This window comes from Lycium barbarum, chromosome 11, assembly GCF_019175385.1.
Source record: "Lycium barbarum isolate Lr01 chromosome 11, ASM1917538v2, whole genome shotgun sequence".
Classification (NCBI taxonomy): domain Eukaryota; kingdom Viridiplantae; phylum Streptophyta; class Magnoliopsida; order Solanales; family Solanaceae; genus Lycium; species Lycium barbarum.
The window spans coordinates 116,972,335-117,044,423 of record NC_083347.1 but is presented as its reverse complement, the minus strand read 5'-3'; the positions used below and the strand labels follow the sequence as shown (position 1 = coordinate 117,044,423).

The window sequence follows — 72,089 nt, the reverse complement described above, 5'->3', positions numbered from 1 at the left end:
TCCATCTCTTCTTGCATAGCCACTAACCAATTTCAGAAATTAGGACAAGAAATTGTCTCAGAGTAAGTAGAAGGATCAACTCCTTTCTAGAATTTCTTGTGCAACTGCAAGAGCAAAAGCAATAAGCCCATCATAATCAGTGTCAGCATATCGAGCAGGCTTTTTTATAACTCATCTCGGTCTATCACGAGTAATAACATGATCATCCTCCACATGTGGCTCAACGGGACGTGCGGTACAAGTACTTGGCTTATCAAAAGGAGCCTCCTCGCTAGCCTGAGGAACTGTAGAAGAAATAGGGCCAACTTCGTGAACTTCATGGATCACTTCTACCTCAACCTTCTCACTGGCATCTTTCATATCATCATTACTCGTAGAGGAAACAACAGACTCTTTCCCAGAAGATAACATAACGGCCTTATTAAAAGTTACATCCCGACTTTGAATAATTTTCTTAGAGCTAGTACACCACAAACGATATCCTTTAGACTCATAAGCATAACGAAGAAACATGCACTTAACAGCCCTGGGGGCAGCTTCCCATTATTAACAAGTGCAAAAACAGTGCATCCAAAAACTTTAAGAATAGAGTAGTCAACGGGATTACCAGACCAAACTTCTTAGGGAATTTTACAGTCAATAGATGAATGTGGAGACAAATTGACGAGGTAACAAGCCGTAGAAACGGCTTCGGCCCAGAAATCATGGCGGTTCCATAAACCAGCATTTGAGAGCATACAACGGGCTCTCTCAAGTAATGTTCTGTTTATACGTTCTGCAACTCCTTTCTGCTGGGGCTTATGAATGAGAGTCTTATGTCTAGCAATACCATAAATAGTGCAGAACTCATTAAACTCATTACTACAAAACTTCAAACCATTATCAGTGCTGAGCTTTTTAATTTTTTGGCCAGTCTGGTTCTAAACAAAGGGCTTTAAATTTCTTGAAATAGGGAAACACTTCACTTTTCAGTCTTAGAAAATAAACCCAAACCTTACAAGAAAAACATCAATGAGATTCAACATGTAGTGTTTTCCTTCAAGGGATGGAACTTTGGAGGGACTCCATAAATCCGAATAAATATAATCAAGAATGCCCTGTGTACGGTGTTTTGCTATGGAGAAACTAACTCTCTTTTGTTTCTCAAAAACACAATGATCACAAAAGTCAAGTTTACCCGTACCAGTTTAACCAAGAAGACCTCTTTTGCTCAGAATGGTCATACCTTTTGTTGACACCCAATTTTGTCCCGCCTTCCGCCAAAATATCTATTTACGCTTCTAGTATTTTTGACAACTTAAGAAATAACTATTTATATTTTACTATCATTATTAGATTCTACCGACGTTTCATTATTCTATCATAGTCACTAGCTATTATTATTTTCGTTGTTATTATTATTATTATTATTATTATTATTATTATCATCATTATTATTATTGTTATTTTTTGTTATTATTATTATGATTACCAATACTATTATAATTCGCATTATAACTATTTCAGCATTTCTTACCATCTTAAGCACACGCATCGCATTTATTTTCACACAATTAAATAATAGCGTTTATTTACTATTAACTTTCAAAATATTATTGCACGGCTATTACGATGTCATATAATTTTATTATCTGAGCATTAGTAATTACATATTTTATATTAGGTAATATTTTATACATATTTTATATTAGGTAATATTTTAGTCCATATTAATTCAGTCCATAATTAAATCCTAAAACTATTTGGGCTAAAGCCTAATTCGTGAAACCAGCCCATATTTTTCTTATTCAGCAACCCAGCCCATTGCTTTTAACTATACCCGGTCCACACCCACTAACCTACCCGACCCGACCCGAGTTCTTAAACACAAAAGAAACCTCTAGGGTTTCATCTCTTTCTCTTTCTGCCTCCACCTCTTCTTCCTCTCTCTCCTTTCTCTCCATTTTCGGCTAAAGGCCACCTTCCCTTTAGCCATGAACAATTTGACCTTCCCCTTCCGTGTAAAAGTCGTCTGTTTGTGAACCCCAACAAACTCGTCCTTTTGCCTTCTCCTCCTCTCTCTTTTTTGATAAAACGAGCAAATTTGCAGTGGGCTTTCATAAACCCAGGCCATGAGTGGCCATTTCGGGGAAAGGAAATTAATGTGCGTCCTTTCCCCGTCAATTTTTCAACCGTTGAAGAGGTAAGAATTTTGTTTTCTTCTTCTTTCTTTCCCACTTGCTTCTGAAAAACCTTAATGGGTTTTGTTTGTTTTGAACCCAAATCGCTTTTTTTTTATCCGTTCCTTTGACTTTGAGTACAAAATCTTTATGAATATTGTCTTCTTCTTCTTCTTCTAAGTTTCTGATCGATGACAGAAGGGTTTTAGCGTTTTGTGTTTGAAAAGGACTCTTAGCAAACCCTAGTTGACCCATATAAATAATGGATTTCTAGAATAGAAAGGTCTCTTCTTCAGCCGCCTGAAAAATTCCATAGAAATTATAAGCTTTTGTTTTAGCCGCTCAAAATCCCAAAAAGGTTTTAGTGCTCATTAGTTGTAGCTGTTTCTGATATCGAGTAAAAAAAATCTGATCATCATCTTTGTTTTCATTTGTCTAATATTGCTTCGAATCCGAGCACACACAAGTTCGGATTTGGTGGTGTTTCGAGGTAGATCGGAGATTGGAAACCCCGCCCCTGTTCGCTGCACTCGAAGAAGGTAATTTCCCCTTTTCCCTGAAATTCATTTCTTTTTCTCTGTTTGGTGTTTAATTGAACTATTTTCTGCAAAATTGGTTAATTTCAGCTTAATCCTACCCAGTGTAAATTCATGTTCGTTGAGTGTGTTAATCGTGTTGTTTGATTGGTAGTTGATTTAGATTAGGCATCAAACCTGTTTGTATGTTTAATTAGATACCCATATTTAGTGTTAATCTATATCTATATGCTTGGTTTCGGCGATTAGCATACTTATTGTTTGAAATTCTGAGTCAAATAGGTTTGATGTGTTTGATTATGTGCACCACGTATTAATTGATAATGACAATCTTGAAACCATGTTACTAACTTACATATGATTAATATGTGTCCTATTTTGAAGAACATGGTAAGTTCGTATTCAGTTAACAATGCTTTCATGAGTAAATTTGACTAAATGAGCTGTTTTGTATGTTAATGATGTTGTTATTCCAATTAAGTATGCACATGTCGAATGAAATCCTGTCTAAGTTATGATTTCTTGTTTGAAAAGTCCAAACTGGTTTGTAGAAGGTTCTGCAGAGTCGAACTGTGACCATGATGGTCTAAAATGTGATTTGTGTATAAATGATATGTTTTTCTCCTAAGACATTTATTTGTCTTGAGCATTGAAACAGAACTGAAGTTAGGGTGAATAAATAAATGTATACATCTCTTAAGTGTAAAGATCTTTGTTCAATATATTTCAACAAAACCAGCAGTTCCAGTACTTTTTTTGATATCAGAAACCTCTTTTTGAACCAAGTAGAATTCCTAGGAACCATTTCATCTATGGATTATTGTTAGCCTTGTTTGTATTGCCTATATCATGTTGTCTAAGATGGAAACGGCATGTTGAGACTCCTCTTTTTCCAGTCCACTGCTGCTCGTAGGTTTTAAAACAGTAGTAAAATAACTCTAAATCCTAAATCTCTTTAAATTTCGGTCTGGATTGTTGCTGCTTTGATAAGCTCATTGTTATGGCTTGTTGTTTCGGTTGCTGAACTTTAAAAGAAAGAGCAAAATTTAACAGAGATGTGGATCTGAATCTTAAATTCATTGGAATGAATCATCTGATCACTAGGATTACATAAAGTCTTTGCCTTTCAAAAGCATAAATGATTTCCTGTCCTTTGCCATATTTTTTGATTTATAGCATGTGCAAGTTTTGCATTTACCTATGCATTTCTTGGTGTCATTTTGAACCTAGATAAGACTTGATGTCTGTTCTTGCATCACATCTGAATAATGGAACTTGTCTGCCTTCTGTCCATCCTGTGCCATGTTTTGTTTTATTTAAGTAAGAGGTTCTATACTGGGTGTTTGGTTTTGCTTGATTGAGGAGACTAAGTCTTTACTAGTTCCTTCCCTGTTAAATGTGAATCCAGTGCGCAAATTTGGTTGTTTGTCTGCTAAATGTTATGCTCCTTTTGTGGAATGCCTGTATCAAGTGTCACTGTTTCTCCTTGTTTAAAATTCCCTATGACTAGGCAGTGTCTAAGCTCCTCCTTTCGGATATTGTCATTAGATATAGGACCATCAGCTGGTTTGATTAATTTGTATCAGTAAATTCGGAATAAATTTCAGTTCTGTAGGCATATTATGTTTCCCGAATTTGTTAATCTTTACATGCTTACATTATAAATACACCATGCTAGATTAAGTATATATTTATGTATATCAACAGTATATTTTCACAAAAGCACGTTAATAGGGAGGTTAGATTGGTCATTATGGATCAAGCTTGAACCCTCCCCGGCGTTAGCCATGCCTGGGATTCATGAAATCCCTTGGAACTTGTGCAACATAGGGAAGACAGGGGCGAAAGCTTTCCAATATTAACCTTCTATGCATCCCTATGAATGTGTATACATGAGGTATACTTAAGTATACATAGTATGTACATAATCTACCGAGTTGTTTTGAGTTTTTTTTTTTTTTTTACATGTTTAACCTTATTTGTTGAGTGTACACTAATCCTTTTCTTTTCCATTTTATGCATGACCCTCGCATACGAGTCCAAGGGACTCGTCTTCTTCCGCATTCGGGGTTGGGCTAAAATCCCAACGTAATCTCTCTCGTGTCCCGCCCATCCGCAGCAGCCTACATAAAAAAATTATTATTGGGCTAAAAGCCCAACAGCAGCAGATCGCGACAGTCTTTAAAAAATGGGCTAAGCCTGTTCATAACAGCAGCCATAGATTGCAACATCCTAAAATGGCAGGCCCATTTGAATGTCCTTATATTACCGCCATTTTACTATCTTGGTGTATTTGATTGTTGACTAACGCTTCATCTTATTTTTGTTTTTCACTTAGTTTAGATGAATTGTAGGGTAATTAGTATGGATAGTTTTAGAAATAATGGGTAGTTAATTTAAGGAAAACTAACAATTAATTCCATAAGTTTCATTCTCTTTTATTTTACGTTAAAATTATTTATAATACCTATAATATTTATCTTTCTTAGAATAATTGATTTTCAAAATAGCATGACTACATATTTTGAGTCAAGGGAACCATGTTTTATTTTTTACTATCTTAAAAATTTCAAAGCGTCACTAATATGTAAATATTAATCCAAGTATATTTTATAAACATTTCTCGATTGATCCGATTATACATATTTTTAGCCGAATATAGTCAAATAAAGTTAATAAAGAGAAAGAAAATTCACGCCCTTTTGCATCATATTTATAAAAATAAAGCTAGATTTTGTTTGCATCGTCTTATTAACACAATTTTATCCAAAATTCAAATCTGATCAAATCTATTACTTATATGCAAACCATTATATTTTTGAATTTGCTTTCAATAGTGTTTAAAGTCTTCTTTTACGCAAATCATTATATCTGCTACAAATCTTATTTCAAATAACATTATTGCATTTCTATTTAAAGCATTAACAACATTTATAAGTATTACTTATATAGCATTATTATATTTTTCTTCAAAACCTTAGCAACATTTATAAGTTTTATTTTGAATAGTATTTAAAATCTTCTTTTATGCAAATTATCATATTTTCTACAAGTCTTCTTTTAAATAGCATTGTTGTATTTTCATTCAAAGTCTTAACAGCATTTATAAGTCTTATTTTTAAAGGCATTTAAAGTTTTCCTTTATGCAAATTACTATATTTTTCTACAAGTTAGTTGTAACACCCCGTAAACTTGAACTAGGTATTAATGTGTAAAAATCTAGTATTAAGATGATATTATATCTATATGAATCCATTCTTGATGAATTCGGGTGGAAGATGGTCGTTTTGAAGTCAAACCAACTAGTGAAGTTCTTAAGGGCTCTTAAATTCGCCTAAGTTTTGGTAGGTCTGTCTTCTGGGCGATTTTCATGAAAATATGTTGCGAATTTGGAAAAACTTCCTTCATGAAAGTTGTAGCTCTTTGAAATATCTTTCCAACGGTAGGTCGCCCAGCCCAAAAAAGGCTACGTACAAAACGTTATACCCATTTTTCTGAAGCCTATCTTCGCTGGAAATTTTGCCTGTGTTACGGTGAGACGTTACGGACCGTAACACGTGTTACGGGCCGTAACATGAACCGTAACGTCTCAAAAATTTCCAGAAACTCTCTGGAAATTTCCACTAAGGGACGGTCCAAAGGACGGTCCGTCCTTCAGTGGCGTCCTTTGGCCCATTTTCACCAGAAAAATATAAATAAGACCCTTGTTTTGTTTATTCCTCTACTTCCTAAACAACCCTAAGGACGAAACTCATTACCCCAAGTCTTCAAATCAAAGGTAAGGACATCCTTAACATTACTAATTCATTCCAACATCAAACCCATGATTCTTAACATGATTTTTGTGACCAAAATCTAGGGTTTGCAACATAATTCTTCCCAAAGTGATTCAAGCTAGGGTTTGGGTGTTCTTCATTAGAAAAAAAGTGATTTATTAAACCTTGTTTAACAAATTAAGGTATGTCTCTCTTTTAAAAACCTTATTATGGATATATGTCTTTTTCTCGAAAGTTTTTTATTGAATAAAAAGGGTGAACTTCTCATACAAAACCCTAATGTATGTCTCTTTAAAAATAAAATCCTTTTTGAATATAAAGGTAATTTATATGTCTCTTTTGCAAACTCTCTTGAAAAATCGATTCTTTATAAAAGCATGTTTTGAATGATATGATGAATTAGTTTTACGCTATTGAAATCTATCATAGGTTTGATTAATGGTTAATGTGTGTGAGGGGACAAACCCACATTAAATCTAGATTGTAACAAACCCTACATATGTATGTGATATTATGAGTGTTTTCCTCTATAGGAGATGCTTAATAATGATGGTTAAGGGTTGGTAATGATATTCTCATTGATGAATTAGGACGTGGAATCTTTCGTAAAGAAGTTATACGTTTTCAAAACATTCTTTGAAATGATTTATCTTTACGATATGGCATAATGAACCTTAATGGTAAATGGTGATGTGATTACCTTGGGATGAATTGTAATTCGGCTTTTATGCTATAAACTCTGTGGATGTGATTTTGCCTAGCCATTCGGGAGGATGAGTGGTCACCAGGGATTTCATATTCCGGTGTGCTTACGCCTAGCCATTCGGGAGGATGAGTGGTCACCGAGGTTTTCATATTCCGGTGTGTTTATGCCTAGCCATTCGGGAGGATGAGTGGTCACCAGGGATTTCATATTCCGGTGTGTTTATGCCTAGCCATTCGGGAGGATGAGTGATCACTGAGGTTTTCATATTCCGGTGTGTTTATGCCTAGCCATTCGGGAGGATGAGTGGTCACCGGGGATTTCATATTCCGATGTGCTTACGCCTAGCCATTCGGGAGGATGAGTGGTCACCGAGGTTGTCATATTCCGGTGTGTTTATGCCTAGCCATTCGGGAGGATGAGTGGTCACCGAGAATTTTATAATCCGATGTGGTGCGTTGTGACAAGGGAACCCTACGGTCATCCCCTCGATGTGATTGATTCTTGGGTCTGTATCGGCATGTGTGATATTCGTAATCTCTCATGGAACTGTTGTTGACAATCATGATCAATTTGAAAGGCATAATTGAAAGTTGTAACTTAACAAAAGACTTTATAATCGGTTTTGATAATTCTTATGGAGATACACATGCTGAATACTTGTTTTTTATATTGATTAATGGCTTTGTAAACTGTTTAACAAATGATACTAAGAATCACAAAGTGGAATGACTGTTTTATGCTATCTTTTCAGAACTGATTTCTTTATGGATTATTATATTTTATTTTTATAATACTTGTTGTCCCCGAGGCACTCACTGAGTACGAAAGTACTCAGGCATACCATTGTTGTTTTTTATGGTATGTTAGGTAACGGAGAAGAGCAGGTTCATTATACTCTCGACGCTTAGGAGAACTTGCTGCTGTTGTTGATTTGGTGAGCCCACATCCTTGTTAGTGGGACACTTCCTGTTTCACTTATTATTCTAGATTTCCGGGCTGCGTCCCGAAGTTAGACGATTGTTGTGTCTCTTAGAAGCTTCATAGATAGTTGTCAGAATTGTGGGTAGATTATCAAAAGTCTCGTACGACTTAATGGGTGTTTGCCACGTTGATGACCATTACTTATAAAGACTTCCGCTGATTTAATTCATGTATTCATGATTTGTTACATTTAATTTATAAACTGTTGGAGGCGAATGTTGAACCTGGCGGGTTCAAGTATCATTATTGTGTTGTTTAGGTTCTTCCGATATTGTTCATGACGTCGGATGCCGGTCACGTCTAGGGTGGGTTTTGGGGAGTGACATTAGTTTAAATAGCATATTTATACTTTCCTTTAAAACCTCAGCAATATTTATAAGCCATTTTCTTAAAATTTAAGCACTACATTTAACCTTAATTAATTAACCTAAGTTTAGCCGGATAACAGTAGTTAACGGATTCTAGAGGATGCCTAACCCCTTCTCTTTAGGATAATTAGAACCCTTACCTAGAATTAAAAGTTAAGCAGACCATTAACGGAGGTTTAGATAGCTTTACCTTAATTAGGTGTCCTAATTCACCTTAAAATTAATTAGGTGGCGACTCCTTAAAATAAAACAAGTAAGAATCACCAATATGTTGTACTCTAATTTAACCCGTTTAAATGGGGTATAACACCTTTCTCACTCATATGGCCCAAACGCATATGCCATAAACGGGAGAGATCATCGTCGGATAATGAAGTAGAAACTGCTACAGACCCCGTCACAATTAAACCCTGCAAGTAATAAAGAGTCCCACGTCTTGTTCCTTTCATCAAGACCAGACCACCTTTTGAAATCTTGAGAACTCCACCTTCAGCTGAATATTTACATCTAAGATATTCAAGAGTACCCAAAGAAATAAGGTTACGTTTTAAGTTAGGAACATGACGAACGTTGGTCAAGGTCCTGATAACAACATCATGGGTCCTAATTTTTACAGTACCAATCCTAACAACATTGCATGGGGCATCATTCCCCATTAGGACAACACCACAAGCTTTCTCATATATTGAAAACCAGTCCTTATGAGGACACACGTGATATGTATATCTAGAATAAAAAACCATTCAGAAGAATTTTTCTCAACAATAGAGACAACCATCAAAACATCACCTTCGGAATCACCAACAACTCCTGCTTCAGCGGGTTTCTACAGCATGTTGTTATTTTCTTCCCTCTCTAGTTTATTCTTCAATTTATGACAATCACCAACTATGTGGTTTGTCTTCTTGCATTATTTGTAGAATTTATCATTGTTGAATTTACGGCCTCTAGACTTGGATCTAAAATTATTTCTATTACTCCCTCTATCATGGGATCTTCCTCTAATAGACAAACTGTAACACCCGTAAATCCATATAGAGTGTGAAAGCATTGTATAAGTCCTTTGGAACCTTATATGTTGGGTTACGTGCATGGCTTTAGGATAAAGACCCAAGAGGAGATAGTCAAAATGAAAATTCTCTACAGTTTCACGAAAAGGAGGTTTGACGGTCGTCCTTTGTACCGTCGTTCTGTTCGACGCCCCGTCCTTTGCACCGTCGATTGTGAGGAAGAGAAAGTTGTTCACTGGAAATTTCATGACATTGACGAAGCAGATCGACGCTCCGTCGATTTGTTCGACGCTCCGTCGTTTGTATCGTCGAATTGACCTAGCACAAACCATTCGACGGAGCAGATCGACGCTTCGTCGTTCTGTTCGACGGTCCGTCCTTTGTACTGTCCTTTGTGCCTGGCGGGCTGAAATTATATAAGTTGCAAATTTTTTTTTTTTTCCATTCTTTTCACTCTCAAAACCCTAAGGACGAAAATATCTCTCTAGGGCTCCAACACTAAGGTAAGAACATCTTAATCATCCTAACAACAAACCCATGATTCTTAACATGATTCTTGTGACTAAAACCTAGGATTTGCAACATAATTCTTCCTAAAGTGATTCAAGCTAGGGTTTGGGTGTTCTTCACTAGGAAAGTGAATTGTTAAACTTTGTTTAACATACTAAGGTATGTCTCTCTTTTAAAAACCTTATCATTGATATATATTTTCTTCTCAAAGGTTCTTTATTGAATAACAAGGTGAACTTCTCATGCAAAATCCTAATTCATGTCTTTGCTTGTGGTTGGTGTGCGTGAGGGGACAAGCCCACATTAAACCTTGATTGTATTATCCTCTTTATACGTATATGGAATCATAATAATTTTCTTCTATAAGAGATGATCAGTGATGACGGTTAATTGCTGGTATTGATGACTTTACAAAGAAACCAAGACAAAGGAATCTTGTTTAAAGAAGTGGAAACGTTTACAAGATTATCTATGAAATTATGAATTTTCGTAATGGCATAATGAACTTTAATGCAAATGGATGGCGTGGCTACATTGAGATAATTGTGATTTAGCTTCTATGCTATAATTCAACTTCCATGCTATGAATTTATTGTTGTGTTTGGCCTAGTTACTCGGGAGGAAGGGTAGCCACTATGGATCCTAGTGTGATAATGTCTAGCCATTCGGGAGGAAGAGTGGCCACTTCCGGGTTCGCTATCTGGGGTGTGATTATGCCTAGCTATTCGAGAGGAAGGATATCCACCGTTGAATTTCATATTCCGGTGTGGTGCACCGTGACAAGGGAACCTCTACGATCACCCCTTCGATGTGCTTGATTCTTGGGCCTGTATTGGCATGTGTGATATTATTATTTTCTCATGGAATTGCTGTTGTTTTTTATGATCAATTGATAGGCATATTTGAAGTTGTACCTTGACAAGAGGTCTTATAATCGGTTTTGATAGTTCTTATTGAGATACACAAACTGAATAATTGTTCTTACATTGGTTTCACATGATTTTCAAGACTGATTTCTTTATGTATTATTGTACTTTATGTTCATATTACTTGTTGTCCCCGAGGCACTCACTAAGTGCGAAGTACTCAGGCATACCATTGTTGTTTTTGATGGTATGTTAGGTAACGGTGAAGAGCAGGTTCTTGATACTCCGGGCGTTTAGGAAGGACTTGTGGTTGCTGCTGATTGGGTGAGCCCACACATTCATTCGTGGGACACCCTATTTATTTAATTCCATTTATTTATATTAGTTTCTGGGCTGCGTCCCGATGAGTTAGACATTTATTCCTTATTCTTAGAAGCTCCTTAGTATACATTCGAATGTGGGTAGAAGAAAAGTTGTTGTTTAACTCTTTCAGGCACACTATGATGTTTTGGTTGAATTATTTAAATTATAAAGACTTTCGCTGATTTAACTCTTATATTCATGATCTGTTTGCATTTATTTTATTAAACTGTTGGAGGCGAATGTTGAACCTGGTGGGTTCAATTGTTAGTATTGCATCATTTAGGTTCTTCCGATGTTGTTCATGACGTCGGATGCCGGTCACGTCTAGGGTGGGTTTTGGGGCGTGACACAAACCTTTTCCTTTGTCTTCAGAACGCACTTCAAAATCAAATTTTTCTTTGGACAACAACTTAGATTTGACATCCTCATAACTCAATGTTTCATTACCACCATATAGCATGATTTCTTTAAAGTGCTTATGCGTAGAGGGTAGGGATACCACCAACAATATTGCTTTGTCCTCATTTTCGACTTAACGTCCAAGTTTTCTAGGTCAAGAATAACAGAGTTAAACTCATAAAGATGATTTTGAATGGGTGTACCTTCAGCCATAGAGAATGTGTATAACCGTTCCTTAGACGAATTTTGTTTGCGAGACTTTTCGTCATGTAGAGTGACTCTAACTTCAACCAGAGTCCTACAGTAGTAGTCTCATGAATAACCTCGCGAAGAACCATCTTAGATAGACATAGTTGGATATTTGAAAGCGTCTTTTCATCCAATTCCTCCCATTGATCATCTATCATATACTCGGATTTCTTGGATTTCCCAAGAACCTTCTTTAATCTATTCTAGGTGAGAACGGCTTGCATCTGAACTTTCCAGATACTGAAGCTTATCTTGCCGTCGAACTTCTCAATATCAAACTTGGTTACTGTAGACATCCTGGATCTTGAATGCTCTGATGTCACTTGTTAAGAATTAAGCGAGCGATGTAGCGGAACCAACTAGGATGCAGCAACACAAGAACAATAATTCAAGAAAGCAATAAACGTAACGAACACAAGATTTACATGGAAACCCAAGATGAGAAAACCACGGGGCGCGAAGCGCAGAGAAATCAACTATAAGGTGAGGAGTACAAAACCATCTCAATAGGGTGTTGAAGCACAACGAGATCAAAGGAAACAAAAGATTACAATCTCTCAATGAAAACTCTCTCTAACCTAAGTGTGGAATATAGTCTTGTGTGTAGTCTTGATAGTCTTAATAGTTGTTCTACTTTTTTCTCGATGTTCTGGCTGAAAATCTCTTTTAAATAGAGGTTGAAGACGTTTAAAATCCGAGTTGGAATGGAACAAGCCAGTCAAATACCAGTTGAAATGGGACAATTTCGACAAACCCTTTTGGAACATATTCCAACACATGCCTAGTGTAATCTCACAAGATAAAAGTACTAGATTGAAAGAAATAAATGATAAATACTTTTTATAAATTCTGTTAGGTTTAGAGATAAGGACTAATTTTAAGACATATACGCCTGGAGTTGAAACTTCAATTTCAGATCCAAATTACAGAATCTTTTCCTTTTTCATTTGGATAGTATCTTGTTTAGCCGTGATCTAGTTTTATAATTTGGATTTTTTTTATTTTTTTTGCTCGTGTTTTTTTTTTTTAAACTTTATGAACTCTGATTATGATTTATGATGTTCAGTTTATTTCCATAGCTTGTCTGGTTGCTGAATAATATAGACACTGGAAATTGGTGTTTGTTATTATGATTATTTGTATATTGAAAAAATGCCATCAAGTTAAGGTTATTTAGATTGATGTAAACACGATTCATATTTGCGGTTTTGTTTTGGAATGATGTTGTGTCTGCATAATATACCTGTTTTGTTCTGTTTGGGGACATTTTTGTCCAAACAATAATTATTTAGGTTAAATTTTTCAAAAGAGCGGGTATATCTTAAACAATACCGTTAACATAGGCTATCTATGCACTTCCCCCGAGATGAAGCTTTAGATTATATCATTTTAGACATTGAGGAAAAGTATATATGAATTTTGTGGAATAAAAATTCATATTAAATTTGGATAAGTTCTTAAATCCAAGAAATATTAAGTCTAAATCAAGATTAAATTATTCAAGTCCAAGATATGATTTAAAGTAAAGTCCAATTTCACCAGTCTAATCAATTTAGTTGGTCTTTAAATCATGAGTCCACTTCTTTAGCTGAAGGTCCACGTGATGTGTTGAGTGACATGGCGCGCCAAGTCAAGTCAAGGACCAATAAAATCATGTCATGTGCATAAGTGATGTAACATGCCAAGTCAATATGAGAACCAATCAAATGTCGCCAAGTGTTCAAATGACATGGTTCAACCAATTATATACATACTTATCACATAACTGTTGTGATAGGTTTGATGACTTAGATAGACCAATCAAATTGTAGGAAAAGAATTTTGTATTCATCACAAAGTCTCCCCCGTACAACTATAACTAGGGGTCTTCAGAAGGCCAAAAGGGATACAAAATGAAAAATACATAGGAAGCTCTCCTCTTCAGTGGTGATCCACAAATATTCTGCATACCAAGAAATTTTCATCTCCAAGTGGCGAGTCACAAGTTTCCATACCTCCACGTATGTGATCAATGCTGGGCTCTGAATAAGTGTATGTGTAACTACTTGCGCTATAGAACCCTTTGATTACATATTGTTTTAATGAAACTCTAGATAATTATAAATTTGCCGTTTTTTCCCATCGATGACACTTATTGCAGAAAATTTGGGCCCACCCATAAGGGGTGCTATAAGGCCCATTAGGTTATTAAAGTTAACCCAAATATTTTCTATATAAGCACACTTTCAGCGAACAATTAAATATACTTTATGCAGGTTTGGCTCTCTACTCTTCTCTACAATAAACAGTTAGGATTTAGACTATGGTTTAGGGGTTGCTCTTTATATCACACAACTACCATCGGTCAATACTTCAAGTAGTCTTTCGCTTCCACTACACGAAAACATGTAAGTTCTCATTTATGATTGAATGTGTTATGTGTAATCCTTCACTTATAAAAGAACTTTGAAAATAAATCTTTTAAATTTTAGAGTCAACCACATTAAATGAGAGATAATTGTTATAGAATTTTATTCTTTTTCTTGACATACCATTGACATTACTTATTTTTGATTAAAAATTAATAAATATAAAATTTAAATAAAATATTAGGTTGTAGAGTGGTGGTTTGTGGTGAATGTTTGTGATGGTTGTGCGCTAGAAATTGTGGGGATGGTGGGGGTGATAGTGATGATTGTGATAATGGAGGTATTGCTGGTAGTTGCCGACAATAGTGGATGGTGATGGTGCTTTACAATGGTACTAGTAGTGGTGGTTGGTATTAATGATAATGGTAGTGGTTGACGGTATTTAAGACATAAATATTTCTTATTTTAAAGCTCGAGAATACAACAATTTAGTCTATATCAAATGAAAAAATGAAAGAATATTCAAAGTATTTAAGGCATAGATATTTCTTAACGCTAGAAAGAGAATTTGTATCAAGGTTTAATTTGACTCTATCATGTGTTGATCGTAGGCTATTTCATTTATGTGAATTTTAAGATTTTCATTCAATTATTATTAACCTACTAATTTCAATAACTTTTAGTTGCAAAAGATTGATTAAGAAAAACTTATTCTTGATTTTTCACTACTTTTTTTAAAAATAATTAATTGATCTCGCTGATCATCAATGCGGAAAGAGTTACAATTTGAGTTCTTCATCTCAAACTTCATACCTGATCATTGAGATGGGACTAATGATATTTGCCCTACCCAATAAATGTTACAATTTTATATAGGTCGATCAAGGGGATTCATATATGAAATTCCACTACTTATGTTGTGTAATAATGTTTTGCAACCGGATTAAGGAAGAACCATGGACAACAAATAATCATACTGACAAAAACTATGTGAATCATTAAAATGAAGGGCATGGTATAGATAAAATATCCGAGTTACCAAGAAACGTTAAAGATGATATTTTGAACCGTATGACCATCAAAGAAATAGCAAGGATGGGTGTCTTTTCACAAAAATAGAACCGTATATGGTTTACATGCAATCCTTGACTTGATCGCCAGTTCTATGAGGAAATAAATTACAAAATCTATCCTCATCCTCAGTCATTGATGACTTCAAAAACATTATCAACAAAATACTCTTGCAACACAATGACCCTATTTTCAAGCTTGTTCTCGACATGCATACTGTTGATTTAGACGACTGGAACATCTATCATTGGCTACGATACATCTCTAATGTCTTTTATGAGTCCCTTAACACTTTTACTGAGACGTATCATAGCCAATGATAGACGTCTCAGTCGTCTAAATCAACACTTGATGTGTCAAGGACAAACTTGACAATAGGGTCATTGTGTTGCAACAAGATTTTGTTGACAATGTTTTTGAAGTCGCCAGTGATTGAGGATGACGATAGGTGTTGTAATTTTATTTCGTCATGGAACTGGCGACCAAGACAAGGATTGGATGTGTAAACCATATATGGTTCTATTTGTGAAAAGACACTCATACATGTTATTTCCTTGATGGTCATATGGTTCAAAATATCATCTATAATGTTTCTTAATAACTCATATATTTTGTCTATACCCTGTCCTTCATTGTAATGATTCACATAGTCCACAAAAGTATTGTTAGACCTAAAGACAAGCAATACGTTGTTGATTCTGCGCCAGATCATGTAAGTTCTCGCGAAAAATTAATGGACCCCTACCTACAAACTCATCTTGATCTTCTCTCTAACATCCTTCTTAAACTTTGTTTGGAAGATGAGCTGGATAATTCATATCACCATCTGCATGTTATACCTATCACTACTATATACAAGGCAAGACTATATAAGCATTGGCAACAAGTAGTCATTAACAAAATTCTAGGAAAAAAGGTTACTTTAATTTTATGTAATTATTATTAAGTACAAATATATCTCATTACAATTTTTTTGGTGTAACATGGCTATTGCAAATAATATCGAGGTCATGATATATTTCTTGAGTTCATTGCACATTCAATAGTGATGTTGACCTGTAAATATCTTTAAAGCACCTTCTGGTTGCTGACATTTTAGTACAAATATCTTTTGATGATAAAAAAATAAAAAATAAAAAGCATATGCCTAAATTATGATTTCATCTCAGCTTTTGTTTTGATTTCAGAAATCATTGTATTTGTCTTGATTTCTTTTATCAAAATTTATTGATCGGATTCGGTGCGGATCCCACACCCACACCTACGTCATGTTAACGTGAGTGCGACGCCAAAAGTGAAGAGTCCAAAAAACTTAGCTCTTAGTGACCTGTGTTTATATTTTTGTGCCCTTATTCATTTTAATCCATATTTTTACATGCTTCTACTCCTAACTCAGAATGAGAATTTCTTACAGTGTAATGTAATGGTTCCAGATACAAAGCTGAAATTTCCTTTGGACTTATACTGGCGGTAAAGATGTTGTTGGTTGAAAGGTGCCAAAGAGTTCCCCAGTTCCATGCCGAGATTCGTCGCTTTAGAAGCATAAGTCATCCCAATCTCATTAGACTAATTGACTATTTTACAAGCGAGGCAACATGTTCCTAAAAATAATTATCTCCCAGCAGGTGGAGAAATTCATACACGATAAAGCCAATAGAGCCTTTGACTTTAAAGTGCTACACAAGATTGCCCTAGACATTGCTCTTGTACTTGCTTAGCTCCATGATCAATGTGTCCTATGTATGATCCACCGTAATGTCAAGCCAAGTAACATATTGATGGACACTGAACTCAATGTTTATTTGTCGGGTTTCCGATAGATAGCACCAGAATATGCTCTAACATGTGAATTATGAGAACAGAAACCTGCACAACCACAAACATATCTGCACAACCACAAACATATCTGCACAACCACATGTCAGAGCATATTCTGGTGCTAAATTTTTAAAATCCGACAAATAAGCATTAAGTTCATTGTCCAACTATATATTACTTGGCTTGACATCGCGGTGGATAATACGAGGGACGCATTGATCACGGAGATGAGCAATGTCTAGGGCAATCTTGTATATCACTTTAAAGTCAGAGGCTCTATTGGCTCTGTCCTATATAAATTTCTCCAAATTATCTCATGGGAGGTAATTATATTTCATGAACATGTATGTAATGAGATTGAGATGACTTATGCTTCTAAGGCGACGAATCTTAGCATGGAACTGGGAAACTCCTTGGCATCTTTCAACCAAAAGCCTCTTTACTTCCCGCATAAGTCCAAAGGAAATTTCAGCTTTGTATGTGAAACCAAAACCACCATTACACTGTGAGAAATTCCCATTCTGAGTTAGGAGTAGAAGCATGCAAAAAATATGGGGTTAAAATGAAAATGGCACAAAATTATAAACATAGATAACTAAGACCTAAGTTGCTCGGACTCTTCAGTTTCGGTGCCACACCCGATCGACGTGACGTGGGTGTGGGCAGTGGCGGAGCCACATAGGGCTGAGGGGGATCCGAAACCCCTCGGCGGAAAAAAACACTATTTCTACAAGGTTAAAATTATTTTTTTTATATATATATAGTAGATGTTGAACCCCCTTAGGATGTTGAACCCCCTTAGGCTTCTTCGTATGTTTATTTTTTTTATATTTTGAACCCCCTCGGCGGAAATCCTGGTTCCGCCACTGAGTGTGGGATCCACACAGGATCTGACAAATTGAAGGGGTTGTCGTTGTATTAAGCTAAAAAAAAAAATGTATCCTGTATTCATTAGTTAATGTAACACTGTGTGTGAGTAAATATTTATCCACCTTAAAAATGAAGAAATTTTCAGTAGGATAAATCTAAAATTTTAAATTAATAGAGCCAATGAGGTTGGAACAGGATAGCGTTAATTAAACTGGAAAAATAATACTCCCTCCAACCCAATTAGGTGTCTTATTCTCCTTTTTTATATGTCTAAAAAAGAGTGTATCTTTTTATATTTAATATTAGAAAAAATGCCCATGCGATGCAGGGCCTAACATGTTTATTCACTTTAATTAGTCAGCCTTTAAGGTTTGTATTTTGTAAATAACTTTTAATAACATTCTAATTGTTATTATATATAGCAACATATACAAAATGTATTTTACGTACCATCACTTTAGTTATAATTAAAAAATGGAGTTTTAAAATTAAAGACATATGATGGAATTAAGTCTTTGAGATGGAAAAAGTCGGACTTTTTTCTTAGTCATGACAATGAAAGTTGTTCATCGATGTGAAAAAAAGAAAATTAGTAAGAATATGAGGGAAAATTAATTTTAGATTTTAGATTTTTTTTTCTTTTAAATTCTTTAATATCTTATATGTATACCGACAGGTTGATATCTTTCGCAATTAACTAACTGTTCAGATCTAAACATAAGAACTATTGCTGTATATATTGGATTTTTTAAAAAGCAAAACTAATAAAACATTTTTATTAAATTAATTAAAAAAATTCTGTTATATTAGTTACATTATAATTTTTTATATTAACAATTATAGATAAAAAGAATTGTTACAAAGAAATCAAAATTAGAAAGATATATATATATATATATATATATATATAGATGGGTACGACATGGAATGCTCTATGTACAAAATTTGTTAATGTTGTGTTGGTCCTCCTTTGGCACTTATTAAATATAGAAAAATTTGGCACTTATTAAATATAGAAAAATATAATAGAAATAGATGGGTACAACACGGAATGCTCTATGTACAATTTGTTAATGCTGTGTTGGTCCTTCTTTGGCACTTATATATAACAGAAAAGTCCACAATTCAAACAAGGCAAATTTACAATCACAAGATTTAAAGGACAATCTAGTATATCACGCACATCTTTAATTTAGAACCACAAAATTTAAAAGTTTAAATTTTGTGTCTAGTCAAATTAAAACACTCAAATTGGGACGGAACGGAAGGAATACTAAGAGCCTGTTTGGATGGGCTTATGCCTATAAGCTGCAAACAACTTATAAGCTAAAAAAAAATAAGTTGGGTAGTCTAACTTATTTATTTTTTTACTTATAAGTTGTTTTCAGCTTATAAACTGCTTTAGATAAACTAAGTCAAATGAGCCCAATTATTTTTTTGAGCTTATTTTAAGCACAAAATGACTTTAAACTGGCCAATCAAACACTCAAAAAAGCTGAAAACAGCTTATAAGCAACTTATAAGTCAATCCAAACGGGCTCTAAGTAACTCCACACGCAATATATTTATTACGCAAGCAAAGCAGAGTATAGAAAAACGAAACAAATCTTTCTGTAATATTTTAGGACGCCTGCAACACACTTCCCATTAATCAAAGCCCCGTCCCATACTCTCTTTGGTCTGTACATACGTCTCTCTCCCTGTTTTTTCACACACACAAAGTTGCCTAATAATTTGGTTCACCTGCCCAAATTTCTTTTTGGTTCCATTGCTTGCCATGTTACTGATCTTTGAGGTAAATATTGATCTGGGTTCTTTCAAATTAATTACTATGATCAGCTTGTAATCTTTTTACTAGTTACTGTTTTGCATATTCTCTAATGCCAAACCTAAAATATCCACAATAGACACTACCAATTTGAATTTTATATGAAATACTAAACATCAAAATCAAGAATTACAACCTATTCTTATGTACCATGGGATTATTTTATCGCACCTGGGATAGTAATACCTCCCATTTTAATATAAATGGTGGAATAAAATAATCCCGGAACTAATTAAATACCCATGAGATAAAGTTAATATCAAATTCTATCTCGGGATTATTATCCTTATCCTAGTTAACATAGGATGCCATTAATTTTTTTTTTTTTTGGGTGATGTCATACATTTCTTGCTAATGGGTGTTTGGGGGATTTGATCTTTGTGTTTTTTATCAAGTTCATCAATGCAAAATTATCCCATCTTGAATAGTTCAAGGACAAGTTGACCTTATTTTTTTTGGAGTAATCGTTATTAGGAAGGATATTTTTGAGCTAGTTGACTAACGGCGAGGGCATATTTGTGCTAAAAATGTAATGGAGGATAAAGTTGACCTATTTTGAATATTTAACGAGTTTTGACCATTTTCATTTTTTGGTTGATTTCGTAGAGTTTTTGCTAATGGGTGTTTTGGGATGATGATCTTTTATCAAGTTCATGAATACACTGATGTTTGCATCTATATTGTATATTCATAATTCGGGTTGGATTCTAGATGGTGGGTGCACCAGCTGCTAGCATTATAAATCTACTGCCGTTAATGCTTTCCATTTGCCCTGAATTAGGTTTCAATAGCTCAGTGTGCTTGATGTTAGTAGGAGTTTGTTGAGTTTCCTTCACTTTGCTGAAGTTTGTGTGTTGAATTTATATTTTTAGTTTCACTCACAGTGTGTCTAGAGATGTTATACCAATGGCCATTATTTTTCTTTTTTCTACTAAAAGCTTGGATTTTACTGCGCATACTTGCATGAAGTCTCGTACTTGAGCTTACGAAATAAGGGCAGGCAGCCCGGTGCACTAAGAGGTCCGGGGAAGGGCCGGACCACAAATGGTCTATTGTACGTAGCCTTACCCTGCATTTTTGCAAGAGGCTGTTTTCATGGCTCGAACCTGTGATCTCCTGATCATATGACAACAACTTTACCAGTTACGACAAGGCTCCCCTTTGAGCTTACGAAATAAGCTTACTCTGTAATTGATATATCAAAGATGTATATGGGTGAAAACAACAACAATCACGCCTCAGTCTCAAACAAGTTGGGGAGCTATATGAATCCTCATTAACCTATGTTTCTCCATTTAAACATGGATACGGGTGAATGGGAAGCAATAAAATAAGAAATGAGAAAATGCAAAAAAAAATTGGCTAATGTAGTCTATAAGGTCCCCACACCCCCTTGTTGGATTACACTTGGTATGTTCTTGTTGAGTGTCTTGTAGGTGCTCATTTATGTATAAATTGATTAAGATTGTTCCAGTGCTTTAATATTCTCATGGAAAAAGTGGAGGGACAAAAAAGGACAAGTTCAGCTGAATGGAGAAACAGACTTACATGGGCGAAACCAAGTTAATGGATTAAGGTTTAAGTGGGTTGATTCTGTCGGTCTGATTATGATAGTTCTATTTATCTGTGTATCCATGTGCATTTATCTTGTTTACTCACGTTGGGTCGTCTTGATGTTGGATGGACTTCACAAAATCATGGCCTTGGCAGTAGGTTTTTTCATTTATCCCCTGTCCCCGATTGTTTTCCCGTTGCTCTTGTCCTCCTATTTGGCATTAGTTATAAAAGATAAGACTGCAACGTTAAAAGTTGTTATTTTCTGATTTACAGGGTCAAGGTCCTAAGTGTTGTTATAATTAAAATTGAGAAGGATTTTTTTTTTTTTTAAACTGTGGTGTCCGGACCAGTTTGTGTGCACCTTGACTAATTCCATGGGTACCTACTACCTCCCACCAGCACGTGTACCGGATAACTGTGTCCACCAAGGTTAGCACAGGTGAGAAGAAATCACCTAGTATTTTTTGTCTCTGCTTGGATTTGAACCTTAGACCTTATAGTTTTCAACCCACTTCATTAACCACTAGGTCATACCCTTAGGTGCGAGAAATTTCTCATTACTAGAAAGCATAGGAGAATATATACAGTACCTGTGGGGCGTGTGTGGAAGGTATTATTGTCTACAATACATTCTGATTGAGGATAACTGGTTCTCAGTCATAGTGGAACGATACATGAATATTAGAGATACGTCCTGACCCAGATGTTTGTATGCATGCAGTCCCATAAGCATAAAACTAAACTCAGCTACATATCTGCTCTTTATGATCTTTAGGATTTGTTAGTCATAGCAGCAATGTACATTCAGACTTCTCTATAAGAACCATCCTCTATAACAACATTTCACTATAACAGTCACGTATTTTTGTGGAACCAATCTTTCATGTTATGCTATATTACATGCTCTCTATAACTGTATAACAACATTTCGCTATAGCAGCAAAAAAAATATCAGCTACAAATGGTGTTGTTATTGAGAGGTTTGACTGTTATCTTATGGTGTGATATTTCTGCAGTGACAAAGAGTAGCATCTTTGCGCGTGTCCCATTCTCTTCTCCAACCCTGTTGAAAAAGGTTTCCTATATCAAAATACACCTGAAAAGTCTGATGGAGGTTAAGCTATGGAACGACAAGCGCGAAAGGGAAATGTACGACAACTTAGCTGAGCTCTTTGCGATTATCAAAGCAACAGAGAAGCTAGAGAAGGCTTATGTTCGTGACATCATTTCACCACCCGAATACGAGATCGAGTGCCAGAAACTAATCGCTCAGTTCAAAACCCTATCATCTACATTAAAGGATGCCGTACCTCACATCGAGCGATTTCACGACATGTACAAAATGGATTGCCCTTCTGCCCTAAACCGGCTTGTGACCTCTGGAGTGCCAGCTACTGTAGAGCACCGAGCTAATGCTGCAAATTCAAGTGCCACATCAGCTGCTGTTGTGGCAGAATGTGTGCAGAATTTCATCACTGCAATGGACTCGTTGAAGTTGAACATGGTCGCAGTTGACCAGGTCCACCCCCTGTTGTCGGATCTATCGTCTTCCCTTACTAAACTATTGATTTTGCCTTCGGATTTTGAGGGGAAGACAAAGATGAGAGAGTGGCTTTTGAGGCTTTCAAAAATGGGGGCTGCAGATGAGTTGACAGAACAGCAGCCTCGCCAACTCCACTTTGATCTGGAATCCTCGTACAATTCTTTCATGGCAGCATTGCCCACTGCTGGAAGTTAGTTGATGGCTATTCCAATAGGTGGTATGTTAGTAAATAAGATTGTTGTTTTGTTTGGTGAGTTCACAACACATTATTCTATCTTTAGTTGAAGTGCTGGTGCCATTTTAGGTACTACGAACTCATAGTGAATAGCACTTCTATCATTCTATATGCTACTTCTGCAAATGAGCTATATTCTTGGATTCGAGTACACAAAGCTTTAAACTTAGTTTTGTAGATTAATTGGTAAATCGTCTCTATGTCTTGGGTGGTGATAATGACATTGCATGAGGCTTGCAAAAAAGAGTTTGATCTTGAATTGTTAAATGAATACTTGCATTGCTGCGGTCCTCTAGGTCGGCTTTGTTGATTTGTTGTCATTACTATATATGAGTATGTTTCTTTTCCAAATTCCTATTGCATATCATGTACCGTCTCTGGAGCTTTCATGGATGCAGTTGCTTTATATCTCTCACTCGGGATTAGGGAAATAGTATAGTCTTCGTGTGGTGGATGGTCTTGCAAACAGTGTTTTGCTTATGTCAGGCCTAGACCTGGACTTATCTGTGTAAAACCTGCTGGAAATATTGAACTATGAACCCGTAACTGGAGGAATCCTGAACTCAGAGAATTAAAATCTAAAATCTTGAATCCGCCTCTGATTAAAGTTTTCGCTCATCCAAGTGATGCAGGAATATTTTCATAAGCATGAACTGTCATTTATCAATAACTTCATGGTGACTGATTGAATTTATTATGTGAAAAGAATTTACTCATTTCCTATTTTCTTTTCTTCAACTTCTTTTTTCTCATGGTTTTAGGTTCTGAGTCAGTCTCATGAGCTGAGTATTTGAAACCTTCAATAGTCTGGTTTGCAACTGCTTCCTTTGACTTGAGTTCTTTTTTAACATAAAAAGTGCCTTATTGCATAAAAGTATAGTTTTGTTTATTACCTTAAACAACTTATCTCGAGTGCTTTGACATGTTACCTTCGCATTGGTTACTGATTCAAATTTCTCCAAATAAAATGATTGGTGGTTCCAGCACATGTGATCAAACTAGCGGTCAATGAAGTGAGTCAAGAGCAATGAAGACCATTAAAATCTTAGCAGAGCTTTCTTTCTATCTATCGTACCTTGGTAAATATAGTTACTTGGTTTCTGTGTGCTGGTAGAAGGTAATTATAAATACCCAGTAAAATTAGTCAAGATGGGCGCAAACTAATTCAAACACCACGATCATAAAAAATAATTGGTGATTCTTGGGAGTTGGATTGTTACACTTAAAAATTTATATTCCCTTTTAATTAAGATATCGTGTTTATCTTATATTTTATCTAATCATTGCGTTTTATTGCGTTTGGAGTTGTTAGACTTTTATCTCATCAGAATTGTAAATTTACTTTTATTCCATTTGCACATTTCCTTTCATAATTTCACTCCCATTAATGTTGTTTCTCGCAATCGAGCGGAACATTTCCACCAATTTTACCATACGAAAAGAAATTGACGATTTAGAAGAAGTGACAATGATAGCAGAATTAAAGGAGCTCGAATGGAACTCGAGGAATTCAGTGCTAATACAGGAGTTCAACATAGGAACTCGAGTTGATTAGCTAGTAAATGGAAGAGAAGAGATGCAGCAGAAGAAGGAATGCAATTGTGCAGAATGTAAGTATATGTCTGAATGCATAAAATAAATCCAATTACAAGTGTATATATCGAAATGGACTACTAATCTGAGCTGCTTTCTAACTAACTCCTGCTTCACCACCCCTTTTCCTCCTTTAACTAACTCTAACTAAACCAACTAATCGAGCCGATGTGGCACCTATGAGCTAATTCGTGTATCAAACAAATGAGTAGATTTTTTTATGTTAATTAATGCATGAAAAAGGGATATATTTTGTAGTACAATCAAATCTCTATAACTGGCAGCGTTTGTCATTCTATTTTTTGGTTGTTATAGCAAAATGTTGTTATAAAGAACATATAAAAAGATCGGTTCTAAAAAAACTTGGACGTTATAATAAAGTGTTATTATAGAGGATGACGGTTATAGAGAGAATTGACTGTAATTTATTAGTTCAAATGACTCGAGAAAACACACAGAAACTTTTAGATAGGAGCTGTTATATCCCATTTTAACCGGAGTCAAAATGGTTTACAACATTCCGATAATTCCGGGGTTAATTAAAGTTAAGGAATCGCCACCTAATTATTGTGGTGAATTAGGGCACCTAAAGTTAATTAAATTTATTGTCTAAAGTTAACTCTGTTTTAAAGTCTACGAAACTTAAAGATTCTAGGTCAAGGCTCAATTAATCTAAAGGGAAGGTATTAAGCACCCTTTAAGATCCATTAACAATGGTTAACCGACCAGACTTAAATTAATTAGCTTATGTGCTGAATATGCTAAAGGGTTTTTTAAAATATATAAATGTCTATTGACTATATTTGAATTATCTCTTTTTAAAACAAAACATTGAAAACAATAGGCAGTGATTAACGTAAAACTTGAAATATTGCATTCACTTTTGAAAAAATTTAACTAGGTAAGGGATATAAATGTACAACGTCAATAATGTGACTTTAGCTGGTAAGGTATTGTTTAGAAGCTGATTTTTAAAGTTAATAAAAATCTTGAGTATATTAGCCAAAAATCAGTAAGACATCCAATGATGATTAAAGCACAAATTTTAAAATCTTTTAAAAATTTGGCGTCATAAAATAGGTAATGAAGTAGCTTACTAAGTCAGAGAAGCACTTAAATGATTGAAAATAACCTTGTTATTAATCCCATGTTAGTCATGGGTCCTAACAAATAATGAATAATTAAAAGTTTCAAATCACACCAGCAAATATAACGAATTAAGCAAATCAATGGCACATTCCGCCGAGTTTCGACGATTTTTGTGCAACTAGAATATAAAGAATATGTAGCAGACAGCTTGCACTAAAACTTAGAATTTCGCCTCGCTCCTCTTTCGTTTCTATGTTCGGATGCATTTAGGAGGGAGCGAGGGAAATAAATGGCGAGGAATGGAGAGGTAATGCAGACTCCTTTGCGAGGCATCGTTAAATTTCAAAGTGAAACTCTTCGGCTCCGGTTTGTCATGTAAAACAAAGAAAAATAAACAGAGGAATCAACACAAGGAAACTTAATTCTTAATAGAGTATAGAAAGTAACATATGTGCAGCCAAGCAATTAAGTCCAAACTAATGTACATCAAGTTCGCCATGTCTAGAATGTTTCGACACAAAATGGATATCACACACATTTAGGGGTAGGTACAGTTTATGTATCGGAAGTGGCTTCAACGTCTCAAGGAATACTCACATAGTTAAGTGATGTTAAACATAGAGAGAACTTAAAATTCAAGAATTAACAACTTACAAATATGTGCCACAGAACTAAACATGGTTGTTACTCATATAGAAGGGTCGTAAATGTAAGTTTCTAAGGGAGTACCATCAGGATGTATATCTTCATTTGAGATCTAAAGCTAACTGATCCAGAATTGACCAACGTATCTCTAGGCAGTCCATTTAAACACAGATTGAAATTGCGTCCTATATTCGTGATATCTAAACACTCTACTAAGAAACAAAGACAAACACACTTTAAAAATATTCAACAGAATATAACCATTCATCACAGAAGCCGACGTCTCTTATCCAGGAAACACTCCAATGAGAAGTAAACCCAACAACCATATAACATGAATTCTAAAGTGTGTAAAAAATACATATACTATATAATAGACACATAGCACATATTCAAAATTTATATAACGTTCAACTAAACAAATTCACTACTATAGTCATGTTTTCTAGAACATAAACTTAGACACTAAAAACATGATTTCTAAACACCAAAACACACAACGACACTAAATAAATAAGAAGAAAATCAGATTTTACCTCTTGTGGGTGCAGTGAACTGAAGCTTTGAGGTCCTCTTCAGATTCACCCTTTTGTAAGCAAGATTGAGTCGAACAGAGTGTAAGAGTAATGAAAATGCTAAAGTTTCTTTGAGAGACAACAGAAAATATAAATATCTTAGATGAGAGAGTTTTCCATAGTTCAAGCTTGATTTCGGCTGAAGCATTAACAAGGTATTTATAGGAGAAAGTTAGGGTTTTCAGATTTGAAATTTTGAGCACAGCAAAGAGAGTCACGGGTGTAGAGTCGTTTGAAATTAAGAATCAAATCTCTAAAAAGTATTGTTTTTGCTGAGATTTCTGAAGAAAGGCTTTGTCATCTTTTGAATTCACCTTTTGACTGAATCTTGTAGTTGAAAAAAGAGAGAGAGAGAGAGAGGGTAATATCATTTCTTGCACAAGAACAGCAAGGCAAACTCTATTTCATGAATGAAGGAATTTGGATTTTGGCTGAAGATAGAGAAGTGACGTAGTGAAGGCGTGGAGAGTGAGAAAATTATGAGAGAGGGTAAACTTAGTTTGACTCTTGGAAGATTGGGCTAGCCTTATCCAAATTGGGCCTCGGTCTGAGTGAGTTTGAAGACTAATTTTGGGCTATGTTTGGGTCGTAAAACTTGGGTTGTTGATGCTTCCATGTAATGGACAACATTTTGGCCTATTTTAGGATTTAAACCTCTTTTCCTTGTATTTATTTGAGCTTCTTTGTATTAACAAAATGAATACTATATATATGTGATAATAATAATTTAGCAATTACCATTAATAAGGTGTGATTTAACATGCTAATTTTATTATTAGTAGATAAAATATAAGGTAATAGTAGAGTAAAATATTATCTGGGTTATATCTTATGATTAATACGTAATAAGTAAGTAGCAAATGTGCGAGGTATTAATCAAGTAACAACACTAAACAATAATAATATAGTAGTAGCAATTGTAATAAAGTAAGGGCAAAAAAAATAAGATATTTAGTTTATTAATAACTTAGAAGCTCAAGAAAATGAATTGGAATAAAGGAGGGACAAAATTGGGTGTCAACAGGAGCTTCTAGGAAATTAACCTAAGCTAGAAGTGTGTGATGTTGTCCTTAATGTCGAGGTCGGATTCAAATTCCAATTCGACTTGCAGGCCAACACCAGTACGACAAACCGTATCATGCAACCAAAACATATTCATATCCTTCAATCCAAAAAAAACATCAAGGATGGTTTTCCCCAACCAAAACCAGCATCCTGCATAGGGAACCTGCACAGACTTGAACACGTGACTTTGTCAACGCCATCGTTGCCTCCCCATTCACTGGAACATCAATTACTAAATTCCCGAGGCACTTATCTATTTGAGGTAACCGAATTTTAGAATGCAAATTCAGGGGAAAACACATTACGGAAGGTCTCAATTCCCCATTTACTACTTTCGAAGCATGGATTAGAGCTCTCCATAACAGTGCTAAGATCATCTCAACTCTTGAACGTTGAAAATTTAAAGCACCCGAATCAGTGAAGCTTGCGAATTTCTCTCTGAGCCTCAATATAGAAGCCTCTTTGATAACAAACCTCTTGGGGACAAAATTATCTTTGATAACAAACCTCTTGGGGACAAAATTATCTTCTTTGCTTCCTTCTTGTGGAATAGGAGGCTTGAAGTACCTGTTAGGATGGAATATAAGTAGGTCTTATGGAAGCTATCAAAACAAACCTCGAGAAACGATAAAATAAGATAACAAAAGAGAAATATACCAAAAGAGACATTAAAACTTTAATGTGGCTCGATCGATTGACCTATATTCATGGCCAGAGATGAGCATTCCACTATATAAAAGAGAGTGCAAATACCGAGGAAAATAACCTCACAAAATTCACTCTGAAAAGAGGTTCACACAAGCGGCAGGATAACGTTTTTGCGTCACAAGTTCTTCTCCTAAACAAAACTCTCTAACCCCTTAGAGCTACATTGTGGAAACTGTCAAGTGAGAAGGAAGGAACGTAAATATATACGAGTCTGAAACTTCTTTCTCTAGGATCGACGAATATAAGAAATATATATTTTCCTTTTAGGAAAAGAACAAAAACCAGTTATGATAAACGTGTTACGCTTCCTCAAAGGAAAACTCAATTATGGTAAGAAAATCAAAGCAAACACCTAACAATACCTTGATAAGTCTCTTGTTGGGAAAATATCACTACCATTGAAGCTCAAGAAATTGTTGATCTTGTCGATAGGAGTCCCCAATCTACACGCATTTGCCCACTCAAAAATAGAGTGCATGATTGTGAAACGGTCCATTACAAGGTGCGAGGCACTAATTGCTGCAAACAGGCTGCCACATTGAAACTTGGTAATTTGGACAATGCAAATTGGTGCGGTGTACAAATTGGTATTGTCCAAATCCTTGATGTTGTACAGCCAGAAAAGGACCATCAAATCATGGCCATTGCACTCTACGTGCAGAGGCGGAGCCAAGATTTTAAGAGAATGGGTGCATTATTATAAAAAAAAAAAAAAAAAAGTAGATGTATAATTTTAATTTGATGAGTTTAACATGAGTTTAACCTTTAGGTTCTTACCATTAACTTAGTACACTTTTGAAATTATAGGTTCAAAAAGTAAATTCTTTTTGCAATTTTAGTGATTTTCATATAATTGATCTCTGTGTTGAAACCCGAAAATGTTGGGATCAGTTGAGCCAGTTTACTATATGCTACATCTTCCACGGCTACGTGTTTTAATTTAGACATTTGGTATAATTATATAAAATTTTATGGTGATAAAACTACAATAGAGATTTCAAGCTATCAAACATCGCATTTTGAAAGATACACCATAACAAAGAAAGACGGAAAAAGAAAAAAATACCTCAGGCTCAAAAAAAAAAATAAAAAAAAAAAAAAATAATAATAATAATAATAATAATAATAATAATAATAATAATAATAATAATAATAATAATAATAATAATAAGAGAAGCGTGGAAAATGAACTACTGATTTCACTTGTAGAGGTGCACCAATAATTATTACACTATAGACATTTTGAGCTTGTGTGCACATGCCTATATAGAAGTAAATTTCTAAAAAATGTAACATTGCTATACATGATCGGGGGAGAGGAGCATGAATTCACGTGAACCCATACCTGGGGTTGGCTATCCGGTCAATTCAGTTTTAAAGTTCGGTTTGGTAAAAGTGATAACGGAACCAAACTGAAATTAGTTCGGTTCGATTTTTCAGTTCATGCCTTATCACCTTGGGCTTTTTCAATGTTTTGGATTTATGTTGTTCATGACAAAACTATCATCTATTTTTAAGGAAATCAAAGATTCTCGTTAAGTTACCATTTGATCTCCACCAAAAAAAAAAAAAGAAGAAGGGATCATTGGCACTTTTGTCGCTATTTTGTGTTAGTGTTAACCTTTGTACCTCATTGCAAACAAATTTTTGCTGGGCATAAGTTCGCTTGTTAAAGGATAAAAATTAAAGATCAGCCCATTTGAAGGACAATTCATGCAATTTCATCAAAAATGCATCTTATTCCTCCCGCCGTCGTGTCCTCGTAGTTTTCTTAGGGGATTTTGGTCGTTTAATGTATTTCTTCCTCATGTTTTTGACTTGGGACATAGCGGACTTATTAGGGTTCTGGACGCCAGAGTAAGAATTGAAGAGCAAAATATATCTTTTTCCATAGTCCACTAGTATAGATGAGGCTTCCCTTGCCTAAAATAGCAAATAAGTTGAATTCCAAATACCGGCATCTACCAACTAATAGACCAGCAAATCTGTTTTGGAAAGTTAAAAAATGACGAGCATGCGTAATTTTGTTTTTTGTTTTTGCTTCCTAACAAAGTTGACTCCGTACCCAAGTGACGTTTAAAGGGTGCTTAGAATTCCTTTTTTTAAAAAGACACAAAAATGCATTTAGTGGGTTCGATCTCGCAACCTTAAGAGATTAAACCCTACACTTAACCGGTGCTCCGTTCGGTCTTGTTTGATCATGTGTTCCTCCGGTTAATATTAGTTGTATCTTAAGAATTATATACATAATATACCGAATTTAGTCGGGTGACCATGGGTTCACGTGACCCATTTTTTCTATATAAATTCGCCCCTGCCCAAGGCACTCGAACCTGAGACCTCTGATCAATTAAGGATGAGAGAGTACTTACCAATCCACCACAACCCTTGTTGTAGGAGCGTGCATAATTTGTATAGAATTTGAAGTTTTGAACCATATCCAAGTCTTACCTGCAAAATATTCTCTCAACTACTTTTAAAAAAAAGTCATTTACGCAATTGGCCTTCTCTGTTCTTTTGATGATATGGTAATAAGCTAAGCATATAATATAAACATTTCTTTGAACATGTCAAAAGGTCATGAGATGACATTTAATCAGGAAATATTGAAAAAACTGCATGAATAAAGCACTAACAAGAACGCACAAAGCCAATCGCAAGGTAAGAAACAGAAAGAAAACATGAACATTTCTGTTTTTCGGTATATCCGAATTATTTCTTTATAAAATAAAAAACCAAAACGAATAAACGATATTTCAAAAAATTGAAACTTAAACCGAAAAATAAAAATATTCGGTTCGGTTCGGTTACTTTTTCAGTTTTAATTGAAATGTGCCCACCCCGCCATGCACATACACCTAGCACTAAAAACAAACTAGAATTAGCTGCAAATTTCATCGCTATCGCTAATCTATCGCTAAAATTGCTAGTAGCTAACAATATTTTATTGATAATATGTTACTTATCCGTCGCTAAAAAGGATTAGTGACGAATTTTATTGTTTAGCTACAAAATTTATGTGTCGCTAATTCCCCTTTTTTAAGTAGTGCAGATTCGCACCTGACTGCCTGTTCGATGAAATTGTCCAGCTTGCAATTGACCTTTGCTAAGCCTGTCAAGTGGGCCGGGCCGGGTCATTTAAACGTGGGCCACACCGGAGTCGGGCTGGGGGCCGAGCTTGGGGAGGGAAAAGGGTGTACAGCCTAGCCCTACCAGGATAGGGGCTACACCTTAGGCTAATCGGGCCGGGCCGGGTTTAGTTAGTGGGCAGGGCCAAGTTCTAATACAAAAATAGACATTTACATTTACTAATAATAATAAAATTAACATTTACATCTAATGATAAAATTGCTAAACTAAAAAAAAATTTAGTCGTCGTCAAATTCAAAAAGCTAGCCATTGTAACTTTAAAAAACTAGTCGTTGCCAATTTTATTTGAACCCCTAAATTTATGAATAACTACACTTTGGTCATATTTTCAAACTATAAATACCCCTCCATTCTTCTTCATTTTCACACAATTCTTCCACAATTATCTCTTTATCTAAATTTGTTATTCAACTAGTGCACATTACTTCACTCCACCTTTTCCTCGAGTTCGAAGATCAACTTCAAGTGCGGTGTGGATGCATTTTGAGAGAGTAAATGAGGAACATGTTAAATGTCAACATTGTGGTGACATATATCTCCACAAGTCCGGAGCGTCGGGTATTAGCCTATTGGGGGGGGTGGGGGGTGGAGGGTGGTACCGGTGTGTTGCGTAGGCACTTGTAAAAAGGTACAAAATTGAACTTTGAAGTTTATCTCTTCTTTAAATGTGTCCATCGATGTTAGTCGTTTAATTTGTATGTTGTGAACTTTTGATTTGCAATATTTCGCCGTTCAAGTTTGTATGTTTTGAATTTGCAATGCTATCAATTTAAGTTTTATTTTAAATTATTTATGTAGATGTTGATATGTCTATTTGACTGGACACGAAGTTTAAGAAAGAAGAGAAGACTATCAAACTTGTGGTGTTAAATGAGTCACATATATTTTGTGTGATTATAAATCATTGCATACATCCCCCAGACCCCACGTTGTGGGATTTCACTGGGTTGTTGTTGTTGTTGTTGTTGTATAAATCATTGCATAAAGGTAAATTGTTTCCAAATATAGAAAGGGGTCATTCTTTTTAGCACGGACTAGTAAAGAAATAGGTTCACGTAAATTGAAACGGAGAGAGTATTATATTTGATATAATCTACATATCCACAGTATATATGACATGCTAATGGAATTTTACTTTATATAAAACCATCACAATCTAATATATACTATATAATGAAAATGTATCAAAGGTATATTTGTTGAGAAAATAAGATTGTCTAGCTTTAAAATATAATTTTAAAGAAAACTAAAGTGCTCCGCCAAAAGAGACTCCTAATTTATTGGGATACAATGTTTGTAAAATATTTATTATTAGTAATAAATGTAGTACTTATCTCTTTCTTTTTTTAATTTGAAGTGGGTCGGGATGGGCCGGTGCCTCGGTACCTGGGCTACTGGTGGGCCGGGCTAGGGGGTTGTCCACCTTGTCTGGCCCAGTCCCCTAATAAATCCCACCTAGCCCAGCCCCTTACACCTTTTAGCCGGTGGTGGGCTGGGTTTACCGGGAGGAGTTCGGGCCGGCCCGGCCACCTTGACAAGCTTACCTTTGCTTTAGAATAGGGAACACCTTGATCGAAGCAAAGAACCGAATACTCGTATAAGGTATACCAGAAGGTTTTATAAGGAAATGAGTGGAAGAAGTGGAGTAGTACGACTTTGGAGAAAGGATGGGTAATGTTTTGTGTGAAAATTTTGGTCCAACTTGAGGGACGCATATCTCTTAGCATATGAAGTGTTTTGAAGTGAAACAAAAGCCTAAAATGAAGTTCGTTGAGTCTAGTTTCCAATGCAACAAACCGCTCATCGATAGGACATCTGAGTAGAGAATTATAGATGTTACAAGTTCAGCTGACAGATCAGAAACGCGTGCTACAGTAACCAACCTGCTACAGTAAAATGCTACAGTGACCCGACCCGAATTTGACCCTTATATAAAGGGTAAAACCCCCCTTTGTAATCAGATTTTGCCAGAAAATTCCAGAAATTGAAGCGAGAGAGGGAAACAAAAAGTGAGCAATTTTCAAGTAGCGGAGTAGTAGTTTAGGTCCAGGTAACGCATGGTTGCGATTCTAGTATTGTTTTGCGGTGGATTTTAGCGTGGATATTGAGGATATTGCTGTCTTAACAAGAAAAAAATGTATGAATCTTTCTCTTTTGGTATTATTTAAGGCTTATTCTTGGAGACAAAGTCGTTAAATAATTGTGTAGTATGTTGGTTAGTTATGGAAGTTGGAAAACAGCGTGTGGGCTGTTTTATGGAGCCTATTGGGGTTGATAATATTGTTGTGATGTTGGTATTGTTGTTGTTGTTGTTGGTTGTTAGATTGTGATTTCGGGCTAGGCATGTAAATAGGGGAGGTGCTGCTTGAATTTCGGCAGATTCTAAACAAAATTAAATTGAAGGCTTAAGATGAGCGTATGTCATTGAGCCTAATAATAGTATGAATGATTTATATGTAGATTTACAAGCTTGGATGGATAAACGTTGAACGACTAAGGCGACCGAAAGGTATGTTAAGGCTCGTCCCTTTCTTTCAAAGGCATGATTCCTATGGTATGAGTCCATAAGTGTTTCCATAACCTCCTTGATTTCAAAAGCTAGAAGTTTATGACTCTTAAAGCTTCTTATGATATTAAAAATGAGAATGTTTTAATGAGGATTACGTTAAGGATGCTTTTATGCTTAAAGGTCTCAAATATGATTTCAACGATGATGTAAAAATGTTAAGCTATTTCATGATTTTCTCGATTAATTTCATTGTTGTTGATCTCACCTTATAAATTGTTCCTTCAAGGTGGGATAGAGCAATAGTTTTTAGTTGAACTCCTATGCATGCCATGAGTATAATATATGTATATAGCTATTTTCTGACATTACAGAATTCTATTATTTCATTTTGATTATGCACTGCACTCATTTTCATTCTTCATGTATATATAAGGCACAGTTCACAGGGGGTGACGCTGTGACCTTTGTTGAATATATATAAGGCACAGTTGATAGGGGGTGACGCTGTGACCTTTCTTGTGATGTGTATATGTATGGCACAGTTGACAGGGGGTAACGTTGTGGCCTTTGTTGTGATGTGTATATGTATGGCACAGTTGACAGGGGGTAACGTTGTGGCCTTTGTTGTGATGTGTATATGTATGGCACAGTTGACAGGAGGTGACGATGTGGTCTTTGTTGTGGTGTGTATATATATAGATTTACAAGCTTGGATGGATAAACGTTGAACGACTAAGGCGACCGAAAGGTATGTTAAGGCTCGTCCCTTTCTTTCAAAGGCATGAACTCCTATGCATGCCATGAGTATAATATATGTATATAGCTATTTTCTGACATTACAGAATTCTATTATTTCATTTTGATTATGCACTGCACTCATTTTCATTCTTCATGTGTATATGTATGGCACAGTTGACAGGAGGTGACGATGTGTATATCTATGGCACAGTTGACGGGGGGTGACACTGTGGCCTTTGTTGTGGTGTGTATATATATGGCACAGTTGACATGGGGTGATGTTGTGGCCTTTGTTGTGATATTTCAATGGATATATGTGTTTCTTTGATATAGCTGTACTGATGCATTTATTTTGCCCATTCATTGACATGTCTCAAATGTTTTCTAGGATTATATGTACATGTTGATTTCATGCCTTACATACTCAGTACACTATTCGTACCGACCCCCTTTCTTCGGGGGCTGCGTTTCATGCCCGCAGGTACAGACACTCAGTTTGGTGATCCTCCGGTTTAGGACTTCAGCTCAGCTGCTTTGAGGGCTCTAGTGTTCCGGAGCTCGAGTCGTTTTGGTACAGATCCTTTGACATAGGCTTTGTTATACTCTTAGAGGTCTCTAGACATATCTAGGTTGCGTGTATACGGTTTGATCAGCTATGCAGATGTTGTTCGTTTTGGATATTCCCGTGCATAGTGGCAGCCTTATCAGCTTGCATATTTTGTTATGTTTGGTTAGCTGTGGCTTCTCAAGAGACAGGTTCTTTTTGATGTATGATATGATGAGTTTACAGCGTGCTTTTACAGATTGCCATATTGTTTCCAGTTTCGGTCTGATCATATCGAGCAAGTTCGTATACGGGTGTCCAGTTCGGACATTGATCATGGCTCATCGGTTTGGGTTGTGACAAGCGTACCTTCCGGCAGCTGGATAAACGCAAGTTAATATCTTAGAAAAAGACTACTCGAGCCGCTCCTCTATCTCCCCGTCAGAGATATAGTTGTTTCTATTGTTATTGTTGTTGTCGTTGCAGCAATGACAATAGAATAGGACAAATGGGACATGTTCTTTGTTAGCTATTTGGTCAAAGAATGAAAGCTTGTAACATTGAACGTGAGGGGGAGTTAATTGGTGACCATGGATGGCTTTATGAGCCTTGTGGATAAAATTCTACTTTTATACTATCCATTTTAGATTGATGGAACTGAAATAAGATATCTCTCTCTATATATATAGGCAAAAGAACCTGCTGTGGTTGCTTTTGTTTCCTTCGAAGAAGAGTTAATGGTCAAAACACATTTGAACTATCATTTTTTCGCTAGTTTCACACTCAAATTATGAGCTGTTCCTTTGTTCCTACATGAACTGGTATGATCATCTATGTATTAAAATCCATCTCAAGTTTAGGTATGTATTAAAACACACTTCGATATTTCCTACCTGAACTATCACCATCTGCTCAACTAGATGTGTTTTAATACATAGATAGCAATTCTTCAGGTAGAAAAAGAGAACAACTAATAGTTTTGGTGTAAAATTCACGAAAAAGCGATAGTTCAAGTGTGTTTTTGAACATTATTTCTTCAAGAAATAATCGGGAGTTAATTCCTCAAGCTCACTCAAGAAAAGGAAATTATCTATCAAAATCACTTTTCTTTAGTTTAAGTCACTTAAGTTTAGATGATTGTCTACCAAAACAACTTTTCTTTAGTTTAGACAATAAAATCACTCAACTAACCCTAACCCTTTGTGGCTCAAATATAATGCCACCAGGTGCATGCAGTCATTTTCAAGCACCGAATAAGCTATTCAACAAAGCAACTCTCACAAATAGCAGATTGCCAAAAATTAGGACTCAGCATCCAATCGAGCAACTGTGGAGCAAATTAATATATACTCATAGTGTAAAAAATAAGATTCGAAATAATGCAAGTTATTTGCTGTAACAAAATAAGATAATCTGGTAGCGTAAAATAATTTTACACCAAAGATATCAAGAAATTGGTATAAGAAGTCAAATTCCGCTGATTAAATAAATTTATATACTATCAGTATATATACGAACAGCCATCCACATTATAAGTGAAGATTCAATTGAACTCCTAACTTTCGACAAGGAGCATAAATTTATTTGTAAAAGTTAATAAAATTGCAATATATAGTAAAAATGCACCCATAACTTTAAAAATATAATGGGTTCAATATCAAAAATCTTAAGATTAAACCTATAAAATGTAAATCCTGAATCCGCCTCTAATAAAGAGCACATATCACGACGATGCAGAAGCATATCAACGGGTTTCAAGTTGATAAGTTTTTTATATGTACGCTATCTAGTAATGTCTCTATTAATATATATTTCTCGTTCAAAATATATATAGTTAATACAATAACGACGACAATACATCTCAATCTCTACCTAGGTGCAGTAAACTATATTTGATTAATACGTTGTCTAAATTATAAGACGTAATTTTAAAGTATGTTTTTGCTTAATTGTTTTGGTTGGGCTTGGGTCTTACTAGTTGATTAACTTATTCGTTGGATATCTTTTCTAATTAAATGGGTCTTAGTCCAACAAATAAAATAAGTAAATTATTTCATAAAAGTGAAATTTACTTATCATAGCTACCTCTAAGACCTATTTATGAATAGTAGCTACCTTTTATTTTATTTATTTGCCGTAGCTAAAATATTTTCTTAAATTACACATCGTAACTAATGTCCTATATTTCACAAGTTTCTCTTTTAAATTGATTTTCTCTCACCTTCCAAATCTATCTTCTCCCTCACCCTTTTCTTTCTCTCTCTCCGTTCCCTCTCCTACCCCCAGATCTGTGAGATCTATTCCCCTTGCCTGAACCCTTCGAGCGCCGCCCTCTCTGAACGCCGTCCTCGCTCATTTCACCATAACCCTCCCTCAGTCCCTCCTCCATCTCCATAACCAACAACGCCATCAGCACCACCACCACCACCACTACTACAATCTCCATCTCCAAACTCGAGAAGCTTAAGGTTCTAGTTCTTCAGGTCTGAACTCTATATGCTTCATGTTGTTGGTTTAGAAGAAGATAAAGTTAAACATGGTCATATTCAAGTCAGGAACTTGTCTATGGATGCAAAATTCTGCGGGTGTTTATGATGCTTTTGAATTCGAGATATCGGAGCACAAGAAAGAGAAACAATTATAATGATGTATAATGTAAATGATCCGACTACTCGTCCTCTGCGACGCCGTGGGTGGCCGTACTTTATTCTGGAGCAGAGCCATTAAAGGCGACCCAATGTTGGGAAAACAGATCTGGCCATTTGTTCTGTTCTCTGGTGAACTTTTGACTCGCCCCTCCACCTTCTGTTGACTGTATTCTCCAATTTTTCTTAGTGTATTAGAGTTTATTTTTTGTATTTTCACCGGAGATCCGACTGGATTTGACTGGATTCTCTATTTTTTAGTATACTTAGAGTGTATTTTTTGTATTCGCTTGTATTTCTATATTTCGAAGGAGAAAATGTGCACTTGAATAATCAAATACACCTGAATACAATGTATTTCTTAAAAGGATTTGAATGTATTCATCTTTTTTTGATGTAAAATTTCGCTTGTATTATATTGTATAGATTGTATGTTTTTGTATTCGCTAGTATTTCTGTATTTCGAAGGAGAAATTGTGTATTTGAATAATCAAATACACTCGAATATAATGTATTTTTTAAAAGGATTTGAATGTATTCATCCTTTTTTGGTGTAAATATAGTAAATGTTCCAAATATAGAGCCTATTTTTACTCCACTTTGTTTTCACGATTTTTTATTTCGCTGTATTTCAAAATAATGAAATACAGCCGCTTGGACATTAAAGGTAGCTACGGTTTGTAGTTACCACACTTGTAGCTATATATTGTTAGGAGCTAATAAAAGGTAGTTGTTTATGTAAGTTTCAAAAAATATATGGGGTCATTTGCACTTTTGTCCCCATTTTGTGTTGGTCTTTAATTTTTGGCGTTCAAGACAAATAAACTTGTTTGCGGGGCATAAGTTTATATTATAGCATTATAATATCCCACAAGTTATGCTGAAACCCTTAAAAACTTATATCCCGCTAAACATAAGTTCGATTTTGAAGGGCAAAACTTAAATACCTGTCTATTTGAAGGGAAACGTTTAGAGACTAGCTCATTTGCAAACCGTGTGATTTCTTCTAAAATATGGGATGCCAAGTCACATTTCTGGTGCCTTGAAATGGACCTGTTGGCATTATATTTTGAGGAATAAAGGATTTAGATTAGTAATTTTATTGTCTTAAACTAAAGAAAAGTGATTTTGGTAGACAATTTTTTTTTAGGCATAATACATAAACAGGCCTTCAACTTGGCCTCAGCTAGCAAGTATGCCCTTCAATTTTGGGTGTGCACAAGTAGGCACCTCAATTATATAAAATTGAACATGTAAACACAAATGCTGACGTGGCATATAACTTTTCGAAGTGTACTTTACACAAGTTGAGGTGTCTAAATGATATATCATTTTGTAAGTTAGAGTGTTAAACTGATAAAGTGGAGACAAGATGAGATGTCTATTTATGCACACTCAAAGTTGGAAGGCATACTTGCTAGTTGAGGCCAAATTTGAGGGCTTATTTATGTAGTATGTCTTTTTTTTTTTTTAACTTGAGTGACTTTGTTATCTTAAACTTCTTTTTTTTGTGACAATACTTTGTGCTTGATAGACAATTTGCTTAACTTGAGTGAACTTTTGAGGAATTAACTCAACTAATTGAAGACTTCAAGTTATGGATCGTATCCTAGAGAAGATCCTAGAAGATATTGAATAAGACCTGTGTGATAACCATATTTTTTGTATATCTAGTCCCCGTCCAACATTAATTTGTGAAATCACGTTATTTTGGCTACAACAATTTTATTTGACTATAAATAATTGATATTCTAATAAAATTATTTTAATATATAATAGACAACTAAAACAGATAATTATTGTATTTAAATATAGGGAAAAAATATAATTGAGATAAGATATTCGATGTATATTAAAAAGGAACAAGGAAAAATATTGTTAGAATGCGACAATCCAGTATTTATTTTCTAAATTTCTATTGCATATCATGTACCGTCTTTGGAGCAGGGGTGTATCCAACAATATAATTATGGGTTTAATTGAACTCATAATTTTGTAGCCCAGATCTAAATTATGTGTAAAATTATTAAAGTTATATAAATATTGAATCATGAACTCATAATTCAAATAAAGTTATTGGCTCAATAGTTGAAATCGAGTCTTGAACCCTTAATATTAAATCTTGAATTCACCTCTACTTTGGAGCCTTTATAGAAGCATGCTTTATATCTCTAACTCGGGATTAGGGAAATAATATAGTCGTTGTGGTAAATAGTCTTGAAAATAATACTTTGCTCAGGCCCACACCTAGATTTATATGCGTAAAACCCACTGAAATTACTAAAAATATTAAATTATGAATCTAGAACTCATATGGCCCACAAGTGTTTATTCAAATTCAAATATTTTAATTTTAATACACATCTTTATATCCAGAGGTGTATTTAGATTCATACGTCTTAATATTAATAAAAATAAATGAGGTTTTTGTGTCACGATTCAAATTACCGATCGTGCAGGCACCTACCTTATTATTACTAGTCGGCGAACCTTACCCGTTAACCCATTAATCACTAGCCAATTTTAACTTATTTAATCATTTATACTTAAACAATCAATAAATAAGTGAATGAATAAATAGTCTGACCAAGTCATAAATAATGAATAATATAAGTGTGGAAGTCTTAACTATTACACCCCCAAAATCTGAAAGTCATCGTACAAGAACTCTAACCAACAATGTCTAAAGAATCAAATATATGTCAAATATAATAATAAATAATGTCTGGGATTTAAAGTAGACATTTGGAAAGAGAGATCTTCAGGTGGTGTGGCATGGGTAGAAGCTCACCCTCGGATCTGATCGAGCAAACTAGCTTCAAGCTAAAGATGAAGTCTGGATGAAATCTCTGGAACACAATCCGCACTCAAAAAGGGTGCAGCAAGGTAGTATCAGTTCAAACACTAAGTACCGGTAAGCATCATAGGCCAACTAAGATTAGTTCACGTATTTAAGCATAAAATCAACAAGGTAAACAGATAGGCACTTAATACTCAAATCCAAGTCACAGAATATCCCATAACAGAGTCACAGCCTAAGATGAAGCTTCTAAACCATAAGTCTGTCACGTCTTAATAATCTCACCTGATAATCACAAGTCCAAGTTCCGTCCCTAGGTAGAGTCACTAATCCACTATTTAACTCAGTCAATGTTCATATTTATATCATAATAGGCATTCAACATCCATACCAAAATCAGGACCAAACGAGCATATAATAATGCAGAATAAAATGTAATGATGTGCAATGCAAAATATGATGATGTGCAATGCAATGCACTGGACAATCACTCGAACTGTACATACATGCTAATTGGTGTCTTTGCTCAATAGCTATGACCTGCAGGGGACCCATGGTGTCTATGTACTACTCGTTCCGGATCTTTGCCCAACGGTAACGAGTCTCCGGATCTTTGCTCATAGAGGATCTTTATCAAATCATATCATATAATATCACATCACCCGGAACCATTTCCCATCGGGCATTTAAAACATTTTCTCTTATAGATACCATAAGTCTTTCATTAATCAGTTCCAAACTATTTCCATCATGTATGAATGCATAAGTGTTAAATCAATGCAATAAATGCCAATGAATATTCTATGGAAGTCACAACACTATAAGCCCTATCAAGACTTATATAAATCAACTCAACAGTAAATTATAATCAATATTTCATCTGAGTACTATCATAAGTATATATCACGATCCAAGTCTAAACTCATTATCCTTCCTTTCTCCGATGATATGTTTCACAATAAGAGAGAATTGAGTGCAATATGTATTACAACACAACAATTCAGGTGACAAGTCTAATCACAATAACAGGGCAACATGCCACCATCAACAACAATCAACCTAATAGAAATCCATCCCGAACCACCACAGTATGAATACAACTACACCTCATATTTCAGTACATAAAGTAATGGCGACGAGCCCACAAAATCAGAAATCATACCAACCTAACTAATATCCAACCAAAACACCATGTCTGAAGACCTAATCATGCTTTCTTCCGTCAATTCTACACAATACATACGTTTCACTAATCATAGTCTAACTAAAGTAAGTCGTAACCTACCTTGAATGGAGAACAGGAACCACGAACTACCCCACACGAGCCTTCTGTTTCTGAAGCACCTCAGAACGGTCAAAGTCTAAAAATATGATGCTCAGTAACCAACAAACCACGTATTTAAATAAGAACAACAATTTGGGGAAGAAGAACAACTTACTTCTACCCTTTTCAATGGATGAAACCATCCTTTAATGGTGAATTTATCATAACTTCTATCTATACAATCATTAACCTTCAATTCATGGCTTTCTAATCAATTTTATCCTTTCAAACAGATTTTAGAACAAAGTTTCCATTTTTATTAGAACCCTAAGTCTCAACATGCAATTTCAACTATAAGAAATCAAATTTCCTTCCTAGAAAGTGATAATCTATACTTCTAGATGATTAATCAACAACAAAATCAATAACCCATCAATTATTTAAGGGTTTGCTAATTATAGGGTTTTAGGATTTTCACCCACCATTGATGGACCTTAAACTAATCATGGAACTTGAAGAAGAAAGGAAAATGAACAAATAAAGTGGGGACTTACCCTCCAACATGCTTTCACCAATGAATGAAATAAAGTTTGCCTCTTTCTCTCTTGAAAACTGACTTTGGGGTTTTGTGGGTAATGGTTCAGAGTTGGAATATAAAAATAAGGTTTTTTGCCCCCGTCGGTCGCTGCGGAGGTCACCATGTCCGCTGCGGCGGCCCTGAGTTCGCTACAGCGGACCTGTTAGAACAGCCGGCACAAATATGGTCATAACTTCCTCATACGGAGGCGAAACGCGACGATTCTTTTTGCTATAGCTTCGTAATTACGATACATCTAATGGTTCAATCCTCATACAAAACAAAGGTCTTTTGATCAATATGGATCCCTTTCTAGCCAAAGACCTACGGCGAAAACATCGAATACGAGCGCGACAAAACTCAAACCCATCTAAAACTCTTCGGAACCTCACCAAAACTCATGGACGAGTTCAAAATCATCATATTAACTTGTTGGAACTTCCAAAACATTGACACGGGGTCATCCTAACCCGATGTTGACCATGGTCAACTCTAACTCGTTAACTTAACTACCTTCTCCATCAGTGACTCAATTTACACTCGAACCTTGCGGGAACCAACCCAATGACTTCATTAAGTCATAGATCATACTAATATACCGAGTTTAATCGGGGGACCATGAGTTCACGTGACCCATTTTTTTAATATAATTCGCCCCTGCCAAGGGCACTCGAAGAACCTGAGACCTCTGATTAATTAAGGATGAGAGAGTACTTACCACTCCATCACAACCCTTGTTTTACGAGCATTCATATATTTGTATAGAATTTGAACCATATCCAAGTCTTCCCTACAAAATATTTTCTTAACTACTTCAAAAAAAAAAAGTCATTTACGTAATTGGCCTTCTCTGTTCTTTTGATGATATGGTGATAAGCTAAGCATATAATATATCTTTGAACATGTCAAAAGGTCATGAGATGACATTTAATCCGCTAATATTGAAAAAACTGCATGAATAAAGCACTAACGAGAACGCACAAAGCCAATCGCAAGGTAAGAAACAGAAAGAAAAAAATGAACATTTCGGTTTTTCGGAATATAACCGAATTATTTCTTCGTAAAATAAGAGAACACATTAAGGGTGCAAAATGCAACATACTCCTATATGTACGCTATCTAGTAATATCTCTATTAATATATATTTCTCGTTCAAAATATATATAGTTAATACAATAACGACGACAATACATCTCAATCTCTACCTAGATGCAGTAAACTATATTTGATTAATACGTTGTCTAAATTATAAGACGTAATTTTAAAGTATATTTTTACTTAATTGTTTTGGTTGGGCTTGGGTCTTAGCAGTTGATTAACTTTTTCGTTGGATATCTTTTCTAATTAAATGGGTCTTGGTCCAACAAATAAAATAAGTAAATTATTTCATAAAATATGGGGTCATTTGCACTTTCGTCCCTATTTTGTGCTAACCTTTAATTTTATCCCTCAAGACAAATAAACTTGTTCGTGGGGCATAAGTTTATATTATAGCATTATAATATCCCACAAGTTATGTTGGAGCTCTTAAAAAACTTATATTCTGCTACACATAAGTTCGATTTTGAAGGGCTAATTGGCTCCTCTTCTTATTTCTTTTTTATTTCAGTTTCAGCATTTCGATTTATGCCTAGCCTATTCTTTTCTTTGCGTTTTTTTTATACCTTTCATAGATTCATAGATCATAGAGGAATACCATATATTTTCACATCTAGGATTTACATATACAACATATACCACTGTCAAGGGTGTATTTGGGTTCAAAGCCCTGCGCGCTCTACGTCTGGAAGATCTGCGAATCCCTACTGCTTATGTTAAAACTTTCCAAGGTCCGCCTCATGGGATCCAAGTTGAAAGAGATAAATTGAACAAGTATGGTCGTCCCCTGTTGGGATGTACTATTAAACCTAAATTGGGGTTATCCACTAAAAACTACGGTAGAGCTGTTTATGAATGTCATAGGTTTGATTGTCCATCTTTTTGATATATATGTCAGGCATTGCATTCTCCGGATAATTCAAATCGAAGCAATTTGAAGGCTTGTTTATATAGCATCTTTTTTTATTTTTTTAACTGTGTTATCTTAAACTTCTTTTTTTGTGACAACACTTTGTGCTTCATAGACAAACTGCTTAACTTTAGTGAACTTTTGAGGAATTAACTCAAATAATTGAAGACTTCAAGTGGATCGTATCCTGGAGAAGACACACTTTGGATTATAGTGTATCTATGTGTATGTAGTTGTGCTTGGGTAGTGATTATATATATATATATATATACTTGTAGACACGTAATTTTGACCCTCCCCGTGTGTTTCACCTTATAGTTTTTAAATATTTCTTTTAATTTTAATTTTTGACATGTTGATTTTATTCTATTTTTATTTAGTAGGCTTATTTGCGAAAATAAAAAAGAAAAAAATATTTGTTATTTTCAGAGTATAAGTTTTGTGTTTTAAAAGAAAGAAAAGTTACAAAAAAAATATGCTTTATAGGTTTTAATTTTTCTTAGCTAGTTATTTATTTTAAGAGTTTTGTTTTTTTAGTTATCTAGAAATAATTATTAAATATTTTTTGTTTTTACATTAAAAAAAAAAAAGCAAATAGAATTATATCACCTCACCAATAAAATTTGATAACAAATCTTATCACAAAAAGGAGAGGGGAATTCACGTTTTTTTTTTCCTTTGGGTGGGACCCTCGCCCATTTTCATCATGATCTATACACCAACACAAAAACAGAGAGGGTCCCACATAAAATAAAATAAAATAAAAAGGGCAAGGAAAAAGGGAGAATAAAAGGACATGTGATTGAGGGGGAATTGGTTATGGGGGGCGGGGTTCACTCTTATTTTGGGGTTTGGTTTTGTTCTTCCAAATATATACGTACACACATCACAATACATAGGGGACAAGAATTGAATGGGGAATCATTTTTAGAATCGGAAAGAGATAGAAAAGGCACAGAATAGATAGGGGAGGAAGGAGAAACGGATAGAAGAAAAAAAAAAACAGATAGAGAATATAGATAGGGAGAGAGTGACGACGGATTAATATGCTGGGTTTAAAACACGATTAATATAATATTATAGTTTGTGATTCGTATTCAAAATTTTATTATATTAGTGTTTGCTACGAATACAATGTTAGCAAAAATTTATTAATACTTTTTAAAAAATAAGACTTGTTTAAAAGGAAACGATTTTCCTCTCTTTGAGATAAAACAATAGCAATATTTAAGCATCAGTTGATACTTTGAATTTTAATTCGATTAATTTAAAGGTGTAAAATATTCTACTGTTTATGTCTGTAGGTTGGACCTAAACAATATTTATTATTTTTTATCAAATTTTGATTTGAATAATTCTAATTCTAATTCTAATTCTAATTATTAAATTAATTTTACATGTTTAAAATGAAATAAAGTAGAAATTTAATTTTTTCTTTAAACGAAGAACTACTATTTTTTAATTTTTAGTAAATATTCTTGGTTTAGCTCATTTTACTTGTCATGTTGTCTTTTGCATGTTTTTTAAGGAAACGTCAATTAGAATTAGAATTTGACTAATTTACCTTATTAATTATTTGATCTCCATTTAATATTATTTTTTATTAATATAAATATTTTAAGTATATTTATTTAGTAAGCATAACAAATAAATGACATGACGGAATAGTAAATACAACAGTTAAATATCTAGATTAGATCTCAGGCTAATATAAGAAAAGAAAGGAAATTGTATGGTTTGGCTACTTAACCTTTTGAACAAAAGCAATATAATGGAGTCCATGTTTTTTACTGTACAATAATTTCATTTGCTCCCACTAATGGGTTGATACACATATGGCAATGAATCCACCATTATTGACTTAATGGGAATACTTTGGGAATTACATGAATATTGTTTGATTTTTTAATATGGGGTGCACTTTTTTTTTGGCATTGCTTGTTTTTTTAATATGGAGTTCAGTTTTTTTTTTATATTGCTTGATTTTTTTTAATATGGGGTTCACTTTTTTTTTTTTTTTTACATGAGTTTAAAGATGGTGGGATTCACTTTTTTTTTTTTTTTAATATTGCTTGGTATTTTTAGTATGAGACCCATTTTTTTTTTAAAGGATGACTGATTACCAAGCATAGGTAATGTATACTAGTAAGTTATTTCATGTTAGGATATTTGACACTGACGCATCAGGCAATTATTTTAGTGGTCTCACTTCCTATTTTTTTTTTGTATATCTAGCCCACAACGTCAACCACCACGTCAACATTAATTTGTGAAATCACGTTATTTTGGCTACAATTATTTTATTTGAATATAGATAATTGATATTATAATAAAATTATTTTTAAAATATAATAGAAAACTTAAACAGAGAATTATTGTATTTAAATATAGGGAAAAAAATATATTCGGTGTATATTAAAAAGGAACAAGGAAAAATATTGTAATTAGAATGCGACAAATAATAGTAATTTTACATCCAGTATTTATTTTCTAAATTTCTATTGCATATCATGTACTGTCTTTGGAGCAAGGAGTACCAATAATATAGTTATGAGTTTAGTTGAATCCATAACTTTTAGCCCAAATCTAGATTATTTAGATAAAATTATAGAAATATTGGCTCAGTAGTTGAAACCGAGTCTTGAGCCCATAGAATTAAATTATGAATTCACCTCTACTTTGGAGTCTTTATAGATGCAGTTGCTTTATATCTCAAACTCGAGATTAGGGAAATAATATAGTCGTCGTGTGATAGATAGTCTTGCAAACAGTACTTCGCTTATGTCAGGCCAAGACCTAGATTTATATGCGTAAAACTCACTGAAATTACTGAAAATATTAAATTATGAATCTAGAACTCAAATAAACCTAGGGTGATTGATTGAATTAAAATCTTGAATCTGCCTCTAATCAGAGCTTTCATTCATCCAAGTGATGCCGGATTATTTTCATAAGCATAAGCTGTCATTTATCAGTAACTTTATGGTGACCGATTGAATTTGTTATGTGAAAAGAATTTACTCATTTCCCATTTTCTTTTCTTCAACTTCTTTTTTCTCATGGTTTAGATTCTGAGGCACTTTCATGAGCCGAGTATTTGAAACGTTCAATATTAATATTGCAACTGCTTTCTTTGACTTGGAATTCTTTTAACAAAAAGATGCCTTATTGCATTAAAGTAAATTTTGTTTATTACCTTTAACAAATTATCTTGTAGGCTTTGACATGTTACCTTTCCATTGGTTCATGATCCAAATTTCTCCGAGTAAAATAATTAGTGATTCTAGCACCCAAGAATATGACCTAGCTAGTGATCAAAGAGATCTTAGATTAAAATTTTAGCGGAACAAAAACACTCGAAGATATCAATCTATCTATATAAATTTTGGCTGATAGAGTTAATTAGTTTATGTTCCAGTAGAAAGTAACATATACTCAGTCAATAATTATCACCACTAGCCATCATTTATAAACATCATCACCAATCACTCTTATCACATAACCATCAATCAATACTGATGATTACCACCATCAATCATTGCTATATATCGTCAACTATCGCTACCAGTTGTTATTATCATTAGTTATGATTATCATGCACCACAATTATCAGCTCTACTATCACCATCAAGCACTAGGATTAACTAATAAATTGTCAGTCGCCATCACTGCAAGCTACTACACACAACCACCACCATCCATCAACGCCACCAACTCCCCCAATTAGCACCCACAATTATCACCAACCACCTCCTCCAGTCGTACCCACAATCACCACCATTAGCCATAACCACCGCCATCTACCATATTATTATTTTTATTGGTAGTTTGTTGATGTAGTATGAATTTACAAGTTTTACACTGTCACGACCCAACCCCGTAGGCCGCGACTAGTGTCCGTGCTGGACACCCATACGTACCCAATAACCCAAATCAGCATATTAGCAGAATGTATCAATATAAAAGTCAGTTGGCGTTACTAGTTATCATAGATGAACAGATATAGTACGTGGAAGCCGATAAGGCTATCACAGATCATATCAACCCAAAACAGATACAGAACCCACATGTATGTCTACAGACCTCTACAGATAACAACAGAATCATAAGACGGGACAGGGCCCCGTCGTACCCCTGAATAGCATACATATGTACAATGGCAAAAAGACTGTACCAAAACGTAGGCTCCGAACAAAAGAGAACTCCAAGATAGCAGAATAGGTGTCCTAAGCAGGCGGATCAACAAATCTGTCATCTGAACCTGCGCGGCATGAAAACGCAGCCCCCGAAGAAAGGGGGTCAGTACGGAAAATGTACTGATTATGTAAAGCACGGAACGTAGTAAACAAAGTCATAACCGAAACAAAAGGTATAGAAAATGAACAGAATATCCAGAATAGCAAAATGCTAATCATAATGCATAAATAGTGCATACAGAAAACATATGTCATATCTGGTCCCATTACGGGACTGGGTAAACAGAACGTGGTCGCCACCCCGACACTGGCGCCATAACACAGCATAACTCCAGAGTAGGGAATAACTCCGTAACATATCATATCATATCAGAATGTGCACATGTCAAACATATCAGATGGCCATATCATATCATATCATCATATATCAGAATGTGTGTACATGGCACAACATACTCCACAACCCATGTACATGTATACCTGCCCCCTCACATCGAGGCGCGGCGAACAATGCAGTGGAATACGCGTGATAACATATCCTGGCCCAGGCTCAGTGAAGGAAACATTGAGGTATCCACGAATGGAGTAGTGAGAAACTAATGCAATATAAAATATAACACATTTACGGAGACTCAATAGCATAATTCAGATGACAAACCATATAAAAAAAAACTAAACGGTAATCATATCGTATACCTTACGGATGTCACAATGGTTTATGTCAAAATAAGTTTTCTGAAATCGTTTTCATGTTTCAAAATACGTTGTGGGACTTACAAAATACTTCAAAACAACTGTCGTATAGTAGTTAGAAAAGTAGCCAAGAGTTTCCTTTGAATTCCACTTCAAAATAAGTCAAACAGAACAAATTAGAAAAATCCGGGAATAGTGGGCCCACCTGGGATCAAATGAGGTGGCGTACATAATTTACGTATGTTACACTTCATAACATCACTTATGAGAGTTTTAAAGTAGTCGGGTCCTATTTGTGCAAGTTCTAGATGTTTAGGCAATTTTCCAACTATTCATAACATATTCAATTCAATTCTACTGAATGAAAAAGGGGCAAATTTAGGTGCGGATTTCTAAGAGTAGAGTCGTCCCCGAGGCTCGTATCCAAACCTATCACACCTAAGACATGCCAAGAGAAGGAAAGGTAAAGCTTTACATACCTTATTCGCTCCTTACGCTTCTCCAAATTCAAATCCCGTTTCGTCCAAAATCTACAATTGGTCATATTTACCAAATATTAATCATAAGGCTTTAAGAATCCAATCTTAACCGATTCTTTAAATAAATAAAAAACCCACTCATGGGCCTTGACCCATCAAGGGGCCGTCCACCCCCTCCAATTGGGCCTTAATTTTTTTCTCTTCATTTTTTTGGGCCAACCCGGTTGGTCCCGAGTTGGGCCTAGCCCACTGACCTTTAAACCTTAAAACGTCCATATCTCCTTGTACCAACATCACCTGGGAACCCACGACCTATGGATGAAAAGCTAATTCAATTATCTACAATTTCTATTTCATGATATTTTTTCAAATTCCAAACTTATAATACCATTTTTTCCCCCCAAAGTCAGGTCACCCGAAAACGTTTTCTTAAAAATATTCGTTTGGAGGGCTTCCACTTTGATTTGGCCCAAGGGTCCTTCATGAGTTGTGTTTAACTTCACATATGTGATTCATATAATTTGTCACATGTCCCAAAAAAAATCTTGACGTGTGGGTCCCACCTCAACTTACAATTAATCCGACGTTAAAAAATACGGGATGTAACATACACATTCCCATGTTAATAAATAAATAGTCTTAATTATTTAGTATTTAGATTTTAATATATATTTTAACGTTCAAATGTTTATTCAGATTCAAATATTTTAATTTTAATACACATTTTTATATTCAGATTTATATTTAGATTCATACACCTTAATCTTAATAAAAATAAATGAGGTCTCTGTCACATTGCGAATTAGTTACTCTCTTACCACATAACCATCAATCATTACTGATGATTACCACCATCAACCACCATTATATATCATCAACTACCGCTACCAATTGTTATTACCATTAGTTATTTCCACTAACTATAACCATCAAGCACCATGGTTAACCGATAAATTGTTAGTCGTCATCACTGCTAGCTACTACCCACAACCACCACCATCCATCAACACCGCCACCAGCCCCAATCGGCACCCACAACTTTCACCAACCACCTTCTCCGGTCGCACCCACAATCACCACCATTAGCCATAACCATCACCAACTACCATATTATTTTTTATAAGTATTTTGTTGATGTAGTATTAACTTACAAGTTGTATACACTTCCATGTTGATAAACAAATAGTCTTAATTATTTAGTATTTAAATTTTAATATATATTTTAGCATTCAAATGTTTATTCATATTCAAATATTTTAATGTTAATACACATCTTTATATCCAGAGGTGAATTTTGATTCATATACGTCTTAATATCAATAAAAATAAATGAGTTCTTTGTCACATTGTGAATTATATTAGTTACTTTCTTTGTTACTCCCTCTGCTTCATAATAAATGGTATTTTTAGCTTGGGCACACCGTTTAAGAAAACTACTCACTCCTATGAAGTAAGAAGTGTGTTTACTAATTTTACCCTTAATAAATCTCTTGAAAAATACTCCCTCTTTTTCATTGTAACAGTCGTTTAGTTTTTTTCAAGTTCATTAAGAAAATAATAAATACAGGGTAAAGTTTACTAAGTTACCCATATTTAATAAAGGCAGACTTATTTTTCTCTCAAATATTGTGTATACTATAATTGAAGGCAATTGTCAACTTTAGCACTCTGTATTCTTAAAGTGACAATTATTTTGGAATAACCTTTTTAGCTAAAACGATAGTTAAAATAAGATGAAATTGACTAATTCTTTAATAATTTTTTGATTATGTAAAACTTCAATAATATAAATAAGGGTAAAATTTCAATTATTGAATCTGTCCATGCATGTGATCTCCTCCCTCTCCCTTAATTACGGCAGACACAAAGTCTTCTCCCCATTTCCAAGAAATAATTTTGCAGCTAAAAGATTTGGTAATCAATCTCTGAGATTAAATAAATAAAAGAACGTGCTACACTGTTGCCACATTTAAGATCCCATGCTATTTTATTCGCCACATTAAGGCGCTGATGTTATTTTATATCATTATTTTTATATTTAATCTAATCAAACTTGATGCACTAGAAACTTCCCAACTACTCCACTACTCTTACTTTTTAACAACCCAAAGGTTTAATATTAAGAACTTCTTTGACAAACTTTATCATTACTATGATTTAAACACTATTCTTTTTTTTTCATGAATAAATCCAAAATTACTTTCAAGAACGAAATTAATAATAATATGATATTTTGAGAGTTATAAAACTAATACATGAAAATCAACAAGTGAAGATAAAAATTTCAGCAATAAAAATGTGATATTTTGATAGATGTAGAACTAAGACGAAAATCGATAACAAGTGAAGATGTAAAATTTCTATGATATATTTTTAAAAGAAATATTCAAGTGATAATCACCCTCACGGAGTTCTTAATAAGAAAATATACATATGCAGTATTATGACTGGGTATTTGAGTTATTCACAATCCTCTCTTTTCTATAGATGAATAACATGTATATCATTCATTTGTTAAGAATTTTGAGGGTCAATTTTAGTAAAATTTGGCATCTATAGATGAATAACATGTATATCATTCATTTGTTAAGAATTTTGAGGGCCAATTTTAGTAAAATTTGGCACGTGATTTTCGTAGGAACAGTTGAGCGAGCCTCGAGCAAAGTAAAACATATTTCAAGCACAGAGTCAAAACCTAAGCCCCAAGTTGAGCCCCAAGACGTTTTACAAGTGCCCTGCTCTGCTGTGGGACGTGTTTGGAAAAAGCTCTATAAAACACTGAAAGTAGCAAATGAGTAGATTTTTTCATGTTAATTAATGCAGGGAAAAGGGATACATTCGTAGTAGCAACACTTTATTAATCCAAATTACTCCAGAAAACAACACAGAAATACCTCTTCGGGATTTGAACAATTCATTTATTTTGGATAAAAGAAAAAAACACTCCAAAAATTCATTTATTTTGGACCGGAGGAAGTATCTAGACGAAGTGCTCGATGAAAGGCCTTAAGATCGGGGTCGGATTCAAATAACTCCAAGTGCCTTTCATCCAAGTCGACTTGTAGGCCAACACCAGTACGACAAACCGTATCGTGCAACCAAAACATATTCATATCTTTCAATCCAAAAAACATCAAGCATGGTTTTCCCAAACCAAAATCAGCATCTTGCATAGGAAACCTGCATAAACTTGAACACGTAAATTTGTCAACGTCATCGTTGCCTCCCCATTCTGGTGCTTGAAAACTTTCATTATATAAGTTCGCCACGTGTGAAACTATCTCGTCTGGTGAAGCCTCGGAACATGAAGCGACAACTTTGGTCACTGCATCCCTGATCAATTTTACAAGATGTTGTAACTCCATTTGTGTCTCCCCCGGTATGAATTTCACTGGAACATCAATTACCAAATTCCCCACAGATTTGTTTATTTCAGGTAAATTAATTTTAGAGCGCAAGTTCAGCGGAAAGCCCATCATAGAAGGTCTCAAGTTCCCATTTATTGCTTCCGAAGCACGGATTAAAGCTCTCCATAACAGCGCTGAGATCATCTCAACTCTTGAAGGTTTAAAATCCAAAGCACCTGAATCAATGAAGCTTGCAAATTTCTCTTTGAGAGTCAATATAGCAGCCTCTTTGATAACAAACCTCTTGGAGAGAAATTTATCTTCTTTGCTTCCTTCTTGTGGAATAGGAGGCTTGAAGTACCTGTCAGGATCGAAATAAACAGAGTAAATCTCGGACAATGATAAATCAGACAATAAAAGAGAAACAAACCAAAAGACACATAAAAATTTAATGTAATTCACTTAATTGATCTACATCCACTAGCGAAGATGAGTAATCTACTATATAAAAGAGAGTACAAAATATCGAGGCTCACACAAGTGGCAGGGTAATACTCTTGTCACACAAATTTTTCCCACTAAACAAAACCCTCTAACTCCTTAAAGCTACATTGTGGATGCTACGGAGTGAGAAGTATCTGCACTTGCTTTAGGGGCCCGATAATTTAAGGCCTCAAAATTAATTCTATGATATATAAAAAATAAATTTTACATTAATTTTATCAGTAAATAGATATAGTAAATTATATTTATATTAATGTCAAATAAATTCCTCTCTCTTAGTAATTAATATTATTTTTATATTCAAGGTTTAATTTTTTTTCATGTTTAGACACAACTTTACTTTCTAATACCCTTTTTCAAGTTAACTTCAAATACTATATTTTTCAAATATCATCAAACTTATATCCAATTTCCTACTTAATCACTTACTACCCTTAACTCATCTATTTTTCTGCACATAAACTAGATTTTTTCTAAGTCAAACAAGAAACGAAAACTCAACTATGATAAGAAAATCAAGGCAGACACCTAAAACAGTACCTTGATAAGTCTCTTGTTGGGAAAACATCACCCGCATTGAAGCTTAAATAATTGTTGATCTTGTCGATAGGAGTCCCCAATCTACACGCATTAGCCCACTCAAACATAGTGGACATGGTTGTGAAACCGTCCATTACAGGATGCGAGATACTAATTGCTACAGCCATGGCACCACATTCAAACTTCGTTATTTGGACCGTGAAAATTGGTGCTGTGAACAGATTGGTATCATCCACATCCTTGATGTCGTGTGGCCAGAGTTGGACCGTCAGTTCATGTCCATCACGTGTAACCTAGTAGGAAAAATAGAAAAAAATCATCATAAACCTCCCTTATTTCTTTCTTATTACAATTTCTAGATTATTATATACCGTCTCCGTCAAAGTTCATGTTATATAATTTAATTAGGCACGAAATTTAAGAAGTAAATGAAGATTTTTGTAACTGATTATCTAAAATAAGTCCTAGATAGTAAAAAAAAACATTAAGTTAAATTATTTCTCAATATAAATTAAAAAGGAAAATGTATGACAAAAAATCGAGACAAAAAGACTAATACTCCCTCAGTTCATTTTTATTTATTCACTGTATTAAAAATAAATATCTATTTTTACTTATCCACTTCAAAAAATAAGACGTAATTTATATCTTATTTCCTATTTTACTCTTATGTATTAACTATAGTCATCTACAAATGCATTTCCCAAGATATTAAATTTATTATATTTAAAGGGTGATATAGTAAATTTTCCGTTTTATTTTTTACTCTTAACCGGCGTGTCAAACCAATAGTTGACAAATAAAAGCAATAGGTGAAAAGTAAAAATAGAGAGAGGGAGTAATATTTTAACTTCCATCTATAGAAAAGACATAGAACAAGATAGATTACTTGTTCGAGGAAATTGTCCAGCTTGCAGTTGACTTTTGCTTTGGTATAAGGAACACCTTGATCAAGGCAAAGAACCGAACACCCATCTTCAGCATACCTTCCAGCAGCTGGGTAAACACGTGTTAATATCTTAGAAAAAGATTGTTCGAGCCGCTCATCCATCTCAGCATCCTTGATAGAGTTGTTGTTGCAAGAAGGATAGAGAAGAACTAAAGGGACAAGTTCTTTGTTAGCTATTTGATCAAAGAATGAAAGTTTGTAACATTGAAGGTGAGGAGGAGTTGGGGAAGATGGTTTTATGAGCTTTGTGGATAAGATCTCTACATGTATGCTATCCATTGATGAGATAAAATGGATTGAAGGAAAGAAAGGAAAGAACTGAACTAAGCTGAATGAACTGTTTGCTTAAATGGAGTGCCCATTTTATATATATAATATTAATATATACACTATATTCTAGGGACACGGGCTCAAGCACAAGTTAGGTGTAAAGCTTGAATTCTCCTAAACCAAAGAGCGAGACTAAGCGATCACTCGATAGATGTAAAGTAAATTACCATACTAAAAATACTTCTCTCATGTGCCAATGTTAGGTAGGTGTATATATATTTTTAAATAATTTTCCTAGGGTGTTAAAGTTTAGTTTATTTAAATGGTATTTTTAAGCAGCAATTAATATTTGATTAAATTTTTAAAATATATTTTTAATTGTATTTTTCTCAAAAGTACTTTTAAAAAAGTAATTTTGTACAAAAGCTATTTTTTTAGTTTTTAAAAAACTGCTTCTATTACTCTCCAAAATCACTTATTTTATCCCAAAAGCGTGACCAAACACCTCACTTTTTTAAAATAAACATTTATTGAAAAAATAAATAGTTTCGGAGAAAAAATAAACTTCGCCAAATAGGTTATAAACCTCTTTTAAAAACACATAGTAAAAGTAAAAATTGATACTAATACATAAATAGCTTCCATTTGACAAATATTTCTTTTTTATAAGAAATCTTTATTTTGACGCATAATGATTTTAATAAGTAAATATAAAAAAATCTTATCAGAGTTATTTTCTTCTTTTTTAATTGTAAAGTAGTATTTTCACTATTTCAATTTATTTATCTGGTTTTGACTTGACATGTTGTTTAAGAACGAGTTCAGGGGTTTAATAAAAACAACACTTAATTGAGGTATCAAAATGAAAAAAAAGATAAGTTTAGGGATCCGCATATGCATTAAGCCTATTTTGAAATATATAGAACTAGACATAAAAATCAGTCACAAGTGAATATATAAATTTCGGCAATAAAATGTGATATTTTGATAAAACTAAGACAAAAATCAATAAAATGAAGATATAAATTTCGGCTAACTATTTTCAAAAAAAGGTTCACTCTCATAAAGTTCTCAATTAGTAAATATACAATATTATTTTAACTCGATATGTGAGTTATTTACTCTCAAATCTCAATCTTCTCTTTTATATAGATGAATAACATTTTATCATTCATTTGTTAAGAATTTTGAGGGCCAACAATACTAATTAGGAATTCGGCACATGATTTTTTTAGGAATGAGTGAGCAAGTCTTGAGTGTTGCGCGTTAGATGTGCTTAGGGTGCACAGTCAGACGCTTGAGGACAGAACTAATCCCCAAGCTTAGCCCCAGTATGTTTTACAAGTTCCCCGTTCTAGGACGAGTCTCGAAAAAGCTTATAAAACAATGAAAGTAGCAAATGAGTAGATTTTTTCATGTTAATTAATGCATGAAAAAGAGATACATTCGTAGTAGCCGTACTTTATTAATACAAATTACTCCAGAAAACAACACAGAAATACCTCTTCGGGTGGATCAAAGGAAAAACCCAAAAATTCATTTATTTTGGACCAGAGAGAGTATCTAGAAGGGTTCGATGAAAGCCTTAAGATCGTGGTCGGATTCAAATAACTGCAAGTGCCTTTCATCCAAGTCGACTTGTAGGCCAACACCAGTACGACAAACCGTATCGTGCAACCAAAACATATTCATATCTTTCAATCCAAAAAACATCAAGCATGGTTTTCCCAAACCAAAATCAGCATCTTGCATAGGAAACCTGCATAAACTTGAACACGTAAATTTGTCAACGTCATCGTTATTTCCCCATTCTGGTGCTTGAAAACTTTCGGTATATAAGTTCGCCACGTGTGAAACTATCTCGTCTGGTGAAGCCTCGGAACATGAAGCAACAACTTTCATCACTGCATCCCTGATCAATTTTACAAGATGTTGTAACTCCATTTGTGTCTCCCCAGGTATGAATTTCACTGGAACATCAATTACCAAATTCCGCACGGATTTGTTTATTTCAGGTAAGTTAACTTTAGAGCGCAAGTTCAGCGAAAAACCCATCATAGAAGGTCTCAAGCTCCCATTTATTGTTGCCGAAGCACGGATTAAAGCTCTCCATAACAGTGCTGAAATCAGCTCAACTCTCGAAGGTTTAAAATCCAAAGCACCTGAATCAATGAAGCTTGCAAATTTCTCTTTGAGCCTCAATATAGCAGCCTCTTTGATAACAAACCTCTTGGAGAAAAATTTATCTTCTTTGCTTCCTTCTTGTGGAATAGGAAGCTTGAAGTACCTGTTAGGATCGAACATAAATAGTGTTAGGGAGAAGCTTACAAAGCAACCCTTGAACGATGATAGATCAGATGACAAAACAGAAATATACCAAAAGAGACATAAAAACGTTAATGCGGTTCGGTCAATTGACTTACATTCATGGGCGGAGATGAGCATTCCACTATATAAAAGAGAGTGCAAATATCGAGAGAGATAACCTCACAAAATTCACTCTAAAAAGTGGTCACACAAGTGGCAGGATAATGCTCGTCTCACAAGCTTTTTCCCTAAACAAAACTCTAACCCTTTAGGGCTACATTGTGGATACTATATATATATATATATATATATATATATATATATATATATATATATATATGGGTAGGGGCCCGTGCTAAGCCCAAGCCCAAATTCAAGATAGACAAATAGTATTGGGCAATTTGCAGAATTGTCCTTCATTGGGGGTGGTCTTTAATTTTTGTCCCTCAAATAAGTGGTCTTTAATTTTGCCCCCGCTCAGTCAAAAATTTTAAAAAAAATTGCAAGGCATAAGTTGGAATACGCGGGCCATGAGTTGGACCTCAACTTATGCTTCAACTCTGCTTTATGGCAAAAAAAACCAAAAAAAAAAATTGTTGAATTCTTCAAACCTTTGCCTTAAGGGCCCAACTTTTGGCAAGTGTTCTTTTTTTTTTTGCGCGGATTGCCCTTCATTTGGGGTAGTCTTTAATTTTTGCCCTTCAAATTGGTGGTCTTTAAGTTTTGTCCTTCGCCTAATACCCCGAGGTTATGGGTTCGAAATAGTAAAAAAAAAAAAAAATTGCAAGGCAGAATTTGCAATAGTTAAAGACCACCAATTTGAGGGGCAAAAATTAAAGACCACCCTAAGCGAAGGGCAATCCCGCAAATTACCCGTAGACGTTTGGCTTAAGGCCTAATTTTGGGTAAAAGTTTGCCTTAAGGCATAAGTTGGGGTCCAACTTCTGCCTTTCAAATCCATACTTATGCATTGCCATTTTTTTTTTTGAACTGAGCCTAGGTTCGAACCCAGGACCTCTGGGTGATAAGCGAAGGGCAAATATTCAAGACCACCAATTTGAGGGCAAAAATTAAAAACCACCCCAAAAGTAGGGCAATCCGCGCAAAAAAATGATAGTATTTTCTTCATTTCAATTTATGTAAAGGTGTTACTATTTGAGGTGTTAAACAACTTCTCCTTTGATTGTAAATTTCTCAGACTTTTTAAAAATAATTTGAATCATTAGCTATGTTGATTTGAAGTAATTTTCGTGTAGCTTTAAAATATGTAAATTTTATTTTAAAATACTTGAAGAATGTATACTCAAATTAATAGTAAAAAATAATTGGGTTACCCTCATACTCCGAACACCTTGATATAAATTGGCCCTTCTTGTTTGATCAAACTCCATGCCAATTCAACTTTATCTACCCAATCAGCTCGTTTAGTTTTGATCTTGGTTTTGTTTGTTGAAAATTAGTCGTTTCAAAATTTGTCGAACAATAATTACACGAAAAAGTTGTCGTGAAAGTTAATTTATCCCCAATTAATTGTGGGATGTTGAGTTGGTTTCTCGTACGGTTTTGAGCATTCCTTATGAGCTACTTTTTAATTTGTGATTGAGTTAGACTCAAAATAGACTCAAAATTTATTTTTTATAATATGTTATCAATGCCTCCTTCTCAATTTTTAATTTATTCGTTGTTGGGAACACATTAGTTGACAGGCATGGACGTGCGGTAGGGATAAGATGTCCGACATCGATTATGAGATGTGAAATTCGTCTCTTTATATGTTGTTGGATAATCCTCCCCATGAATTAACATTCATGAGTCATTTAATAACAAATAGTAATTAATTTCCAAATACTTTTTCTAGAATTACTCCTATTGTAATATATATATAAGGAATAAAATCAAAAGTGGGGATAGAGCATATGTGAGGACCATGAACAATGATACAACTTTTTCATAATATTGAGATCATGAATCTTGAAGATCCCCAATAAAATTGAATATTTAATCATTGATCATTTAATCTTAGGTCATTAGGTGGTTCCATCATGTTTTAAGATTGAGATAGAAAATCAACACATTACTAAATCTATTTTTAAATGTTATCATAATTCAAAGACCCAAAATACAGTTATGTTTGACCACATAATTGATTTAATATCTTGGACACATCTTTTAAGAAATTAACTCACTCTTAAAAAGTAAACTATGTTTTCAATAAATTACTCTTAGTTAAATAGTCTATGTTTTCAATAAATTACTCTTAATTAAATAGTAACTATTTAATATATTTTTTTATTATGTAAAAATTCACTTATCACAATAGAGTAAATCTGAAAGAAAAAAAATTAATACCTTATTGATTATATATATATTAAAAAAAAATTAACTAAATATAAAAACATAAAATGTCATGTACTAATATGAAACCAAAAGTAATCCGATAAGGGCCGAAAAATGCTCCTTAAATAGTAAAGACTGCACCAATTACAGCTTCATAAGAATAATGGCAAAAATGATATGTAAGGAAAAACACCAATTACAGCTAGCTATGTGTGAAAATTAAAGAGTTGAAATTCCTACTCAACACATGTCACTCCTTCATAGTAAGATGTAAGGGATTGAAATGACAAAATTAGTCATGTGAGGACTACAAAAAAAACCCTCATTCCCTCTTTTATATATATATATATATATATATATATATATATAACAAAAATCGGTTATGATAAACGTGTTGCGCTTCCTCAAAGGAAAACTCAATTTGGGTAAGAAAATCAAAGAAAACACCTAACAGTACCTTGATAAGTCTCTTGTTGGGAAAATATCACCACCATTGAAGCTCAAGAAATTGTTGATCTTGTCGATAGGAGTCCCCAATCTACACGCATTTGCCCACTCAAAAATAGAGTGCATGATTGTGAAACCGTCCATTACAAGGAGCAAGGCACTAATTGCTACAGCCAGGCTGCCACATTGAAACTTGGTAATTTGGATAGTGAAAATTGGTGCGGTGTACAAATTGGTATTGTCCAAATCCTTGATGTTGTACGGCCAGAAAAGAACCGTCAAATCATGGCCATTGCACGCTACCTACAGAGGCGGAGCCAAGATTTTAAGAGAATGGGTGCATTATTATTATTAAAAAAAAAAACAGATGTAGAATTTTAATTTGATGAGTTTAACCTTTAGGTTCTTACCATTAACTTAGTACACTTTTGAAATTATAGGTTCAAGACGTAAATTCTTTTTACAATTTTAGTGATTTTCACATAATTGATCTCTATGTTGAAACCCAAAAATGGTGGGATCAGTTGAGGCAGTTTACTATATGCTACATCTTCCACAGCTAAGTGTTTTAATATAGACATTTGGTATAATTATATAAAATTTTATGGTGATAAAAGTAGAATAGAGATTTCAAGCTATCAAACACCATTTTGAAAGATGCACCATAACAAAGAAAGAAGGAAAACGAAAAAAAATACCTCGGGCTCAATTATAAGAAGAAATAATAATAATAAGAGAAGCGTGGAATTTGTGTTGGAAATCTTACGAAAAATACTTGATTACGAATACTTGTAGGGAATTCTTCATAGCTTGAGGCGTGTCAAAAGACACTATCCTTAAGGATATTTCACCCGGTATGAGTGTATCCCCCAGGATTCAACAAACTCTTCTAGTACAATACTAGGAGCCAGAATCTAACAAAGATTTATCTTATAGAAAACCTAGAACACGAAAATAAAGAGTGGAAGAATTTATCTTAGAGGTATATCATCTACTAACTTGATAATATATCTATAGGAAGAATATGTCTTTGTATCTCTCCTATGAAAGAAAATAACTTAAGTATATATATGTTAAAATCATTCAACTGATATCAAGTTAATACAATAGCCAAATAGCGTATACAATAAATTTGGTCAAATAATGATTTCATCATTAACACCACATAAAGAGCTATTTAATGTATTAAATATTATGTAATAACTTTGCTCAATTTGACTACAAGTTTATGACCATTCAAATGGTCTTTTGAAGAAAACGTTATTCTTGAAAATAATGACCCATTAATATAATATTAAAGTAATGAATTTAGGCATGAGTTTAAAACTTCTTTTTGAGATATTAACCTCAATTTTTCTCAACAATTTGAACTACTGATTTCACTTGTAGAGGTGCACCAATAATTATTGCACCATAGACACTTTGAGCTTGTGTGCACACGCCTATATTGAAGTAAAGTTCTAAAAAATGTAACATTGCTATACATGATCGGGGGAGAGGAGCATGGATTCACGCGAACCCATACCTAGGGTTGGCTATTCGGTCAATTCAGTTTTAAAGTTCGGTTTGGTAAAAGTGATAACTGAACCAAACTGAAATTAGTTCGGTTCGGTTTTTCAGTTCATGCCTTATCACCTTGGGTGTTTTCAATGTTTTGGATTTGTGTTGTTCATGACAAAACCATCATCTATTTTTAAGAAAATCAAAGATTCTCGTTATGTTGCCATTTGATTTCCACAACAACCAATAAAAAATTTTTTAAAAAAAGGTCATTGGCACTTTGGTCCCTATTTTGTGTTAGTGTTTAACTTTTGTCCTCATAGCAAAACAACTTTTTGTTGGGTCGCTTGCTAAAGGATAAAAATTAAAGACCAGCCCATTTGAATGCATCTTATTGACTTATTCCTCCCGCCGTCGTGTCCTCATAGTTTTCTTAGGGAATCTTGGTCGTTTAATGTATTTCTTCCTCGTGTTTTTAATTTGGGACATAGCGGACTTATTAGGGTTCTGGATGCAAAGAGTAAGAATTGAAGTGCAAAAGCTATCTTTTTCCACCATAGTCCACTAGTATAGATGAGGCTTCCCTTTATCCCTTACCTAAAATAGCAAATAAGTTGAATTCCCAATACCAGCATCTGCCATCTAATAGACAAGCAAATCTGTTTTGGAAAGTTAAAAAAATGACGAGCATGCGTAATTTTGCTTTTGGTTTTCCACCTGGTCGCTTCCTAACAAAGTTGACTCTATTCCCAAAGGCAGAGGCGAATCCAGCATTTCGAGAGGATGAGTTCACCATTTTATAGTGACATCAAATTGACGAGCAAAACGTTTAAAGGCAGCTTAGAGTTCTTTTTTAAAAAAGATGCAAAAATGCATTTGGTGGGTTCAATCTCGCAACCTTAAGGGATTAAACCCAACGCCTAACCAATGCTCCATTCGGTCTTATTTGACCATGTGCTCCTTCAGCTAATATTAGCTACATCTTAAGAATTATATATATAATATACCGAGTTTAATCAGGGGACCATGGGTTTACGTGACCCATTTTTTTAATATAAATTCACCCCTGCCAAGGGCACTCGAAGAACCTGAGACCTCTGATTAATTAAGGATGAGAGAGTACTTACCATTCCATCACAATCCTTGTTTTACGAGCATTCATATATTTGTATAGAATTTGATCCATATCCAAGTCTTCCCTACAAAATATTTTCTCAACTACTTCAAAAAAAAACTGTCATTTATGTAATTGGCCTTCTCTGTTCTTTTGATGATATGGTGATAAGCTAAGCATATAATATATCTTTGAACATGTCAAAAGGTCATGAGATGACATTTAATCCGCTAATATTGAAAAAATTGCATGAATAAAGCACTAACGAGAACGCACAAAGCCAATCGCAAGGTAAGAAACAGAAAGAAAAAATGAACATTTCGGTTTTTCGGAATATAACCAAATTATTTCTTTGTAAAATAAGAGAACACATTAAGGGTGCAAAATGCAACGTACTCCTATATGTACGCTATCTAGTAATATCTCTATTAATATATATTTCTCGTTCAAAATATATATAGTTAATACAATAACGACGACAATACATCTCAATCTCTACCTAGATGCAGTAAACTATATTTGATTAATACGTTGTCTAAATTATAAGACGTAATTTTAAAGTATGTTTTTACTTAATTGTTTTGGTTGGGCTTGGGTCTTACCAGTTCATTAACTTTTTCGTTGGATATCTTTTCTAATTAAATGGGTCTTGGTCCAACAAATAAAATAAGTAAATTATTTCATAAAATATGGGGTCATTTGCACTTTCGTCCCTATTTTGTGCTAGCCTTTAATTTTGTCCCTCAAGACAAATAAACTTGTTCGCGGGGCATAAGTCTATATTATAGCATTATAATATCTCACAAGTTATGTCGGAGCTCTTAAAAAACTTATATTCCGCTACACATAAGTTCGATTTTGAAGGGCTAATTGGCCCCTCTTCTTATTTCTTTTTTATTTCAGTTTCAGCAGATCGATTTATGCCTAGCCTATTCTTTTCTTTGCTTTTTTATACCTTTCATAGATTCATAGATCATAGAGGAATTCCATATATTTTCACATCTAGGATTTACATATACAACATATACCACTGTCAAGAGTGTATTTGGGTTCAAAGCCCTGCGCGCTCTACGTCTGGAAGATCTGTGAATCCCTACTGCTTATGTTAAAACTTTCCAAGGTCCGCCTCATGGGATCCAAGTTGAAAGAGATAAATTGAACAAGTATGGTCGTACCCTGTTGGGATGTACTATTAACCCTAAATTGGGGTTATCCGCTAAAAACTATAGTAGAGCTGTTTATGAATGTCATAGGTTTGATTGTCCATTTTTTTGTATATATCAGGCATTGCATTCTGCGAATAATTCAAATCGAAGCAATTGGATGTCCAACTCAGGCCTATATGACATGACCGATCAATAGATCCACCTTTGTCATATATTCCATACATCACACTAGATATCATATTCATGGAATACGATTCACTTTCAAGATGCCTTGGTGGTGAAATGGTAGACACACGAGACTCAAAATCTCGTGCTAAAGAGCGTGGAGGTTCGAGTCCTCTTCAAGGTATAATATTGAGAATGCTCATTGTACATAACGGGTATAGACTACATCGTTACATTCCATTTAGGATTAGGAATATGCGTAATCGGACCTGCTTTTTACATATCTCTATTGGGACCCTATTCACCTCTTTGAGTGAATCGAGAAATAGGTTTGATTGTCTATCTTTTATATATATATATATATATATCAGGCATTGCATTCTCCGGATAATTCAAACTAAAGAAAAGTGATTTTTGGTAGATAATTTATTTTAGGCATAATACATAAACAGGCCCTCAAATTTGTCCTCGACTGGCAAGTATGCTCTCCAACTTTGGGTGTGCACAAGTAAGCACCTCAACTTATATAAAGTTGAACACGTAAACACAAATGTTGACGTGGCATATAACTTTTCAAGGTGTACTTTATACAAGTTGAGGTGTCTAGTTGATCATTTTGTAAGTTATAGTGTCAAACTGACAAAGTGAAGACAAGTTGAGGTGACTATTTGTGCACACCCAAAATTGAAAAACATATTTGCCAGAGGCCAAATTTGAAAGCCTGTTTATGTAGCATGCTTTTTTTTTTTTTTTTTTAACCGTGTTATCTTAAACTTCTTTTTTTGTGACAACACTTCGTTCTTGATAGACAATCTGCTTAACTTTAGTGAACTTTTGAGGAATTAACTCAATTAATTGAAGACTTCAAGTTATGGATCGTATCCTGGAGAAGACCCTAGAGGGTATTGAATAAGACCCGTGTGATAACCATCTAAATCTTTAGGCAAACTTACTCAAATGACTACTTTATTGTAGCTTCCTACCATTTGTAGCTACCCTTTTAAATATTATCATTTGTAGTTACATTTTGGCAAAATAGTGTATGTTTTCGCTGTGTATTTGTTGCCAACAAATACATGAGAACAAGGTAAAAAAAAACATGATCCTTGATTTTAGCCTTTAATGGTGGAGCTATTAAATTAGATATTAATATATATTTTTTTGATGTATTTTAGTGATTTTTTTTTAATGTATTTCAGTGATTTTTTTTTATGTATTTTACTGATTTTTTTTTGATGTATTTCATTGGCTTTTTTTGATGTATTTCAAATACATTATGTACATTCCAACTACTATGAAGCCAAATATATTCAAATTTTCGTGTATTTGAATGGATTTCAACATATACATTCAGATACAAGACTAAAAAATTCAAATACATGACAAATACATTCAAAAAAATAATGTGTTTGGCTATTAACAAAATACACTCAAAAATGCACTCAAAAATACAAAGACAAATACATTAAAAAACGGTGTATTTGTGAGATGTAGATTTTTTAATGTATTTGTATTTGGCTTTTAACAAATACACATGGCCAGATCTGAGACACTACCACCACCAAAAAACCCTAATCTCTCCAACACCACCAAAATCCTAATCTGAGACACCACCACCACCAAAAAACCCTAATCTTTCCATCACCAACAAAACCCTAATCTCTCCACCTCTACGTCAGCTTCTCCGCCGCCATCTCAAAATCAGTTCATCATCGCCGCCACCAACAATGCACACGGCCAGATCTGCAGAGTGAAGAGAGAGAGAGAGAGAGAGAGAGAGAGAGAGAGAGAGAGAGAGGTGAGCACAGAGGGAGACGGAGAAGAGAGAGAGGGGCGGCGGAGAGAGAGAGAGGGGTGAGCACAGAGGGAGAGGGAGAAGAGAGAGGGGGACGGTGCGGCCATGGTGGTGGTGGTTGAGAGAAGGGGAGAGATTTTTTAGGGTTTTGAGAAATGAAAAATCTAAAATAGGTAGTGATTGAGAAAAAAGAAAGATATATGTGTTTGGGTATGTATTTTTTGATATAGCTACTATTTGTAATTTAGAAAAGTTAATTAGCTACTAAATATAATTAAATAAAAGGATAGTTAATATTACTAATTAGGTCTTAAAAGAAGCTACAATGAGTAAAAATTCCAAATCTTTATAATATTACTAGACGGCATATGCCTGTGCTGTGCACGGGCCCAACACTTTAGATTATAGTGTATTTATGTGTTTGTAGTTGTGTTTGGGTAGTGATAATACATATATATATATATATATATATATATATATATATATATATATATAGACACGTAATTTTGACCCTCCCGGGTGTTTCACCTTATAGTTTTTTTAAATATTTCTTTTAATTTTAATTTTTGACGTGTTGATTTTATTCTATTTTTATTTAGTAGGCTTATTTGCGAAAATCAAAAAGAACAAAAATATTTGCTATTTTCAGAGTATAAGTTTTATGTTTTAAAAGAAAGAAAAGTTACAAAAAAAATATGCTTTATAGGTTTTAATTTTGCTTAGCCAGTTATTTACTTTAAGAGTATTTTTTTTTAGTTATCTAGAAATAATTATTAAATATTTTTTGTTTTTACGTTAAAAAAAAAGCAAATAGAATTACATCACCTCATCACAAAATAACAAAGTTTGATAACAAATCTTACCACAAAAAGGAGGAGGGTTCAAGTTTTTTTACCTTTGGGTGGGACCCTCACCCATTTTCATCATGATCAATATATACACCAACACAAAAACAGAGAGGGTCTCACATAAAATAAAATAAAATAAAATAAAAGGGCAAGGAAAAAGAGAGAATAAAAGGACACGTGATTGAGGGGGAATTGGTTATGGGGGGGCGAGGCGGGGCCCACTCTTATTTTGGGGTTTGGCTTTGTTCTTCCAAATGTATACGTACACACATCACAGTACATAGGGGACAAGAATTGAATGGGGAATCATTTTTAGAATAGGAAAGAGATAGAAAAGGCACAGAATAGATAGGGGAGGAGGGAGAAACGGATAGAAGAAGGGGAAAAAAAAAAAAAAAAAGGTCCATTTCTATCTCAGTTTATTGCCCCTCAATATTTTTTAATTTCGAAACAGTGTTTGTTTGATTTTTGGGTGCAATATTTTTCAATTATGCTTTGAGATCTATTTGAGAAACTTGGTTTATTTTAGATATTTTTTATAATCTGCTAATCTTGCCTTGGATGCTTTAGATGAATTAATTCATGTCTCTTGAATGATCTTTTACACTTTGATTTAATTGTTTGGTTTGACATTAGCTTAATGAAATCTTAATATGGGATCAGTTGGGGGATTTCCGTTTTTAGTCTCAAATGCAAAGAAAGGGTAATTTAAAGTCGACTAAGTTGGGTTTAATGATTTATCGGTTTTTGCTCTCATTTTATTGGGTTTGGGTAGGCAAATTTTAGGTTTTGTTAATTAATCCTGTGCTTTCATTTACTCGCTTTTAAATATTATGTATTCATTTCCCGCGTGGGATGTCCCGGAAGAAAACAAAAATGTAAAAATGGTGGCCACTCGTGGAGAAGATCCCGGGATGTCGGGAGCAGCTTAGAATAGGTTAGCATAGGATAGTATAGGTTTATTTTTTCGCATTTTTCTTTTATTTCGGATTGTAATAATTCGGACTTTATTTTTTAACTTCGCTTGTGTGTGGGCTTGTTTGTTTTATATGAGTTTACTCGATTCAGTTTCTGCTTAAACCAATACGAAGTCAACAAAGCGACCGTGCTAGAATCACGGGACTCGAGGTGTGCCTCATACCTTTCCCTCGATCAACAGAATTCCTTAACTGGAATCTCTGTCGCTGATCAGTTTTAGAGTCAAACCTGTTCTTAAAAGGGATAACTATTTTAAGGTGACTTGGCACACTAAAATCCATTATCAAGTGGCGACTCTTGTTATTTTTGAAATAATCCCTTTTGAAACACAATTTTTTGTCACCTTCGATTTGAAAACCCTTTTAAACTTAATATAAATAAATCATTTTGTGAGAAAAAGGGGTGTGATAATGCTATGTTCAAAACACGATTAATATAACATTGTAGTTTGTGATCCGTATTCAAAACTTTATAATATTAGTGTTTGCTACTAATATAAAGTTGGCAAAAATTTATTAATACTTTTTAAAAGAGAAGACTTGTCTAAAAGGAAACTATTTTCTTCTCTTTGAGATAAAACAATGGCAATATTTAAGCATCAGTTGATACTTTGAATTTTAATTCGATTAATTTAAAGGTGTAAAATATTCTATTGTTAATGTTGTAGATTGGACCTCAACAATATTTATTATTTTTTTATCAAGTTTTGATTTGGATAATTCTAATTCTAATTATTAAATTAATTTTACATGTTTAAAACGAAATAAAGTAGAAATTTGACTTTCTCTTTAAATGAAGAACTATTATTTTTTAATTTTTGATAAATATTTTTGGTTTAGCTCATTTTACTTGTCATGTTGTCTTTTGCATGGTTTTTTTTAAGGAAACGTCAATTAGAATTATAGTTTGACTAATTTATATCTCCATTTAATAATATTTTTTATTTTATGACATTAATCTCTTTTCACATTTATTAGAGTAAGAATAAAAATGAAAAAGTAATTAAATTCTATCTTATTTTAAAATATAAATATTTTAAGTATATTTATTTAGTAAACATAACAAATAAATGACATAGTGGAATAACAAATATAACAGTTAAATATCTAGATTAGATCTCAGGCTAATATAAGAAAAGAAAGGAAATTGTATGGTTTGACTACTTAACCTTTTGAACAAAAGCAATATAATGGAGTCTATGTTTTTTACTGTATAATAATTTCATTTGCTCCCAGTAATGGTTGATACGCATGTGACAATGAATCTACCATTATTGACTTAATGGGGATACTTTGGGAATTACATGAATATTATTTGATTTTTTAATATGGGTTGCAAGTTTTTTTTTTTTTTTTTGACATTGCCTTTTTTTTTAATATGGAGTTCAGTTTTTTTTTATATTGCTTGATTTTTTTAATATAAGATTCATTTTTTTTTTTTTTACATGAGTTTGAAGATGGTAGGGTTCACTTTTTTTTTTTTTTTTTTTAATATTACTTGGTGTTTTTAGTATGAGCCCCCCTTCCCCCCTCTTTTTTTTTTTAAAGGGTGACTGATATTTCATGTTAGGATATTGACACTGACGCATCAGGCAATTATTTTCATGGTCGCACTTCCTTTTTTTTTTTTTGTATATCCAGCCCACAACGTTGACCACCACCTCAACATTAATTTGTGAAATCACGTTATTTTGGCTACAATTATTTTATTTGACTATAGATAATTGATATTATAATAAAAATATTTTTAAAATATAATAGAAAACTTAAACAGAGAATTATTGTTTTTAAATATAGGGAAAAAAAGATATTCGGTGTATATTAAAAAGGAACAAGGAAAAATATTGTAATTAGAATGCGACAAATAATACTCGTAGTTATTGTACATCCAATATTTATTTTCTAAATTTTTATTGCATATCATGTACTGTCTTTGGAGCAAGGTGTACCAATAATATAGTTATGAGTTTAGTTGACTCCATAACTTTTAGCCCAAATCTAGATTATCTAGATAAAATTATAGAAATATTGGCTCAGTAGTTGAAATCGAGTCTCGAGCTCATAGAATTAAATTATGAATCCACCTTTACTTTAGAGTCTTTATAGATGCAGTTGCTTTATATCTCAAACTCGAGATTAGGGAAATAATATAGTCGTCGTGTGGTAGATAGTCTTCAAATAGTACTTCGCTTATGTCAGGCCAAGATCTAGATTTATATGCATAAAACCTACTGAAATTATTAAAAATATTAAACTATGAATCTAGAACTCAAATAAACCTAGGGTGATTGATTAAATTAAAATCTTAAATCTGCCTCTAATCAGAGATTTCATTCATCCAATGCCGGATTATTTTTATAAGCATGAGCTGTCATTTATCGGTAACTTTATGGTGACCGATTGAATTTGTTATGTGAAACGAAGTTACTCATTTCCCATCTTCTTTTCTTCAACTTCTTTTTTCTCATGGTTTAGGTTCTGAGGCACTTTCATGAGCCAAGTATTTGAAACGTTCAATATTAATATTGCAACTGCTTTCTTTGACTTGGAGTTAAACGTGTCAACCGATCCGGTTTAATCGGTAACCGGACTGGTAAAACCGGAATCGCTAGTTCCGGTTAACCGTCTATTTCTTACCGGTTCGGTTTCTATTTTTTTGAAACCGGAACCGGTTAAACCAGTAAAACCGAAACCGGACCGGTTAAACCGGTGAAATTAATTTTTTTTTTTTAATATAGCCATTGCTGGGCTGCTGGACACGTTATTGGACCGTTGGCAACGGTCCATTTGCAAAAATGACCGTTGCCAAACGGTCATAAACTTAATTTTTGCCCCCCCCCCCCCCCCCCACCCCAACCCCCAAACTTTTTTTTAACACTTTAACCCATCCCCCACCCCTATATAAACCCTTCTTCATTTTCATTTTAATCCACACCAATTCACTCTTCTCTTTCTCTCAAATCTCAATCTCTCAATTATAATTACTTTGCAATAATTAGCCACTTTAAATTTTTCTCAAATAAATATTATAAAGTCTTATTATAGTTTCAATTATTAATTTTGCAATTATAATATTGTTGGTGGAGTTAGTGATTTTGCAACAATCCGAAGTAGCTTTGGTGAATTTGCAATTCTAGCCGCCTTCACTTTGTTGGAAATTAATCCGGCAATTTGGTACCTTCGTTCCAACTCTGTCTTTATTTTTCGCAATTTACTTTACGCAATTTAATTCTAGCAATTTAATTTGTTGCAATTTATTTTCTTGTGATTTAAATTAATTCTATTTAATAATGGCAAAGAGATTTAGATGTAGTGCCGGTAGTAGTAGTGGTATTGTTAGGGGTGGGCTTAA

The 72,089-nt window shown here is 34.2% G+C and overlaps 3 protein-coding genes and 1 pseudogene across 3 annotated transcripts; 1 reads left to right on the top strand and 3 right to left on the bottom strand.

Annotated features, from left to right (window-relative positions):
- Positions 1 to 19,621: 19,621 nt before the first annotated feature.
- Positions 19,622 to 23,503, top strand: LOC132618512 (vacuolar protein sorting-associated protein 28 homolog 2-like). The gene is made up of 2 exons (XM_060333547.1): positions 19,622 to 19,825; positions 22,432 to 23,503. Exon 2 carries the CDS (start codon positions 22,524 to 22,526, stop codon positions 23,151 to 23,153), a length of 630 nt encoding a protein of 209 aa, XP_060189530.1. The 5' UTR covers positions 19,622 to 19,825; positions 22,432 to 22,523; the 3' UTR covers positions 23,154 to 23,503.
- A 4,640-nt stretch (positions 23,504 to 28,143) lies between these two features.
- On the bottom strand, positions 28,144 to 38,255 carry LOC132620175 (vinorine synthase-like; annotated as a pseudogene).
- A 15,053-nt stretch (positions 38,256 to 53,308) lies between these two features.
- LOC132618904 (acetyl-CoA-benzylalcohol acetyltransferase-like) lies at positions 53,309 to 56,301 on the bottom strand. The gene is made up of 3 exons (XM_060333899.1): positions 55,752 to 56,301; positions 54,863 to 55,155; positions 53,309 to 54,179 (listed from the first exon to the last, which is right to left on the bottom strand). Exons 1-3 carry the CDS (start codon positions 56,088 to 56,090, stop codon positions 53,429 to 53,431), a joined length of 1,383 nt encoding a protein of 460 aa, XP_060189882.1. The 5' UTR covers positions 56,091 to 56,301; the 3' UTR covers positions 53,309 to 53,428.
- Positions 56,302 to 57,644: 1,343 nt separating this feature from the next.
- Positions 57,645 to 61,753, bottom strand: LOC132620174 (acetyl-CoA-benzylalcohol acetyltransferase-like). Its single transcript, XM_060334868.1, has 3 exons — positions 61,637 to 61,753; positions 61,183 to 61,475; positions 57,645 to 58,368 (listed from the first exon to the last, which is right to left on the bottom strand). Exons 1-3 carry the CDS (start codon positions 61,751 to 61,753, stop codon positions 57,645 to 57,647), a joined length of 1,134 nt encoding a protein of 377 aa, XP_060190851.1.
- Between the last annotated feature and the right edge of the window lie 10,336 nt (positions 61,754 to 72,089).

Coding starts and splice junctions, on each gene's coding strand:
- LOC132618512 (XM_060333547.1), top strand. CDS start 22,524: ATGGAGGTTAAGCTATGGAACGACAAGCGCGAAAGGGAAATGTACGAC.
- LOC132618904 (XM_060333899.1), bottom strand. CDS start 56,090: ATGGATAGCATACATGTAGAGATCTTATCCACAAAGCTCATAAAACCA. Junction 55,156..55,751: donor TGGACAATTTCCTCGAACAA/GTAATCTATCTT, acceptor TTTTCCTACTAG/GTTACACGTGATGGACATGA. Junction 54,180..54,862: donor CCAACAAGAGACTTATCAAG/GTACTGTTTTAG, acceptor CGATCCTGACAG/GTACTTCAAGCCTCCTATTC.
- LOC132620174 (XM_060334868.1), bottom strand. CDS start 61,753: ATGTCTATATTAAAACACTTAGCTGTGGAAGATGTAGCATATAGTAAA. Junction 61,476..61,636: donor ATGTGAAAATCACTAAAATT/GTAAAAAGAATT, acceptor CCGCCTCTGTAG/GTAGCGTGCAATGGCCATGA. Junction 58,369..61,182: donor CCAACAAGAGACTTATCAAG/GTACTGTTAGGT, acceptor CGATCCTAACAG/GTACTTCAAGCTTCCTATTC.